This window comes from Lathyrus oleraceus, chromosome 6, assembly GCF_024323335.1.
Source record: "Lathyrus oleraceus cultivar Zhongwan6 chromosome 6, CAAS_Psat_ZW6_1.0, whole genome shotgun sequence".
Lineage (NCBI taxonomy): Eukaryota > Viridiplantae > Streptophyta > Magnoliopsida > Fabales > Fabaceae > Lathyrus > Lathyrus oleraceus.
This window is the reverse complement of record NC_066584.1, coordinates 54,551,321-54,623,409: the sequence shown is the minus strand read 5'-3', so window position 1 is coordinate 54,623,409 and position 72,089 is coordinate 54,551,321. Positions and strand designations below refer to the sequence as shown.

At 37.2% G+C, this 72,089-nt stretch overlaps 2 protein-coding genes across 6 annotated transcripts; one reads left to right on the top strand and one right to left on the bottom strand.

The window, feature by feature from the left end:
* Positions 1-16,915: 16,915 nt before the first annotated feature.
* On the top strand, positions 16,916-27,469 carry LOC127091485 (sucrose-phosphatase 1). 4 transcript variants are annotated; one of them, XM_051030134.1, is made up of 11 exons: positions 16,916-17,033; positions 17,248-17,282; positions 17,482-17,573; positions 17,657-17,956; positions 19,327-19,428; positions 19,611-19,725; positions 24,988-25,067; positions 25,185-25,472; positions 25,707-25,893; positions 26,355-26,401; positions 27,088-27,469. In XM_051030134.1, exons 3-11 carry the CDS (start codon positions 17,514-17,516, stop codon positions 27,178-27,180), a joined length of 1,272 nt encoding a protein of 423 aa, XP_050886091.1. In that variant the 5' UTR covers positions 16,916-17,033; positions 17,248-17,282; positions 17,482-17,513; the 3' UTR covers positions 27,181-27,469. The 4 variants fall into 4 exon arrangements, with proteins under 4 accessions (XP_050886091.1, XP_050886093.1, XP_050886094.1 ...); XM_051030135.1 differs by lacking the exon at positions 16,916-17,033 and adding an exon at positions 17,085-17,186; XM_051030136.1 differs by lacking the exon at positions 16,916-17,033 and having other exon boundaries at positions 17,072-17,282; positions 17,413-17,573.
* A 10,119-nt stretch (positions 27,470-37,588) lies between these two features.
* On the bottom strand, positions 37,589-46,974 carry LOC127090942 (nuclear pore complex protein NUP1). 2 transcript variants are annotated; one of them, XM_051029417.1, is made up of 9 exons: positions 46,606-46,974; positions 45,761-45,807; positions 44,002-44,126; positions 42,965-43,163; positions 42,570-42,866; positions 42,404-42,490; positions 41,595-42,317; positions 40,546-41,162; positions 37,589-39,445 (listed from the first exon to the last, which is right to left on the bottom strand). In XM_051029417.1, the coding sequence occupies exons 1-9, from the start codon at positions 46,850-46,852 to the stop codon at positions 37,954-37,956; spliced, it is 3,834 nt and encodes a 1,277-aa protein (XP_050885374.1). In that variant the 5' UTR covers positions 46,853-46,974; the 3' UTR covers positions 37,589-37,953. The 2 variants fall into 2 exon arrangements, with proteins under 2 accessions (XP_050885374.1, XP_050885375.1); XM_051029418.1 differs by lacking the exons at positions 45,761-45,807; positions 46,606-46,974 and adding an exon at positions 44,334-44,543.
* Positions 46,975-72,089: the final 25,115 nt, after the last annotated feature.

The window sequence follows — 72,089 nt, the reverse complement described above, 5'->3', positions numbered from 1 at the left end:
ATTCGATATTAAATACACCAAAAATGGATTATTCGATATTAAATACATCAAAAATAAATTATTCGATATTAAATACACCAATTCAAACTATCTTGGATTTTATAGGGTTGTTTACATTGTATTATGCGTTTAAAAATTATTAATCCCTCTTTAAATTTTTTGAATTATTCAACCTTAAACATATTATTTTTTATATTAATATTTACACAAAAATTCAAATAAAACTTCATAATATTTATTATAAATACAATTGAAAAATTATATTATTTTAAATATAATATATTTTTAAATATTATATTACTTTTTATAAATAATATAATATATTAATACATGTCTAAGTTATATAAAATAATACTTAAATATTTAATATATAAAAAATTAATAAAATATAAATACATTATAAAATAAAACAAAATAATTGAATATTAATTTGAATATATTAATATATAAATTTTTAAAAATTAAAGAATAGAGATAAAATTTAATAAAATGAAAAAAGAACAATATATTTTTTAAAAATAAAACATTATAATAAATCAGATTTATTTTAATAATAAAATAAATACTATCAATTATTTTTTAAAAATCGTGCATAACTTAAATGAGATACTTTCTTCGTCCTAAATAATAATTTCTTTATAATATTTCACACAAATTTAGATTATAATTAACTTTATAAATAAATAAATTATATAACATTTATTAATGATATGAAAAGATGATGAAATAAAAGAATAATATAAATAGTAGATAGTATGATAAGAAAAACTTATTAATATTTAATTTATATTGCAAAACAATTTAAAATATAAAACAAAATATTTTACAAAATAGGAGTAACATATAATTTAAAATGGAAATAGCAATTTGTATGAGATAGTATTGGAATATTGGAAGTTAATAAAAATAATTACTAGTTGTTTGTGTTGTTTCAGAATTTCATGCACGTGGTCCAACTAAGTTTAATTAATCTATTAATCTATTGTAATTATAAGAGGTATATTAAATATATGATGAAACAAATTAACATGGGTTTGTGGTGCAATGGTAATGTGTTTCACTATTGATCCAAAGGTTGTGTGTTCCATTCTTGTTGGCTGCAAAATTAAATTTTATTTTCAAAAAAAATATACATAAGCGCCAAAAATTCTGACAATGATCCATTTAATAATTTTATCTAGTATGTGAGTGTGATATGATCAATAGTGACTGACAAGGCCAAAATGTTACCTAGTAGTGTGTGTTTACAACGTCGAAATATATGCGGTAAATAACTATAGAACAAAATCTAAATTCTCAGAATAACATGTATGCCCTTCTTTAATGAGTTATGCATTCATCTATGATTTTAATTCTTTATTTGTAAACTAACTAAATGAAAAAGTATTTTTACTTGCTTTTTTATCCATATTTTGTATGATATCCATTTATTAAAGATTAGTCGTCACTTATAAATTATTATTTATTTTTAAGGTGAGTAGTCAATTGAGCTTACATGATGAATCAATTGAGCATGTGACGTGATCTTTATATCATTAGTTGCAGTGCTACAATCTCCTCTCACATTTATCATACCATTGTGTTATCTTAATCTCATTCTTTCTTAACTTTATCTCAATAATTAAGATTAGGGAGGTGCATTAATACCATTTAGTATGAATCAATTCATATTTATGGTTATGGTTTATAAATTAAACCCCTTCTCACAAAAATCAATTTAAAATTTCGAACTGATTCCGAATCGATTTAAAACCGATTTTAAATGGGTTTTGGTTTTAATCAAAATTATTTTATTTAATTTATATTTTATTTTTTAAAAATTAATATTAATTTTAAAATTTAAAAACATACACAAATTTTGTGAGGTTTCAAAATATTTTTTCTTTTAAAATTAAAAAAACATACAAAAAATAATTTAAAAAAATAAAAAATGAAATAGCAAATATTCAAAAAAAATTATATAAAACAAGTTTAAAATAATAAAATTATATTTTAAAAATGAAAAAAAATTGAAAATAAAAAAATACTTAAAAAATAAAAAAACTGAAAAAAAAATTATTGAAAAAAAAATGGAAATCGAAAATAAAAAAATTCTAAAAAAAAAAAATTATTTTGTTTTTAAAAAAAGAATTTGAAAATAAAAGTTTTTTTATTCTGAAAATTTGAAAAAATAACCTTTTTGAAAATTAAAAAAAAAATTATCAAAAAAAGTTTATTTAAAAAAAATCTAAATTTTTTTACTGAAGAAAATATAAAATATTTTCTTTTATTTAGAAGAAAATGATAATCTTATTTGAAAAAAAAAATATCAAATATAATTTTTTTGAAAAAAAAATCCAAATATAATATTTTTCGTTAAAAGAAAAAAAAATTGAATTTTATTTTTAAAATAATTTTTTTATAAAATTTAAAATAATTTAAAATATAAAATTAATTTATAATATGATAAAATATGAAAATAAAAAAATATAAAAATTTAAGGCATAATAAAATTTAGATACCCAATCACAAAATCAATTTTTTATAATAGGTAACGGTTTATATTTAGATAATAAAATAGATATTCAAATTCTTAAATCAATTTTTTTACACCTAATTAGTGTACATTAGATACTTTAAACTGGGATAGAAACATTTCATAGTGTCTTTCTCAGTGAAATTATGAGTTATGTGTCAAATCCTCTTAATATAGTCAAGTATTTTAGCAAATGTCTTTGAACTTTATTCATCGTGTTCTAAGTTTGAATATAAACTAACTAAGATTGTTGTTTTATATATATATATATATATATATATATATATATATATATATATATATATATATATATATATATATATATATATATATATATATATATATATATATATATATATAATTCTACTAAGATGTTTGGGAAGGCTCTTGATAACATCAAAGATGATATGTATAAGACACTTTTTGCATCATCCAAATTTGATACATCGAGTCACGAGTCAGAGTTCATCCAAAATGAAGACACTTTTACAAAGAAGGATTGGGGTGTAATATACTAATCAAGAAACACACTTGTATCTTTAGTTTTTAAAAACAATATATCTAATCAAAATAGAGACTATACTGATAAATCTTTCACATAAGACTATTTTCATTTTTCTAAGGTAAACTTTATGGTATTCAAGAGTTTTAGTTGGATATCACTATATTTATTATAAATTAATTTAAATTTTTAATTTATTCTAAAATAAAATAATATTAAATTAAATCATAAGTATCAATATCAAATTAAATTCAAGAGTATCGACAATATTCACTTTTTTTATTCTAAAATTGTTTAACAATAATATTAAAGCAACTCACCTGAATCATAATAAAATGCTGGAAATTCATAAATAAATAAATAAAAATTGGTTGAAACGATGGTAAGTACATGTAACTATCATTATTAATTTGTTTTAGATATACATAAATAATACATTTTACTCTTTTCATATAATTAGTGAGATAGAGTCGCACAGGCCCACAAGCTAGCTTAGTATGTATTTATTGAAAATCCACCTAGAGCTAAAAAAATAGTTTATCTTATGGCCATGGTTTAGTTCTAATCATCGACACAAGAGATCAAATCAATATTTATTATGGTGGAACCCAAAAAAAAAACATCATCCGGTTTTGCGGGAGTCATTTTCTATAGTATAAATATCATTTCCCAATATAGAATTGTAGGTACATATTTATAATAACAACGTTGCTAAATTTAGGTAGTTTAATTTATTTTTTTAAATTGAAATTTGTTAGCACCTACAGATATTTTAAATTGATATATTTAAGCATGGTACATTATATTTTATCTTTCATGTTCTAAAAGTTTTAACTAAATTTTTACGCGTGAGTACTTCTTACTAGTTAGCTATACCACTTTACTAATTATATATCATTCTTAAATATACTTATTTTATTTTTATTTAAAATATTTTTAGTTAAAATATTTTTATTTATAAATTCATTTACAAAATATTTATTTGATTCTTATTTTATTATTTTACAAACTTGATTTATGAAATTCAAATATTTAGTATGACTCTATATTGAATAACATATTTTTAAGATGACGAATAATTTTACATTTAGACATATGAAAAAGCAGTGTTTTTTTTATTTCTATTATTTTTCTACATTTATAAATGAACTATTAACAATAATTTAAAATAAAATATAATTGTTATTGTTAATTTACTATTTTTAAATATTTATTTTTATAAATCTTTAAAATATAAATAATTATAATTTAATTTAAATATATATACTAAATAAAGATAAAAAAGGAAACATTAATAATATAAAATATAAATATTTGTATTCACTAGAAATAATAATTATGGATGACATTGAATTGCAACAAGCTTAAGGTTTTTTATTTTGTTGATTTTTACGTTCTTTTTTATTATTATTATTATTATTATTATTATTATTATATATATATATATATTAAATTACACAATTTTTTAATTTATGATATTTTTTCAGCTGTTTTAAACCTTCTCTCAAAATAATTAATTGTATAATATTTTTTATTTTTAAAATAAATATAATTTTTATGTGTGAATTAAACCTAACTCATCCCTACAAAACTGTCCTGTAAAATAAGAATTACTTCACTTATAATCGCAACGCATCATATCTCTAAATAATAAGTGGGTCTGACCGTTAGAGTTTTGATGATAATTGCAATTCAACAATGTTTAACTAAAATAAATGGATTGACATGTATGTGTCGTGTGGATACGTGGTCAAGGTTTGTTTCTTGCAATTTCAAATTGTCCATGTTGAAATAAATTGAGTATGCTTTAAGGATGTGACTCTTGGGAGTCTATTGGTAGTTATGAGCAATGTTTTGAAAGTTGAGGAAGAGGTTAAATCGGGAATTATTTTAATTTCTTAAATTTATGATCGAATCGTTTATTAAATAAATTAATAATATAAAATTAAATTTCATAAAAATATCATACATAATCCTACATTTATAATTTAATAAAATAAATATTTTAAAAATCTATTACAAATTTAATAAAAAAAATCAATTTATATATAATAAAACAATATAATGAACCTTCATTTAAAATAATTTGAACAAATAAAAAATGAAAATAAAATAAGTTAACCAATTCAAACTAAAATTATAATAGAACATAATGCCTAAATTAAAATTAAAATAATTCACAATACCTAAATTAAATAGGATTGAACTAATAAAGTAAACAAAACAATATACTTATCCGACTCAAAGTAAATGCTAGTTAAACAAAGACAAATAACTTACAATTGAAAAATCACAAATAATATTTAATTGAACAACAATAAATATTTAATTGGACGGCATAGCTATGCTTGAAGGGGACGGTGTGATGATGATGGAGTGTGATTTTTAAAAAAAATTAATAGATCGATAGAATTTAAAAATTTGTATGATCGTAAAAAAAAAAAAAAATTTGTGAATGGAGGTTTTAATTTTTTATATTGAGATATTAAACTTAAAAAGAAAAAGAAGTCAATTTTATACATTTTATTAAATTTGGCGGTTTTAGAAAATCGGTCATGTTTCTTTATTTATGATTTTCAATCTTGATGAACAAGATTGTTATTATCCACACAATAGCAATGAAAAAATAAAAATAATGGAGAAAGAAAGAGTGTAAAGAACGATGAAGGAGAAGAGTAATATAATTCTGCAGAATTTCTCTCTGCCCACAAACTGTGGAAAACTTCTTATTCACTTTGCAACTGCAAAATACTGTGAATTACAATGTTATAAATACTTTATTCACCTCTATACAAAAATAAGGGTTACTCCCTCTATGTATAGATTTAGGTTAACTTGGACCTCAAGCCAAAGCCCAAAACTATAAAAGTCCAAAATAGCTAACACTACTAAAATAGGCATAAGTCGAAATCTTGTGTGAAGCAACATATTTCGACACTTCGACACACTAACACAACTCAACACACTAGGTGATTCGGCACTTCTTTACTTATGTCAAGCAACCTACTTCGACACAAGGAATTACAATTCATCACACCATCTAATTCATTGTGTGTAAGCTATCTACATTCATCATAGCTTTTGGCCTTCTGAAACACTTCGACCTGCACTCCTTTCGTCATGATGTCTACAATCTGTCTCTCAGTTCTGCAATGTTCCACATTCATCTTCTCATCTGCTACCTGCTTTCGAATATAATGGAACATCATCTCGATGTGCTTGCTTCGACCATGTGCTATCGGATTCTTTGTTAGATTGATAGCTGACATGCTGTCGACCTTCATGGTAATTGCTCCATGACTCATCGATGTTATCTCTTCGACCAGATTCACCATCCACATTACTTGACATGCACAAAGAAAAGTAGCTATGTATTATGCTTCGCACGATGATAATGCCATTATTGGCTCCTTTCTCAAACTCCAAGCAACTGGTGCACCACTTAGCATAAAAACATAGTCATCTGTGGATTTTCGATCCTCAACATCACTACACCAACTTGAGTCGGTGTATTCCACTAATTTACATTCATTTCCTTCATCAGCTGCAGGAAACAGAATGCCATAGTCGAGACTTCCTTTCAGATACCTTAGTATCCTCTCCGTCGCTGCTAGATGTGATACCTTTGGCTTCTGCATGAACCTACTCATCATACCTCCATTGTATGCTAAGTCAGGCCTTGTGTAACAAAGGTATCTAAGTGACCCAATAAGTCTTCTGTATTGGGTTGGGTCAACATCATCTGAATCTGAATCTTTCGACAATTATAATCTGGGCTTAGTTGGAGTCGAAGTTGGGTTACAATCTTGCATCTCAAATCTCTTGAGAACTTCGCCTGCATACCTTCTTTGATGCATCATCAAACCTCCATCACTCTTGTAGAATTCAATGCCAAGGAAGAATGAAATGTCACCCAGATCTGACATTTCGAATTCCTTGTTGAGATCACCTTTGAAGTCTTTGATCTCCTTCTTGCAGCTACCTGTTATCAACATGTCATCGATATAGAGACATAGTATAAGTAATTCAGTCCTTCTTCTTCTTACATATACTCCATGTTCAGATTTGCACTTTACAAATTCCTTATCCCTTAGAAAGCCATCTATCTTCTTGATCCAAGCTCTTGGAGCTTGTTTAAGTCCGTATAGGGCTTTATGCAGCCTGTACACCTTTCTTTCTTCGCCATGTTTCATAAACCCAATTGGTTGTGCAACATAAACTTCTTCTTCTAAGGGACCATTAAGGAATGAAAATTTCACATCCATCTCACACATCTGCCAATTTTTCATGTTTGCTAGACCAACAACCAACCTGATTGTTTTGATCCTAGCAACAGGTGCAAAAACTTCATCGAAGTCGATTCCTTCTTTCTGAAGAAATCCTTTCGCCACAAGTCTCGCCTTGTGTCGAGTCACTTCTCCTTTGGGATTCAACTTCACCTTGTATACCTATTTCACATCGATTTCCTTCTTGTCTTGGGGAAATTCGACAAGTGACCAAATGTTGTTGACTTCGATTGACTTCAGCTCTTTGTCCATTGCTTTCATCCACTTCGAATCTTTCAATGCCTCAACTGCATTGACAGGTTCGACATATGCGTAGAAAGCATAATGTACCAACTCACCTTCTTCATTTACCATATCATCTGATATAATCACACATTCTTGCAACCTTGCATGCATGTGTCTTGTTCTTTGAGGTCTGCTTGGGCCTGCTTCACCTCTGACTTTTTCCTGTCGAACTTCTCTTTCGACTTCACTAGTTGGTTCGTCACAAAAGATTCTCACTGAATCTTTCTTGACATTCTCAATCCAATCCCACTCCTTAAGCTCACCTATGATCACGTCCCTGCTGATCACTACTTGCTTATTCACTGGATCGAACAACTTGTATCCTTCAGTCGAAGGATATCCTATCAGGATCATCTGACTCGACTTGTCATCAAGTTTTCTTCTCAACTGATCTGGAACATGTCTATGTTCTATAGATCCAAACACCCTCAGATGACTCAAGCTAGGCTCGACACCAGACCAACATTCTTCTGGCATGATTCCTTCTAGCTTCTTCGTTGGACATCTGTAAAGGATATATGTCGCAGTCGACATAGTTTCTCCCCATAATTCTTTGGGTAGATGTTTGCCTTTCAACATACTTCTAACCATATTCATAATGGTTCTATTCTTCCTCTCTGCGACTCCATCCTGCTATGGAGTTAGGGTGGCACCACCTCATGCACAATACCTTCTTTCATACATAATGCATCGAAGTCTTTCGACACATATTCTCCACCACCATCAGTTCTCAAAATCTTGATCTTTCGACCGCTCTGTCTTTCGACCATAGATTTAAACATGGCAAATACCTCGATCACTTCATTTTTCTTCTGGATAAGGTAAGACCATAGTTTTTGACTGAAATCATCTATGCATGTAACAAATTATTTGTCACCTCCAATCGAATCCACCTAGAAAGGACCACATACATCAGAGTATATGACTTCATGAATTGCCTTCGTCTTGTTTCCTGCATCCTTACTGAAGTTGTTCTTATATTGCTTTGTCTGCACACATTCTTCACACACTTCGTTTGGAATGTCGATTTTTGGTAATCCTGAAACCATATTTCTTCTCTTCAAATCTCTGATGTCTTTGAAATTGAGATGGCCAAGTCTGTAATGCCATATCCATTCATCTCTGCTGGTTACTGTTGCAAGGCACTTATGCTCCATCACATTAAGCTCAATCTTGAAGATTCTATTCTGAGACATTGGAGCCTTCAAGATCAACCTTCCATTTGAGTCGAAAACTCTCATCATTTTGTCTTTGATCGACACCTTGTAGTTCTTTTCGACCAACTGCCTTATGCTGAGCAAATTACTCTTCATGCCTGGTATGTACAACACATTTGAAATTACCGACCTCTTGTCATCTTTCCTCATAATCAGAACATCACCAACACCTTCAGTTGCTAGAGTGTTGTCATTTGCAAATTTCACCATGTTCTTCATTAAGGGTTTTATGTTGACAAACAAATCTTTTCTTCCAGACATGTGTGATGAGCATCTTGAGTCCAAGTACCACTGGTCCTTGAATCTATCTTCTTCTCTTGTTATAACCATCAACAACGTCTCTTCTTCTTCATGTTTCGCCAGCCTTGCATAAGTTTCTTGATTCTTCTGTTTTTCTTGACAATCACTAGAATAGTGACCATACCTTTGACAATTGTAACACTGAATGTGACTCTTGTCTGGCTTTTGACCATCACCTCTTCCTCTACCTGCAACACCACCTCTTTGGTTGCCTTGGTTCCAGGGTTTTCTCTGATTTGACCAGTTTCCTTCTTGCTGATTTCGACCAGTCGAATTGTTGTAGCCTCATCTGCCTTTGTTACCATTCCAACTTCCTTTGCTTTTCTTTCTTTTGTTGTTGATTGAGCCTGCAAAGCGATATCATTCTCCGACTTTCCTGCATCTCTTTCAATCATTCTTTGTTCATGAGATTCAAGCGTCCCTTGAAGCTCTTCCTTTGTCAATTTTGACAAGTCTTTCGAGTCAACGACCTCAAGATGTTTCCAACAACAGATCTTGATGTCAACATTTCTCCATATACCTTGATTTGATTCACCAGTTTCGTAACTTTGGTGAAAAAATTAGTTATGCTTTCATTGTATTCCATCTGAAGCAATTCATACGTTCTTTTGTGAGTTTGTAAATTCACCTCTTTCACCTTCTCTGCGCCTCCAAACGATTTCTCTAAAATTTCTCATGCTTCTTTCGCAGACTCTGCATCACTAACCTTTTCAAAGTTATCTGCATCAACACATTGATGGATTATAAAGAGAGCTTTATAATCTTTCTTCTTTTCAATTCTTTATGTGCAGCCTTTTCTTGATCAGACGTGGCTTCTGCAAGCGTTGCTACTCCTTCCTTCACAAGATCCCAAAGATCTTGACAACAAAACACAAACTTTATCTGCTTGCACCAATTCTCATAATTGTTGTTCTTGAGAATCGGAAGATTTGCTGGAAAATGCCCGTTTGGATTATTCGTTACCATGGTGATTTTCTTCCCTTGAATCGATGAAACCTAAGCTCTTGATACCAGATGTTGGAAATCCCCCAAAACCTATGAAGAATTTCAATCAATCATGATGAACAAGATTTTTATTACCCACATAATAGCAATGAAAAGAGAAGAACAATGGAGAAAAAAAGAGTGTAAAGAACGATGAAGGAGAAGAGTAATCTAATTCTGTAGAGTTTCTCTCTGCCCACAAACTGTGGAAAACTTTTTATTCACTTTGCAACTGTAAAATACTGTGAATTACAATGTTATGAATACTCTATTGACCTCTATACAAAAATAAGGGTTACTCCATCTATTTATAGATTTAGGTTAACTTGGACTTCAAGGCAAAGCCAAAAACTATAAAAGCCAAAAACTATAAAAGTCAAAAATAGCTAACACTACTAAAATATGCATAAGTCAAAATCCTGTGTGAAGCGACATGCTTCGACACTTCAACACGCTAATATAATTCAACACACTAGGTGATTCGACACTTCTTTGCTTCAATCAAGCAACATGCTTCAACCCAAGGAATTACAATTCAACAATACATTGAATTTGATTAGCTTCATTCCTAATTTGACGCATTATTCTACGGTTAAATCAATAGAAAGATAAGAGATGTTTAAAATTGATCATTTTATTGTGCATATGTATTTTGTGATTGATAACATACAAGAAGATTACGACACACCATTTGTCATTTTGTGAAGAATAGTAGAATTGTTTTTTTATATATGTGATGACCACTTAACTTTAGTTTTTCTTGATATTGATATTAATTTTTTGTGTGAAGAATACTTGCAATAGGTTATGTGTTGAAGAGTATCCACTTGGAATTCTTGACAAAAAAAATGAAAGTTTTTCATGTGGGGGCAATGGTAACAAGGACAAGGAAGTGCAAAGATTGTTCATTGTTGTCATGAAAAGAAATTGAGTACTTGAGTTTAAGTTATAGACCTAAAAATAGCATTGTGTGGGAGGCGACTCATAATATTTAGATTTGTTTGTTTGTTTTGTATGTAAATAATAAAAAAAGAAATAAATGAGTACGAGAAGTTTGACATGGAACTTGTCCAGTACAACAAGAATTTGAAATAATCAAAGTATATACTTTTGGTTGGTTTGTCCTAGTGAAAAGAATGAACACAAATGAAAGAAATTGTAAAAATATGCAACCAACACGGCCTATCCATATCAGATAACACATACAAGTTTGTGTGGAATAGTTGTTTGTGTAAAAAGTCAAAAAGCAAATTTCTATTTCAAGAAATATTTTCAAAACACATAATTTGAAAACCCCTCTCCAACACACATCTATCATATTACTGTTGAATTGTAATTCTTTATGTTGAAGTAGGTTGTTCGACAAAAGCAAAGAAGTGTCGAATTATCTAGGTGTCGAAATATATTGTATGTCGAAATGATAAGATTATGTAGTGTATGTTGTCAACCCGAAAACAATAAGAAAAAATGTCTTAATCTCGGAGCAACCTCTGTATCATAATTTAGTACATCTTTTAAAATTTTGTAACCTTTGATTTTGATATATTCATAACTTTTTATTACAACAATGTTAATAACAAACATCACCCCAACTTAAACACACTTAAAAATGTACATTTTTGAATAAACAACACAAACAACAAATATTAATACAGATAAATATATTTAACCACAACATTTAAAAACAACATTTCTAACTGATTCAACAATCAAACGGATATCATTTGGTCCAAACATCATTTATCTCGCATCCTTATCATTTTTAACTCGCACCCACCCACGTATGACACAGTGTCTCTCAATACTTCTAATTTTTTCACCTTCAGGTATGTCTTCGTCTAACCAACGAACCAACTCTCTCTGTAGTTGCTTGAAATGACTGATGTTCTAGAAGAGCATCTCCATCGGACGCTTGTCTCTAGAACAAATCACTTTCCCATAGCGACGACGAAAATGAACCATGTTTGCAATATAATGAAAATAGATGTGGAAAAATGAATCACACAACATCTCTATTTATACAACAACAAAAAATTACACAATACACACATGCACCTTCTCTCATTCTTTACACACAGACGACAATTGGATTGGTAGCACCATGTATAAAAGTCAATTCAATTGGCGCATTCTCTTTAAATTTAAGGGTAAGCGTCAATTCATCTAGTACCTACGTGTTTACGTTTTTTTTGTGTGAAAAGTGAGATGGTTTGGGAATTAATCTAAAATGTGGATTATTTTGAGATTTTTTTTTGAAAAACTGAGTTATTTAAGTAAAAAAAATCCGATCTTGAATATATTTTACCAAAGAAAAAATTAATCATATATAAACAACACAAAATATCAAATGTTTCATATAAATTAATACAAGTTAACCATAGTACAAAATTTAGAAAACAAATTGACGACGTGAGTACTTGTATTAATGTTTAAAAAAAGCGAAGAAAGAACTTCTAAAAAAAAGAATAATTTGATAGAAGATCTAAACTTTTAATATTACTTCATAATAAATTAAGATTTTTATTAAAAATTTAGGTTAATTTCGTGAATACTATAAATTATATTTTAATATTATTTTTCCTCTCAAAAAAAAAATCTCAATTCAATGGAAGAAAAATCACTGTATAAGAGATTCTAATTCTTCAAATATGTTTGGATATCATAAAATGAACGGCGTGCAATGGAGCGGAGTAAAATGTAAAAGAGCAGAATTAAGATTTTAGGCAAAATACTTTTTAGTCCGGTATCTTAAGGGCGAGGTTTGTTTTAAAGTCTCAATTTTAAAAACAACCATTTAGGTCTCTCAACTTTTCAAAACGTCTCACGTTAGTCATTTTCGTCCAAATTTCACTAACGACGTCAATTTTTTGCTGACTTATTATCTTTAAATTTTATAACAGACTTAGCGTCAGAAAAAACATACGCTACATTTATCTTTGGGGTTTTAATTTAGTTCTTCATCTTCTTCCCCATAACTAAAAAATTCAAAATCCACCAATCACTTCAATTCAACACCATGAAATAATTAGTTTACCAACATTACTTCAATTTTTAGAAAAAAATGATTTGAGATAAACAGGATTACCATAAACAACTTCAGAATTGAGAGCCTTTCCGGTCTTAACAACGTCAAACTGACTCTCCCTAAACTTAGTTACAACTTCAAGACTCTTCATCAAATTCTCCGTATCACCATTTTCTATAAGTATATTCCATATTAACTCCCTTAATTTCTACCATAAATCACAGATATGCCAAAAATAGACAACAACCTTGTATGACTTGTTCAAATTTAATAACAACAACAAACACATTAAATGAGCTCGCAATCTATTCAACCACCATATATCATGGAGATATCTTCTACAAGATAACAACGTATTTGATTAATGGAGTAGTGCTCCATATCTGAGCAACTACCAATGTATATCAGTATAGAAAATGCCATGATCACAACAAAGATATAAAAACCACATTGTGGAGAAAGAAAAGCTTCAGAATCACATGACACATAATTTAACAACTTTTCTTTTCTAGATAAAAAGAATTTAGTAATCATATCAAAGGATGGGAATATAAAATAACCAACCATAATTTCTCACTCTCATGTAATTTTAACACATTTATTTTTTAATTTTTAATTTTTAAAATTTAATTAAATAAAACTTAAAATTATTCTTGGGAACTTTATTGATTTGTCAAACACATTGATGGGAATAAAATTTCTGGCAATAATATTCCTAGGAATGATATTCCGGGATTATAATTTTAATCCATCAAACATACACACCCTAAATGAAAAACATTCTACATAATTTCTAATACCTCTAAAGCTAATTTGGACAATATACTAGAAGAAAGAGATCCCAAATTTGATGTTGAATTGTTTTGTAATATACTATTTTTTTCATATTTCTTTTGGAAAGAGATCCCAAATTTGTTAGTTTTATAATACATTTTTTTTCTTCAGAAATTAAAGTAATTTTGATAAACTAATTATTTTTAGATGTTGAATTGAAGTAATTGGTGGATTTTGATTTTTTTTATTTATTTTGGGGAAGGAGATGAAGAATTAAATTAAAACCCATAAAATAAATGGAGCGTAATTTTTTTTTGTCGCTAAGTCTTTACAAAAATTAAAGGTTACGCGTCAGGAAAAAATTGATGTCGTTAGTGAAATTTGAACGAAAAGGACTAACGTGAGACGTTTTGAAAAGTTGAGGAACCTAAATGATCATTTTTAAAATCGAGGGACCAAAATGAACCTGTCCTAAAGATATAGGACTAAAAAGAGTATTTTTCAAGGTTTTATTATATGATTTGAAAATTTTATGACAGAATAAGACAAATTCTTCAATTCACCTAAATGTGATGAAAAGAAATTTGATGATAAATGATTAAATGAAATGGAATCCATATCACTATATTTCACTCTACTGTATTTGAATTTAAATAATCCAAACAATAAAGTAGCATTTCATTTCATCTCATCTCATTCTGGTTTCCTCTATTTCATTTTGTCAATTCAAACAAAACCTTCATATTTCTTCTCATCCTCTCCTAAAAAAACTTTCTTCTTTTAGAATTTACTCTCTACACCAAACAATTTCAACCAAACATTTCTTTAACATATACTATTAAACTATTGATTCTTTTAAGAAAATAATTGTTTAATTGATGCTTATATTTGATAATTTAACCATTGCTATCAATTTGTGCTCTAACGAGAAAGACCGATATGACCAACATTTCACAAAACCTGAAACTTTTTGTGAAATATAATAATTTTAGGGCATTCGTTTTCCCATCTTTATGGGTGTTTACGCACCATTGTGAAAAGTCAAAACTACCCATGGAATTCGAAAATGCATTTCTGGATGCACCATATTTCACATAACATCCATTCGTAAGTGAGTCACGCCCTCAATTTTGCAAAAAAAACTAGTACGAAAATGCATATTTGTAACAACTTACATAAATATACCTTCATACGGGATTTTAATCAAATATGCAACAAACATTCCCCTTCCTCGTATCCATCAAAGCTCTTCTCACTTGCATTCCTCATTTCCAAAAGTTTTTGTCAACCCAAGTTTCATTACTTCTCCATTCAATTCAACTAGGTTGTGAATTTTTACTCTCAACATCCAAGCAATCGAAGTGCTCAACATCAATTACACATTTTGTAAGTTTTTCGGTCCAAGTTTTTTTCACATTGATTTCTATGCATGCATTAAGAAATATGAACATTAGATTGTGTAATCCACATTACTATATAGGTAGTTAAAGTCATTGTTAGTTAGTATAACTGAGCAATTTATTTTATCCCATTTTAGTTTGCCCATGTTTTTGTCATATTCGTGTTTTCTGAGTTGAGGTTACTACGAGAGCACACTTCCGTATTTGTTCAGAATTTGATTTTCAAGGAATACGAAAATGAATTTTCGTATTATGTATGTCTGTATTATTTGGTTTGATTTTGAATCTCTCTCATCTAGTTTTGATTTATTTTTTTTGCTTTGTCAGGTTTGTCTGGTTTAATTATAGGTAACATGACTGACAACCAAGAACGACTGAGGCATGGTAGAGTGTCTCGACATGCATTTATTCACAGGTAAATAGTCTGAACCTCACGACCATCGGTCGGTGCTAGTTTATTTGATGTGGAAGCGGTAACTTCTAGGGTTCAAGTGTCTCACACTACGTATTCCCGAAGGTAGGCGTCACCTACTGCTGCCCCGGAACCCACCAATCCAAGTTGATGCACCTATTGTCGATGCCTCAATTCATGAGGAATTTGGAGAAGGCTCGTATGACACATCATTGTTGCCTCTATATATGGACAATGTTGTTAGGCACGTGTGGAACAAAAAGGTAAAAAATATATGTATTTATTCTTTGAAACAGATGTATTATAATATTCAAACTTTATGATGATGATGTATTTTTTACAGTACCGTAATGCTTTAAAATGCATTTACCATGATCAAAAGATTATGATGCTGCAACATCTTGAGGAGTAGTGGTTTCATGATGTCATGAAACTATCTGGGTTGCGATATTTATGCACGACCAATTATACTACTATTAACCGTGGTATGCTATTAACATTTTTTTTAGAGAAAACACTCTGACACGCCATTTTTTCATTTTCCGCATAGTGAGATGTCTATCACACTTGATGATGTAGCATCCCATCTACGTCTTTCGATTAGGGGAAGATTATTAGACCACTCTAAGATGACCATACTTGAAGATTGGACATGATGGTGACCTATTTAGGATCTGAACGAGTTGATGCCCTAAAGGAGCTGGAAGACACTATAAGGGCTCATGCTAGATTTGCATTCTATGATAACATATACACACATTGTCTGGATGCGGCAGTAGAGGTTGATGGTAATGATGCACATGTTATGCATCATAGAGCATGTGCATTGAGGTCATACCTCATTTACTTAGTTGACACGTCCATCTTTGTGACAAAAGTGCATATTACGTTGATCTGGTTTACCTCAGATACTTCATTGACTTCAAGCGCATTCATGAGTACAACTGGGGACTGCTTGTTTGGTTTACATGTACTCGAAGTTAGCCAAAGTTTGTCTTTGGAATACCAATCGAGATGCAGTTAGTTGCACGTTATTTACAATAATATATTTGCACTTTTACTGTTGTCGTATCATTTTCATAACACTTGTTCTACGCCATTACTAATATATCATATCTACCATTTTCACGCATGGATCCTCCAATACTTTTCACGCGTATGTTGATGACTACACTAAGGGTCAACCACATGCTTATGCATTTGTCCCGCTCAAAGAGAATCATTCGAATGAACCCTTTAGAGTGTTTCTTGACCTCACTGCATGCATTAGATGATATACCCTTCCGATACGACAATTATCGTCGTGCGTCCTTTGGATGACATGGCCTAACAAGTTCAGTGACAAATTTAATTGTTTATTACTCTTATTGAAATTCCACACACACACACGAAAAAAAACTTAAATATTGAATCAGTGGTGTGTAACTAGCAAAAAAAACGGTGCTGTGTGTCATGTTAAAACTTCGCGCTGGAACATGTTAACATGGTAATTGATTTTATGGTCTCTCTCAATCTTTGATTGCCCTAATTTTTGAACTCTGTTGCAGATACGATCGATGCATGCATAAATCTTTTGACGAAGGTAGCTTTTTGCTCTTATCCTCATTAATTCCCATTTTCTTCTTATGATTATAGTGTTTTAATTTTCAATTATTTTTTGCGCATTTTGGAAATACTCTTATAGTAATTGTAGTACATTGTAATTGACCTAGCTTGTTACATAAGCACTTCTCATGATAAGTGCTTCTGAAATAAGCCGCAAATAAATTGTTTATCCATAGGATCAAAGCTTAAAAGGAGCTTATAGGTGCATATGGATCGACTCAATGGTTCCTCCAATCTAATGATAGTTTCAGATCTTGATTACACAATGGTAAATATAATTTCGATATGGATCTCTGTCTTTGGATGGTTCTTGGGATTTAAATGTTGTGAAGTCTGTGTGTTTCGTTGCAGGTAGACCATGATGATCCCGAAAACCTTGCTCTGCTTAGGTTTAATGCGCTATGGGAAGCTTATTATCGGCATAATTCTCTACTAGTTTTCTCCACTGGGAGATCACCTACTATATATGGAGAGTTGAGAAAGCAGAAGCCTTTGTTGACTCCCGATATAACGATAATGTCTGTGGGAACTGAGATTACATACGGGGAATCCATGGTGCTCGATGAAGGGTGGAAAAAGTATCTGGATCATAAATGGAACAGGGACATAGTTGTCGAGGAATCAGCTAAGTTTCCCGAGCTTGTTAGTCAAGTAAGTATATCTATCATCGTATCATGTAATAGATGCTTATCAATTATTAGAAGGGCGAGCCTTAAAGCACAACGGTAAAGTTGTTGCCTTGTGACCTGGAGGTCGTCAATTCAGATCCTAGAATCAGCCTCCCTGCTTGTGGGGATAGTGTTGTGCCCATCTACCCTCGCCATACCCCACACGGTGAAAGCCTTATGCACTAGGCTCTAGGTTGTCGATAGCACGCCATAGTTGTATAGGGTAGCAGTAGAGGACCTCTGCTAACCGTTATCTGCGATAGCAGAAATAGCAGACGCTATTTGTGAAGTCGTGGCGGCGCAATAGCGGTTCTATAGTGGTTTATAGACCAGTATTCTGAAGAAAGGGCAATATTGTACTTTTTAATTTTTTTAAGGGCAAGTTAAAAATTAATAGTTTTTTTATGTAGTTAGATTGGAGATCTTGAGATTTGAAATTAATTATCTATAAAAATTATAATATAGATTCATTTTAAGAAGAGAGGCAAGCTAGAGCATCAAAAGCTACCAGACTTGGTTTTTGTGATGTACAACCAAGCTCTTATAGAATGCTTCAATAGCAATGATTTAACTGATCCTATTCTCCTCAACAATATTGATGAGGATGAAAATGGAATATTGGAAGATGATTTGGTTTTGGGAGAAGAGGGTTTGACTTGGGAAGTTGTTGGTAATGCCGCTGGGGCTAATGAACGAATAAGAGTTACTAGACATAACTCTAGACTTGCTACATTAGTGTCTAACGGAGATGAGGAGTTGGAGGTGGAAGAAGAGTAGTTTGAAGTTGAATCAAGTGATGAACACGATGATATTAATGTGGTGGAACTTAGAAGTGAAGATGAGACGGGTGTGTCATTTTATTTACGTTTATAATTTGGTTTAGTCATTTTGAGCACATTTACAATTTGATTTTGACTAGAACTTATATTGTGGTGCTGTTGAAATTTATGTATATTGTTGCAACTTCTATTTTTAAAGCATTATGTATGTTGTTGAAATTTATGTATGTTGTTGCAACTTCTATTTTTAAAGCATTATGTATGTTGTTGGAACTTATTTTAAGTATTTATGTATTCACGTTAAAGTATTTATCTTAGTTTTTAAAGCTCACAATAGTGGTCATCCTGCTATCCGCTATAGCATTTTGGAGGTCCGGCACTGCGCGCCGCTAACTGAGATTAACAACCTAGACTAGGTTGCTCTTTATCGTTTATCAAAATTCTAATATGTGATCATGATAGAGAGAATGACCTTAAATTTAATGCATTGCAGCATTAACTAATGTAACTATTTTAAGAGGATTTATATTTACTTATCGTTATGTTATCTTCGAAATTTCTGGAGTAACTGCAGTCAGAAACAGAGCAACGGCCTCACAAGGTTAGCTTCTATTTGGAGAAAGGGAAGGCATCAAAAGTCATGCAAGCTCTCTCAGAAGGTTTAGAAAAGCGCGGGGTAAGAATATTATCATTATCTACAAAAACATAGGGTAAGATTATAGTTCATAAACAACCTTAGTGGCACAAATTTGTCTACTAAGTTTAAAAGCTTAATCTAATATATTTTTTAAATGCTAAAGTTTCATTATATTTCTTTATGATTTTGTGACTTATGATATACTACTCGTTATTTTCCAGTTAGATGTGAAAATAATTTTTAGCAATGGTATTGCTTTGGATATATTACCCCAAGCTGCTGGCAAAGGACGTGCCCTTGCTTTTCTGCTTGAGAAATTAAAAGCAGCTGGACTAGTGATACAACCTGCTGCACAAATTGTATACCAGAAAGCACTCTTTGAGTGAGTGTGTACTCCTTAGAGAGAGAAAAGAAAAAAAAAGAGAGAGAAGAAGTTTCTATTCATTCCACACACCATTCTGTTTCAGTACACAAAGTTATATAGCTATTACATCATAACCACTTGCGAAAAATACGGAAGGGTAAAAAAACAGAATTGCAACACAATTAAACCACTAATGCCTTTCACCAAGGACTCTCCTCTAACAAACAAAGTCTTCCATCCAAGCTGGCTTTTTGGTCAACCTTTTTCCAAGCTTTGGGCTTTCTACTTTGGTCTCCCTCTCACTATTGGGCCTATTATCTTGCTGTTGTGGGTTCTCACAAACAGGGCCCGTATCACTCCCCTCCCCTTCCGAAATCACCTTGTCCTCAAGGTGGAAAGTAGGATAAGTAGATGTGAATGTGGCAAGATCCTCCCAAGATGCCTCTTCCACTGGAGATCCTTTCCACTGAACTAGAACTTGAGATGTTGGTAAACCATGTATGAGTACAGTGCGTGTGTCCACTATTGCATCCGGCTGTTCTAGGGGCTGGTTGTTGAAGCTGTCACTTGGCAGGTCCTGTGGAGGCGGAATATCAGTGGCGCGGAATGGTTTTAGGACTGAAATGTGGAACACAGGATGAATACGACTATCCGGTGGCAGCTGCAGCTTGTAGGCAACAGGACCAATACGCTCAATAACCGGATACGGTCCATAATATTTCTTAGACAGCTTGTGATAGCGGTGTTCACGTGCCGTCGTTTGACGATATGGGCGAAGACGAACAAGGACCAAGTCTCCGACAGCAAACGAAAGGTCGCGGCGGTGGGCATTGGCTTTTTGAGTCATACGATGTTGAGCAGCTAGCAAATTCTCCTTAAGTGTGCGTAATAATTCATCACGAGTAAGGAGAGCATCTTCCAATGCTTGAATAGAAGTTGATCCTCTGGTGTACACCGGAATGGAAGGAGGTTTTCTACCAAACAGAGCTTCAAATGGTGACATTTTGAGGCTGCTGTGATAACTAGTATTGTAGTGGAATTCGGCCCATGGAAGAAAAGAAACCCAAGTAGAAGGTTTGTGTTGAGTAAATGCCCGTAAGTACTGCTCCAAGCCTCTGTTAACCACCTCGGACTGCCCATCTGTTTGCGGATGGTAGGCACTACTCATAGATAACTTCGTGCCACTCAACTCAAAAAGTTTGCGCCAAAAGTTACTCATAAAGATCGGGTCACGATCAGACACAATTGAGCGGGGAAAACCATGGTGGCGAACAACCATGGAAACAAACAATTCAGCCACTTTGGAAGCAGTAAAGGATGCCATGAGAGCACCAAAATGAGCAGATTTGGATAAGCGGTCAACCACCACTAAGATCACCGTATAACCATGAGCTGAAGGTAGTCCTGTAACAAAGTCCATAGTGATGTCTTCCCACACCACCTCTGGCACAGGCAAGGGTTGTAACAGCCCGGCAGGAACTTGAGTGGAGTATTTAATTTGTTGACAAAGAAGGCACGAAGCTACAAAACGTTCCACAGCTTGGCGCATACCCTGCCAAAAGAAATTGGCTGCAACACGAACGAGGGTACGTTTAACACCTGCATGCCCGCCACTAGGGGTGTCATGAAATTCACTAATAATAGTAGTGCAAAGCGGCGACGAGGGATTAAGAACATAGCGCCCATGACGTAAAACCAGCCCATTGCTGATGGAATAAGGAAACATCAAGGTAGCTTGTGCAAATTTCTCATGAAAAGCCAACAAAAAAGAATCCGAGGCATTTTCCTTTCGGAGCTGCTGTATAATTCCGAAAGTAGGGGAAGAGACTAAAGCCAAAAGTGCAGAAGAATCAGGTGAATCCCAATCGGGCCATGCTGCCGGTACGCGGGACAGAGCATCTGCAACTTTATTTGAGGCACCGGGTTTATACTCTATGCGAAATTGAAAACCCAATAACTTTCGCACGTATGCCTGTTGATCGGGAGTCTGAATAACCTGCTGTAATAATTCCCGGATGCTTTTATGATCAGTCCGAATGATAAAAAAATGACCCAAAAGATATTGTCTCCATTTGAGGACTGCGTCGGTGATGGCATGCAGTTCTTTTATGTACACAGATGCAGCCTGTAATTTTGGGCCAAGTTTCTTACTAAAAAAAGCAATGGGATGACCATCTTGCATTAGGACAGCCCCAATACCGAAGTTAGAAGCATCAGTCTCTATGACAAACTCTTTAGAGAAATCTGGTAATCGGAGAACTGGAGCTGCCATCATAGCCTGTTTAAGAGCAGAGAATGCAGCAGTGGCGGCTGTAGTCCAGCTAAAAGAATCATGGCGTAAGAGATCTGTCAACGGTGCTGCAATCGTGGCATAATTTGCAATAAAACGGCGGTAATAACCAGTCAAGCCTAAGAATCCCCGAAGTTGTTTAACATTGGAAGGCGGCGGCCATTTCATCATGGCATCCAACTTGGTGGGATCAGCATGAACACCCTTGGAAGACACTATGTGGCCCAAATAATCAATGGATTCCTGACAAAACAAACATTTGGACAGCTTGACAAAAAATGAATTAGTTAACAGGCACTGTAAAACCAAATCCAGGTGATTTAAGTGGTCCTTAATAGAAGAACTGTACACTAAAATGTCGTCAAAAAAAACAATCACAAACCTCCGGAGGAACGGAGAAAACAGTTGATTCATGGTCGCCTGAAAAGTTGAAGGCGCGTTAGTAAGGCCGAAAGGCATGACCAAAAACTCAAAGTGGCCCTCATGTGTGCGAAATGCCGTTTTGTACGTGTCGTGAGAATGCACTCGAATCTGATGATACCCTGCGCGAAGGTCCAGTTTGCTAAACACAGTTGCCCCACCAAGCTCGTCCAAAAGTTCATCGATGGTGGGGATAGGAAATTTATCCTTAACCGTCGCTGCATTCAAAGCACGATAATCGACACAAAACCTCCAAGAGCCGTCTTTCTTTCGGACCAACAATACAGGCGAGGAGAAAGGACTATGGCTGGGAATGATGATCCCTTGATCAAGCATTTCGCGGATTAATTTCTCCATTTCTGTTTTCTGAAATTGTGGGTAACGGTATGGTCGCACATTTACAGGTTTTGTTCCTTCAATCAAATGAATGCGGTGATCGACGGAACGACAGGGAGGGAGGCCCATAGGGGTGGTGAAGATGTGATTGTAACTCTGTAAAAGGTCGCGAAATGGTGAGGTGAGGTGTTTGGGAAAGGAATGGGTGGAGTCAGGTTCTTTATGTGACTCCGGGAGGGACTTTGTGATAGTGAAAATACCCGCAATATCATCACTGTGTACAAGGGCTTGGAGTTGATGCAAGGAAACAGAGTGTGGTGCCAAGGAGGAGTCTCCCACCAAGGTGACCGGAGTACCTTTCCAACAAAACTCCATGGTGAGAGCAGAATAATCATGGGAGACCTTTCCCAATGATTGAAGCCACGGAAAACCCAACACAACCTCCGGGCCCTCAATTGCTAAGACAAACAGATCAACGGAAAAGGTAATACCTTGTAAGGTAATTGGAGCATTCTTACAGCACAAGGTACAAACCAAGAAGGTGCCACATCCGGTTGCCACCCGGAAACGAGAACACGGAGTCACAGCTAGACCCAAACGCTCTGCCAGTGTTGGTTTAATGAAATTGTGGGTACTTCCGCTGTCAATAAGAATCGGAAAATTGTGGTGCTGATACACCCCTGTAACGCGCAGCGAACGATTCTGTAATTGACTAGATAACGCGTGTAAGCTAGAGATGTCACCTGAAATTTCATCCGGCGGGTGGTCCTCAGGTTCTAGGTCTGGTTCCTCGTCTTCATCACCTAAGAGGATGAGAACCTTGCTACTGCAACGATGGGATGGATTCCATTTTTCATCGCATCGGAAACATAACCCCTTGGCACGGCGATCCCGGAGTTCCGCCGGAGGTATGTGACGGACAGCAACATTGGTTTTAGGTGTGGGTAGTAATGGGGGTAGGGTATTCGGTTTAAGGGTGGGAGAAGTATTATGGGCGAAGGGAGTGTTTTGGGGATTGGTCGTAGAAGTTGCAATAGATGATATGTTTGGGTTTGTATTGTGAGCTGGGCCTTTGGACCAAAATTTTCCCTGGGTTGGAGTGTCATCCAAACGGGCTTCATAAGCCCTTGCCATAGCAAAAGCTTCCATAAGTGTTGAGGGTCGGTGGAATTGCAATTCCCGGCGGAGATTTCGTCGCAAACCAGTAATAAAGAAACTGATAAGTAAGGATTCAGAAATACCAGTAACTTTGTTCATGAGATCTTCAAATTGGGCCTGAAAATCCGCTACTGAACCGATTTGAGAGAGTTTAGATAAATCACCTTCTACGTCTTCGTATGGAGTTGGGCCAAAGCGGTTGCGAACAGCTTCCATGAAGACGGTCCACGACGGAAGCAAGTGGTTGCGCATCGCCCACTGGAACCATGCGGCGGCGCGACCTTCCATGTGAAATGACACGATCTGAAGACGTGCGTTTTCTGGTGTCTGGTGAAAATCAAAAAAAGCTGTGATCTGAAATAGCCAATCGATTGGATTAGAACCATCGAAACGAGGAACACTGAGTTTAAGCGAACGTGATGCCGTTTCCGGAGACCCGTGCGGTGGATGTTGATACGTGGAACGGAGGTTAGCAACCTTGGCATCAACCTCCAGTAAATGACTATGGAGAGTGGAATGAATGGTGTCAGAATGTAAGGCAAGTGATGATTTCAGAAGATCACGTAACTCAGCCGATTGGGCGTCCATTTTGGATTGAAGGGCGTTCATAAGCTCAGAAGGGTTCATGATGAAAGCACCAGTGATACAACCTGCTGCACAAATTGTATACCAGAAAGCACTCTTTGAGTGAGTGTGTACTCCTTAGAGAGAGAAAAGAAAAAAAAAGAGAGAGAAGAAGTTTCTATTCATTCCACACACCATTCTGTTTCAGTACACAAAGTTATATAGCTATTACATCATAACCACTTGCGAAAAATACGGAAGGGTAAAAAAACAGAATTGCAACACAATTAAACCACTAATGCCTTTCACCAAGGACTCTCCTCTAACAAACAAAGTCTTCCATCCAAGCTGGCTTTTTGGTCAACCTTTTTCCAAGCTTTGGGCTTTCTACTTTGGTCTCCCTCTCACTATTGGGCCTATTATCTTGCTGTTGTGGGTTCTCACAAACAGGGCCCGTATCAACTAGGACCACTCAACACTCTTGTTTGTGGTGATTCTGGAAATGATGCTGAACTGTTCGGTGTACCTGATGTATATGGTGTCATGGTTTGTAACATTTTAAGAATTACCGAATTCTCCATATACATGTCCACAATTTTCTGCCGTGTTTTTTTCATTATGATTGTACGGTGAAAAATAATCGCTCAGCTCCCAAATTTGCAGGTCAGTAATGCCCAAGAAGAATTGGTTGAATGGTATGCAGAAAATGCAAAGGACAATGCACAAATAATTCATGCAACAGAGAGATGTGCAGCTGGTATTGTGCAAGCTATTGGTAACTTCACTCTTGGTCCAAGTGTTTCTCCAAGAGATATTAGAGACTCAATGTTAAACATGAAAATTCTTAGTCTTGATCATGAAGTAGTGATGTTCTACCTATTTTATGAGAGATGGATGCATGGAGAAATTGAGAATTCTGAGCAGTATATACAAAATCTGAAATCAATATTTGTAAGTACGGTCATAAAGTTGATTACAAATCCATTTCTTAGCCTGGCTAGAGCTGAATCTCTTGCATGCCACTAAGTGCTGAGTTTTAGATGACCAATTGCTTTCTATCTGATTATATGATTCTTTAAATAAGAGGACATGTTTTTGGAAATTTGAAACTAAAGGGATGTATATTTTGAAATGCTGAAGATGTAACTGCGAATGTTATTTTCTCACACTTTTCTTTATCTGTAGCATTCTACTGGAAATTTTGTCCATCCCTCAGGAGTTGACCAACCTATGCAACAAATTATAGAAACTTTACCAAAGGTATTTGGCCAGAAGCAGGGCCTAGACTTTTGGGTTTGGATTGATCGTGTATCTTTTGCAGAGGTTAGTTTGGGCTCATGGATGGTCAAATTTGACAAGTGGGAATTATCTGGTACAATTATTTTCTAACTTTAATTTACTTATGTTAAATATTATTCTCCTCGGTCTTTCTTTTTATAACTTTGCTTCTTCATTTCCTTCATGACTTTTTTCACCATGAGTGGTTGGGTTTGAAAAAGACCAACTAGTATTTAGTATTAGTAGTACTTCCTTTCAAAGTATGACCAGTTCTGTGGAGAGTATCAGTGCTCATTCTGCAGAAACTAAAACCGGATGGTGAGTGATTGTTATATGAGCGATTGCCTGATTTTCATCTGTTATTATGCTTATAAATGTATAATGTTGATTTTCATTTTGTTTCTTTATTCAACTTTTGCTCATTCACCTTGTACTTTAGGGTTCTTATCTAAGCCTGTTAAGTGTTGAACAATTCCTTTTATAATTTGATTATATGGCTTTTCTTTGTATTACTTGCTCTTCTTTGACTTGTTAATTTCTGTCATCTGAAATCAGGGAATGAGTTAAGGGGTTGTCTAACAAAGGTTTTGATGAATTCAAAGGTGAACATTTATACTCACTCCCATATTGTTTTTGAGTTAATAACGCTTCTGGTCCCTATAATATAAGAGAAACCTTGTTTTAATCACTGCATATTTGGTAGATTATTAAGATTGATCATGTTCTAGTCTCTGATGTTATCTCTCCATCCCAAAAGAGTCGCAACATTGTCTTGGTGACACGGCATGCCACATGAAATGGTGGCGTCTAATCATCATCCAACAGAGAATCCGAATTTAAATTTTGGCTGTAACAATTTTTAGTTAAGCTTTACTTTAAGTTCGAGAGAGTTTCAAATTAGTAAGTTCTCTTTCCCCTCTCAACCGGATAGTTAAGAATGAAAAAAGTAAATAAATCGGAATCACTTATTAGAAATCAAAAGAGAATTAGGGGTTTGTGATCTTTGTAAACAGTGTGTGGAGACAATCACTTTTAGAATTATTATCTTGATAATATTAATCTCATGGGTAAATATTTCATATAATTTACAAGATAGAATCTCCATAACTCATTGAACACAATCAATTTATGCATTAAAAAAGTATGTAATTTATAAGGATTAAAATCAAATTTATCTTATAATAGAGACCAAAAGCATGATTAATCCTATTCTTTTTTTCGAAATTCGTTTTAAATGGATCTTTTGATATAAATTACCAATTACTAATAGTTTGTTGATTTTTGGCAGGTTGATGCACCAAATGAGTTTACATGGATGCACATACATCAGACTTGGTTGGATGGCTCAAAAGGAAAGGATAATACACCTTGGTTTGTGTAGCTCAGTATGAGGGATGAGAATCTGCACTCGCACCTTAGAGGTGACCAACATGGGAGGTTCTACATATAGTTGGACCCTTATTGAGTCTTTGCATCTTGTGTTTAGGCAGAAGAAAATCAATTAGTGAGTAATGTATATATTTGGGAGATAAGTTAATCTTGTATAAGTCCAATAAACAACCATCATGGTCAAGATTTTCATCAGAAGTCGAGTACAAAGCTATGGCCTTTATGGTATGTGAAATTCAAATAGTTAATCTATCTCCTTTAACATTTTCAATTATACTTTTTAACAACCTGCCTTGTTTTACGGAGACACTCATCAAGGTACATTGCTATAAACATATTCTAAAGAACAAAGCAAATGAAATTGAACCGCCACATCAGTGAGAAAAATAAATGGGATTGACTACGTGAATCAACTATTGTTATAATGTTTTATCAAGAATTATATTTTTATTTAAATTGTTAATTTTGAGACTTTCTTAATAGCTCTCTAGTATTTTTAGATATTCATTTTTTAGTTGTTTGACTTCTCTCTATATGATCTACTTTATTTATTATAAAATTTACATTCTTCTCTCTACTTGTCAAAATCACTCAAGTCTATTTTTTACCATTTTCTCTAGTATAGGTGTTACCTCTAACACTCTATAATATTTTCATTTCTAATCATATTTTGTCTACTTTTACCACACATTCAACACAATATTCTCATCTTTGTTAGACTTCCTTTATTTTCGTGTTGATTCTTAATCGTCAAATATTTTGTCTCGTACAACATCATATGTCTTACTGCAGTCCGATAAAATTTTCCCTTTAACTCGAGTGGTACATTTGCGTGACATTAAACCCCTAAAGTCCTCCTCTATTTTAGCTATCCAGCTTGAATTCGATGGTTTACATCCCCTTCTATTTGTCCATCATTTTGTACTACGGATCCTATATATTTAAACCATGTGATTTGAGGGATGATATGGTCTCAAACTTTCACCTCTAAGTTAGAAATGTTTATTCTTTTGTTGAATTTACATTTCATATACTTCGTCTTACTTCTGCTTATGCAAAAATCGCGTGCTCTAAAACTCTTCTCCAAGTCTTCAACCTCTCATATAAATTCTCTTTCAACTCTTCAAGTATTATATCATTTGCAAAAAGCATGCATCTCGGTGTTAGCTTTTGGATGTGTTCCTTGAGTACATCCAAATTTAAGGTAAAGAGGTAGAGGCTTAGGACGAACCTTGACAAGTGTAATTGAGAATCGTTTGTGTATCCAATATGTGTCTGCATACTAGTTAATACCCTTTCATATATCTTGGATAGCTCAAATATATGCAATCATTATCCCTTTCTTCTCTAGGACTTTATACAAAATCCATCTAGACATTATATCACATGCCTTCTCCAAATCAATAAAAATTAAGTGCAAGTCTGATTTGTCCATCCGACACTGCGCCATCACACATCGCAGTAGATATATCGCTTTTATGGTCAACCTTCCAGTCATAAAATCAAATTTATTCTCAATGACTTAATTCACTTTTCTTAGTCTTCGTTCAATCACTTTTTCTCATAACTTCATTGTATGACTCAAAAGCTTAACCCTTTTATAATTTACAAAATTTTGTATATCCTTTTTATTTTTATAGATTAGAATTAAAGTGCTTCTTCTTCATTCATCCGACATTTCTTTTGACCTTTTAATTTCATTGAAGAGTTTGATGAGTAACTTAATACCTCTATCTCTAACAATTTTTCACACTTTAATGAATATTTTGTTTGACAAAATTGCCTTACTGTTACTTATCATTTTCAAGGTTATTGCGGATATAGGTAGGACTTTGGTCCAGTGACGAGTAGGACTTATGTCTAGTGAAGGATGGACAATTTAGTAATATATCTCTGACTTCCAAAAACTTTGGTACCATATGCATTTTGAAGGAGAGGTGATGTGTACATTTGAATTCATTCTTGCATATGTGAATTTCTATGAATTATGGGTGATATTTTCTTGTGTATAATGTTGTTACGGATGAATATTATGAGTGAATATTCATGTTTGATTGTACTATCCTCAATGTTTATGCGCCATTAAATTATATGAATGCATTATCACCCCCTATATGTTTTTTGTGTGGTCTTAATCCTTGTGATGCAGATACTCAGGTCAGAACTGAGAAGCCTTAATGGTTGGTTGTCTTGGAGGAGGGCATTAGTGGCCTTCTTCGCCTTGTGGTTTTCATTTTTGTTTATATTTCAAGTGTCACCCTGAATATTATAACACTGGGAATTGGGTTGTGTTATTGATGTTTATTTTTTAGAGTTATTTGAGTTTTAAAATATTATGAAAATTTGAAGTTGTTTTTATGAATTTTTGAAGCATGTTGAATATGGATAAGTAGATTTTCGCTGCTATTTTTAAATGATGAGAGATGATGTTTTTATGTTGAGTAATCTGACACCCCTGAGTGTATTATTTATTATTAATTTTATGTATATTTTACAAGTAAAGTGTCGGAGAAATTATGGTGTTACATAGTTGGTATCACAGCAGGCTGGTCCATCGGCCTAGGCTATGACTAATTAGTACCCTTATGCACGACATGTGTGTGAACATTGTCGGTGCTTTACAGTTATTTGCTATATTGTTTGTAATTGGTTAACTTGTTTGATCTGGTTGTGCAGAGAGAAATGGATAGCCGAAACGACCGAGCAATTGTTGATGCTTTGGAAGCAATGGTTAATATGATGGCGCAAGCGAATATAGCTCTGTAGGCTAATTAAAATGGTAGTGATGATGAAATTAGTGGACTGGGAAAGTTTCAGAGGAACAATCCGCCTACTTTTAAGGGGAGATATAATCCTGAGGGTGCTCAGAGTTGGCTTCAGAAGATTGAGAAGATCTTTCACGTTATGGGTGGCACGGATGAGTAGAAAGTGTTGTTTGGGACACATACATTGTCAGAAGAGGCTGGGTATTGGTGGGATAACACCCGCCAGAGGTTGGAAGCTGAAGGTACTACAATTACTTGGGAGAACTCCAAGAAAGAGTTTATGGAGAAGTATTATTTGGATGACGTTCTTAGTAAGAAAGAGATTGAGTTCCATGAGTTGAAGCAAGAAAATATGACTATTACAAATTATGCGGCTAAGCTAGAAGAGTTAGTGAGATTTTGTCCCCAACATAATGGTTTGGAAGTTGAAGGGTCGAAGTGCATAAAGTTTGAGAGTGTCTTATGTCTTAAGATCAAGTTGTTTATTGGTTATCAGGAGATTCGTTGATTCTCAGTATTGGTAAATAAGTGTAGAATCTATGATGAAGATAGTAGGGTCAGATCTGCTTACTACAAGATCGCTAGTGAGAAGAAAAGTGGGAATCAGTATCATGGTAAACCTTTTGGTGCTCCAACTGATAAAGGAAAGTAGAAGTTCCAATGGAAGGTTGTAGGTGGGAAAGAAATAAGTGGGGTAGGATCTCCTACTCCTCTGATATGTTTCAACTATGATAGGTTGGTTCACCATGCTTCTGAGTGCAAGAGCACAAATCTAACTTATTTCAAATGCGGAAAACAGGGACATCGTGTTGCTGAATACAAGAGTGCAGTTTTGACTTTTTTCAACAGTGAGGAACCAAGTCATATCATTACCCAGTGTTAGAAGCCGAAGAAAGCGGAAGCTAATGGAAGGGTATTTGGTTTGAGTGGCGTGGAGACCTGTAAATCTGATAATTTGATTCGAGGTATGTGTTTCATTAATGGTGTTTCTCTTATTGGTATGTTTGATATTAGTGCGACGTATTCGTTTATATCTCTTGATTGTATCGACAAGTTGAATCTTAAAGTATATTTTATTGGAGGTACGGTCATTGATATCCCAGCTAATGGTTCGGTGACTACTTCTTTGGTGTAATCCAATTGTCCTTTAACCATTTATGGTAACGACTTTGAATTTGAATTGATATGTCTACCTTTGAGTCGAGTCGATGTGATTTTGGGGATGAACTGACTAGATTTCAACAGTGGTTATAAGATTATTTTGTTTCCCGAACCCAAAGAGAGTACGTATTTGAGATTCATGCCTGCCGGTCAAGTTGATATGTCTTTTAAGGAGGACGATCGTGTGCTCGTGATGTTCGCTTCTTTGAGAGTGAAGAGTGATGTTGTGGCTAGTGATATACATGTGGTGTGTGAGTTTCCTATTGTTTTTCCTGAGGATATTTGTGACTTGTCATCAGAGCGATAAATTGAGTTCATCTTAGATTTAGTACCTGGTATTAGGCTTGTGTCGATGGCACCATATATAATGTATGATTCAGAGTCAAGTGAGATGAAGATTCAGTTAGAAGATTTGCTAGAGAAGAAGTTTGTAATACATAGTGTGTCGTTGTGGGGAGCGTCAGTGTTGTTGGTTAAGAAGAAAGATGGTAGCATGAGGTTATGTGTTAATTACCGACGGCTGATAAGGTTACGATGAAGAATAAGTATCCTCTTCCAAGAACTGATGACCTTATGGATCATTTGGTTGGCGCTTGTGTGTTCAGTAATATTGGGTTATCATCATATTCGAGTAAAATTAGAAGATATTCCTAAGACTGCATTCATAACTTGTTACGGTCATTATGAGTACTCAGTTATATCGTTCAGTGTGTCTAATACACCATATGTGTTCATGGAGTACATGAATAGAATTTTTCATCCTTACCTAGATCAGTTTGTTGTGGTTTTCATAGATGACGTCTTGGTGTATTTTAAATCCTATGAAGTGCATGCAGGACATTTGCGAGTTGTATTGCAGACTTTGAAAGAGAAGAAATTATATGCTAAGTTATTCAAGTGTGAGTTCTAGTTAAATGAAGTGAGTTTCCTTGGTCATGTGATTTCCAATGGTGGTATAGCATTTGATCCGTCTAAGGTAGATTTGGTGTTACAGTGGGAGACTCGTAAGTCTGTTACAGAGATCAAAAGTTTTTCACAATATTCACACATAGATTGTTACACATCTCGAAACACACACATGTTGATCAAGTAACACTTAATTTAAATAAAACATGCAACACTTGTCATCGTATGTTCACCTTCACTTAGGGTATCATTGCAGCAGAAATACTCAATTAAAACAGACCAATTTAAATATCATAATAAATCTCATATCATAATTAAAAAGCATTGGCTCGTAATTCTTCTCCAAATGCTTATCACACCAAGACGTAAACATATGAGAGCACACATTATCTCTCAAAAATATCAACATAAAACAAAGAAATCACTCCTCAGTGTTACATATCAGAGCATAACCAAAACTAAAATAAAGAAACTAGAGGAAATAGCTCTGGGAGCTAGCTTTCACTCACAGTAGTGTCTCTACTTGAGTATCTGCATGATGTCCATGTAAAGGCAACATTCAAACAAAAGGGGTGAGAAATCATAAACAATAATAACGACATATATTGCAAGGTAGGATATCCACACATAGCATAGTCTACACAATCTCAAATTACAGTATATCAAGTACATTCTCACACCAACTCATCAATCAATCACAACACAATAATTATGGATATAATTCATTGTATAATGCAAATCGACTATACAACTTTATGCAACTCAATATTCGGTTCTCTCTGGAACCAGGTCCCCTCTTATGAACCCATGAGCCTCCTCTTATGAGCTTGGGACAAGCCACTAGTCCCCTCTCTGAACTAGCATACATTCCTCTTTACACAATCTTATGATGCATGATCATATCATTAAATCAGTGTATTAAGACCCCTCTCTGATCCTAACATAAATACATTGACAACTCAAGTAATCCCCTATCTAGATTACATCACACCAAAATCATAAAATGAACACCATCAATCAATGGTGCAACACAAGCATGCTAATAATTCATCTCAATAGAATTATATTTAAAACAACACATCAATTTAATCAACTCATTGTGCAAACATAATGATCACGACAATTAATCATGCAATGTTCCATAAACAACATAAAAACATAAATAACATACAACTATGTAGTCCTCCCTTCGAACTACCACCGCCACAACAACAATTATGCATATTCACATACAAGCAACACACAACTCAATTAATCATACACCATATACAATCAAATGTATGCATACAAGGTTTGAAGGAATTATTCGTATGGTCCAAGGTTTGAGGTTTTCAGCGATCATAAGAGTTTAAAGTATTTGTTTGATCATAAGGAAATAAATATGAGGCAGAGTAGGAGGCTTGAATTTTTGAAGGACAACGATTTTGGATTGAGTTACCATCCGGGTAAAGCTAATGTGGTAGCATATGCTTTGAGTAGAAAGTCCTTGCATATGTTGGCATTGATGGTTAGAGAAATGGACTTGATTGGAAAATTCATAGATCTTAGCTTGGTGTGTGAGATGACGCCGCAGAGTGTGATGTTGGGTATACTTAAATTGACTAGCAATGTTCTAGAAGAGATCAAAGAAGGTCGGAAGTCAGATTTGGGATTGATTGGCTTGTTGGTGCTGATTAATTAAGGAAAAGAAATGGATTTCAGAATTGACTAGAATGGAGTTATGAGATTCTGAGATAGAGTTTGTGTTCCAGATTTGTCTGAGCTTAAGAAGAGAATTATTTAGGAAGGTCACATAAGTGGTTTGAGTATTCATCTAGGCGTTACGAAGATGTACCAAGATCTTAAGAAGATTTTTTGGTGGCCAGGTATGAAGAAGAAGATTGCCGAGTTTGTATATTCTTGTTTGACTTGTCAGAAGTCAAAGGTCAACCTTTGAGTACTCCTGAATGGAAGTAGGATAGCATCTCTATGGATTTTGTGGTGGGTTTTCCCAAGATATCGAAGAGAATTGATTCTATTTGGTTTGTTGTAGATAGACTGACTATGTTGGGGCGTTTTATACTGATAAAGATCAGTTGTCCATTGCAGAAGCTAGCAGAGGTTTATATAAGTGAGATTGTGAAGTTGCATAATATTCCTTCGAGCATTGTTTCAGATAGAGATTTGAGGTTCACGTCAAGGTTCTGGGGAATTTTTCAAGAAGCCTTTGGAACCAAGTTGAGGTTGAGTTATGCTTACCATCCGCAGATGCACGGTCGGATAGAAAGGACTATCCAATATTTGGAAGATTTATTAAGAGCTTGTGTTTTGGAACGAGGTAATTGGGATAGCTACTTGTCATTGATTGAGTTCATATATAACAACAGATACCATTCTAGTATTTGAATGGCATCTTTTGAATATTTTTATGGAAGGATGTGTATGACTCCTTTGTGTTGGTATGAATCAGGTGAGAGCGTTGTGCTTGGACCGGAGATTGTTCAGCAAACTACTGAGAAGGTCAAGATGATTCGGGAAAAGATGAAGGTTTCTCATAGCATGTAGAAGATCTACCATTATAAGTGAAGGAAGGCACTTGAGCTCCAAGAGGGAGATCATGTTTTCTTGAGGGTCACTTTGGTGACTAGTGGTGGTTGGGCGTTGAAGTCTCGAAAACTCACGTCTCATTTTACTGGTCCTTATCAGATTCTTCAGATAATAGGAGAATGGCCTACAAAGTTGTCTTACCACTGTCTCTTTCGAATCTTCGTGATGTTTTTCATGTGTCTCGGCTTCGGAACTACATTCCTGGTATGTCTCATGTGATTCAATTGGATGATCTACAAGTGAGAGAGAACTTGATTGTTGAGACATCACCCTTGCAGATGAAGGATTGAGAAGTGAAGTAATTTATGGGATAAAATGTTCTCCTTGTTGAAGGTGGTGTGGAGAGGGCCTGTTGGAGGAAGCTTGATGCGGGGGCTGGAGAGTCATATGAGATATGCTTATCCATAATTGTTTCTTTTAGAAAATTTTCAAGGGCGAAAATTTTGTAAGTGGGGGAGAGTTGTAACGTCCTGATTATTTTAATGATTTCATTTTTTTATGAGGGTGGGTAAAATGACTATTTATTTGATTATTTAATTAATTATAATAATAGAAATATAAGAGGAGTTGAGTTTGGGGTAGTAATTTAGTGTTTTGGAAAAATGGGGAGGTGGATGTGAAAATAGAGAAGATGAGGGGATTAAGAGAATTATTTGGAATAAAATAACAAGAATTATTTTATTAAATAGAAGAGAGGAATGGAAAACTCAGCACGTGAAAATTTTGAGAAAAAGGAAAGTAAGAGAGAACCAACCCCCAAGGTTGAAGCTTTATCGCGTGATCGAGGTAGAGACTTTTCATGATAAGGGTGCTTATTATTGTAGGATAGAGGGGGATCTTACCCCTATCTTTTCCCTTTCCTCCCTTGTCCTCCATTGATGAGGGTTTTATGAATTATGTGAGATTTATGCAAAACCTCCATAATTGATTGATGTGTTGTTAATTTCGATGATGTGAAACATGATATGTGTTAATTTGATGTAAAATTGCATGATAAATTTCCATGAGAGATTTGATGATGTTAATGTTAATATTGTTGATGCATGTGTTGATGAAAAGCATGTTCAATTGATCAGATAATGTTGTTTTTGATGTTGAAAATGGATGGATTTCATATGTTTCATCTACCTTGATGTATGATATATTTTAGGGCTATTAGATGTCTAAAATTAAGGTTTAGGGTCTGATGCAAGATTCGAAAATAAGAGATATCAGACAAAATCGCGAAGAACAAAAATGCTACCTGGAAGTTGTTGCGGGTCGTAGCAGCCCTCTGATTTTTATACCGGAGTGGAAAAAAGAGGGGGGAGGCTAGCCCAACCACTACATGCCGTGTTGGGTGCTACGAAAGGTCGTAACAGACCTTTGAATTTTGATTGGGGAATTCTATTTTGTGCGTAACTTGAGTTTCATGACTCTGTTTGAGGCGTTGTTCGAAACGTTGGACAACTAACGTGTAATGCTACCTCATAGTAATTCCTTATAGCTTAAAACATATACATGAAAATATGAAGAGTTATTTTACTTGTGATAAATCTTATGAGATGATTATGGAATAACTATGTAATCATGAATTGATGGTTGTTATGTGCTGAATTGTGATGTTGTGATGCTCTTATTGGTTATATGAATGTGATAATGATGAGTAATTTTAGGAACTGTATGATTATAATGATTGTGTCGAGTTATGTTGAGATTGATCATGTTCCATGGATCCATTTGTTATGGTCTTACATTGGCAACTTTATGTTGAGTTTTAGGTTTAAGAGAAACCAGTAACGAGTAATAATGATGAATGTAGATATGTATATTTTGTGTTTTATTTTGCATTCATGCTTCAGGTAGAATGGAGATAGGTAGAACTTCGGTTCAGTGACGAGTATGACTCCGGTCCAGTGACAGGTGGACAGTTCAGTAACATATCTCTGACTTCCAAAATCTTTAATAGCACATGCATATTTAAGGTGATGTGATGAGTACATTTGCATTCATTCTTGCATATTAAATGTCTATGAATTATGAGTAATATTTGTTTGTATATGATGTTCTTGTGGATGAATATTATGAGTGTGTATTCATGTTTGATTGTACTAATCATCAATGTTTATGTGTCATTAGCTTATATGAATGTATTATCACCCCCTTTTTGTGTTATGTGTGATCTTCATATTTGTGATGTAAATACTCAGATCGGAACTGAGAAACCTTAATGGTTGATTGCTTTGGAGGAGGGCATTAGTGACCATCTTTGCATTGTGGTTTTCGTTGTTGTTTAGATTTAAGTGTCGTTTTAAATATTATAACACTGAAAATTGAATTGTGTTATTGATGTTTATTTTTTAAAATTATTTGAGTTTTAATATATTATGAATAATTGAAATTGTTTTTATGAACTTTTTAAAGAATACGGATGAATAAATTTCCACTGCTATTTATTTTAAATGATGAAAAATAATATTTTCATGTTGAATAATGTGACCCCTTTGAGTGTATTATTTATTATTACCTTTATATGTTACGAGTAAAGTATCGGAGAAATGATGGTTCAACACCCTCTATATTTATAAATACAATTTTATTCTCGAATGTACTTTTTTTACCGGCGTTAAATTAGTCATTATAAATAATGTATTTTTAGATGTTGTAAAAAAAATACAAAGAAAAATAATTAAAATCGCATTATACAAAAATTATCAAAAAAGTATTATCTAAAGAAATCATAACAAAATACTGAAATAGTAAAATAATTTATGAAAAGCTACTTTAATTAATTTCTCATTTAGTGCTTTTTTTTTAAATATTTCTTTTTTATAAAAATTATAACAATAAAATGTTTCAAGAATATTTTTTTTAAGTTGTAACAACGGGACAGGACACAGGTCCTATTCCTGGTCCGACCGGCCAGTCTGGTTTTTAAAACAAAAGACCTACCAGCTAAAAATCAACAGTAATCAGCTTAATAGCAAATGATTGGACCATCGGTTAAGACAAAATAAAATCCATGCCTATTTCGGGCTATGATACAAGTAAAAGACAACAGAGATTTTGTGATCATCATAACAGACCAAATCTTGATATTACAATTACAACAACTAATGTTCTATCAGATCATAATATTACAAAATTGTGCAAAGTTATGCCTTGCATTCCTCTATAAGAGAAGCAAGCAAGAGAAAAGAGACTGACAAGCATGTCCGAGTTGATTTGCTTTCAATAGCACTCGTCCAGAGTGCAACCTCAACAACAAAATTAGGGAATCACCCACCTTTAGAGCTTATTTATTTGTTGCACTACTCGAGCAGACTATAGCAGTGCGGTGCCATTAATAACTGTTCCCATAAACAGTCTTACTTCTTACGCTGCCTGTGTTTAATTTTAATATGCTTTCTACCAGACTTATCAATACCACCAGTGCCCAATGAGAAACTCCCTCCCGCATTAAATTCTAGACTGCCAGAAGCCTGAAATGGAGACGGATTCTGTGGAGCAATATTCTGTTGACCCCCAAACTGGAAAGGGCTGGCTCCAGTTGGAGTTGGTGCTCCAAATACAAAATTTGATTGAGCTTGGGCTGGTTGCTGACCAAATACAGGAGTGGCGGGTTGAGTTGCTTGAACTGTGTCCTCAGCCATACTGTCCTCCATGCTCATCTGATCATTGTTAACAGAAGCTGAACCAAATGCGAACACGGGAGCAGAATTTCCAAAGGCAGGCTGCGTATTGGTAGTGGCTGCAGCTGAAGTGAATGAGAATTGAGAACCTGATGCACCTGTAGATGATCCAAATACCATGGGAGAGCTGATGGAAGCAACAGATGGAGCGGATGTTCCAAAGGAAAACACAGAGGTAGATGAAGACGATGATGATGAACTAAAGGGGGTGCCAAACGGAGACGATTTGCTGGGCTGCCAACTAGGAACCCCAAACAAGGTAGAATTTGTGCCATTATTGGAGCTAACAGGGTTGGCTTCCAAAGAAGAAGCAGGGGTGCTTTGTCCACCCGTTATACCAGAATTAAAAATATTTGTTGCAGGACTTGAAGAAGGGAGTGATGAACTTCCAGCCAACCCAAACAACGGGGATGGTGTAGATGAACCAAATGCCACAGACTGACTCTGAGTCGAAGTTGCAAACCCACTAGTAGCACTAGGTGCCAGAGTACCAATGGTAGACCCACTTACAGTGCCAAAGATAGAACCCTGTGTCTGGGACTGGCTATTTGCAGATGTTGCCAATGAACTAAGCCCAAAAATGCCATTCCCGGCATTTCCAACAGCAGCAGAAGAGCTTCCAAATGAGGTGCTTTCAATTTTACCAATTCCAGCGTTTTGTCCGTCCTTGGTTTCCACGGGTTCTGAGCGAGAAGATGAAACAGGTAAACTTGTTGATGGTAAAGGGGTGGATCCAAATTTGAAAAGGGAAGTTGTTGGAGATAAAGACGCCATCACTGAGGTAGAGGAACTGCTATTGCTAAACGCATTTACAAAGGAGGTGCTGGTTGTCATGCTAGTGGTGGAAGTAGCAGTGGCATTAATAATGCTGCTGCTGCTTGTGGCAAGGGATGAGCTACTGAACATATTCTGACTTGTAAGACTATTTGAAACCACAGGTAGAAATGGGGAGGACAATGTAGGGCTTGAAGCAGTAGATCCATTATTTTGACTTGAACTGTTGCCAAAAGTAAATATATTTGCGGGTGATGTTGACAATGACGTAGATGCTGCAGATGGTTCTGATGATTGAGCAGCGACTTCAGAAACTATACTAGCCTTGACATCAGCATTATTTGATTCAAGAACTTTTGGCACTGAATCAACAACACCGGCAGCAGTAATTGAGCTGTAAATGAAGGTGTAGTTAGTGTATTGAATATTGTATCACTTCACATAATATATGTTAAGATGCAGATATATCTCTTTCAATTGAACTGTGCATCAGATCAAACCAATATAATTATAATTACAATTATGATACACATGACAAAAATCGAAGCCAAACTGTATAAAGTGAATAGGAAATAACTACAAAATCCGAAGAGTAAGAATAGACATAAAAATGAAGAAAAACTACTGTGAAGGGGATGGGGGAAAGCTGCAGCAACTAATCTGTAATTAAAGATTTATTTTTATTTTAAATCATTTTCAAAAAAATATGAGGCCAATATTTTAAAATGACGTTAAAATACCAATAATTTAGTTTCACAAAAAATTATAATTTAATATTTAAAAATGTAAACAATAAAATCAGTATACTGAATTTTATATAAATGAGTAAAGTTATAATAATAAACTAATTATAACTTATTCTATTAACTATATGTAACAAATATTTGTCACATAAAATGAAAAGTTTTTGTCTGGAACCTGCATGTATGAGTCAAAGTAATGATCACTGCATCTGTATTGATTAAAAAAATTCCTTAATCGGAAGTAAATATGATTTGTTAGTCTTTGTCAGGAAAACTACTAAAAATAAATATTACAGTTGACTGTACAAACCATTAACGGGTAAATGTTTGTCACTAATGCATGAAATGAAAAGTTTTTATTTAGAATCTAAATGTGATACATACAAAATAGTGATTGCAATATTTAGAATACAACAACAATCAAGCATTATCCCACTATAAAAAGTCTTTGCTTAATTGAAGTACCATGATTTGCCAATGATAATAGTACATCCCAGAAATCAGCAGATTGTAAACATGAAATAAGTTCAAAACACATTTCCAACAAGACAATAAAATCGAAGTTGAAGAGATAATACAACACAGCATGATAAATTTGCTTAAACTCGTACTCATACTATGAAGGTAGAGGGTTAACCTTGAAAGAAAATATATACTACTAAGCTCCTAATGAGATTATTAGTCCAGAGACAAATTCTTCACTAACAAAAATGTCAATAGAACGGGCAGAACAAAACACAATTACACTGACCTGATTGAGCTCAGCTTTGAGTCAGAAGCCCCACCAAATTTGAAAAAAGTAGACTCACTACCAGCAGATGAAGAGAAAGTAAATGATGCTTGTGGAACACTGTCAATATTTTTGTTGAAACCAAATTTAACAGGGGTAGCATCAGCACTTGTTTCCTTTGATGGAGCCGCTTTATCCAAACCAAATACTGGACCTGTTTTAGTGGACTCTGTTGAAGGAACAAAATTATTCCCAAAGTTAAACAGGGGAAGATTAGCAGCTGATTCATTTGGTGAAGAGGACTTGTCGGAACCTAAAATAGTGAGTGTCGATGATTTAACTTCACCCATACTTGGCTTAACAGTAGGATCAGTGGCAACAGATGAAGTTATTGAAGTCGGTGTGTCAACCTTCTTAGCTACTATAGACCCATCAGCAGTACTAGGTTTACCAGCTGCTGTAAAACTTTTGGACGGCGTCAGTACAGATGAACCTGGTGGCATCTTCTGTACAGGTTTTTCAATAGCAGAGACTGTTTTGTCAGCCGCAACCGTAGAGCCTTTTGTTTCTTTCTCGGATGTAGAAAAAGGAGAGACTGCTTCATTAGGATAGGCCTCATCATCCAACTCTAGATAATCCTTTGAGAGAAAGAGGGAAAGAAAAATAACAGTCAATAATTACGGTTTAAGATAATAAAAAATGTCTCAGTTGAAAACTCATCACTTTATACTATCGGGAACCAAATTCAAAGGTGTAAATATGGTCAACTTTATGCTAGGCAACTGCTCCAATCATCACTATGAGATAACAAAATGGAAGTAAAAAAAAATCAACATAAACATGGTCAAGGGCTCAGAAGTTACAATTTTAAGTTCCAAGAAAAGCAATGACAGATTTTGTATGGTTTTTCTTAGTTTGAAGAAACATGAACTTTTGGAAATGGAAACACGTTTTCATTAAAAACAAGAAAGCAAACAAACTATACACAGTAGTCATAAAGACTCATAACATAAACACTTAAAGATAACTACAGCAGACCATTAACTTGATAACAATTAAGTATAATCTACCTCATGTGCACTCATACGGAATGCCCAAGTTTTTGAGGGAGGGTCAGAAGAATCTTCAGACTTTCCAATAGATATGACTTGGTTATTTGGGACAGTAGAGTCTGAACCAGTTACTTCAGGAGTTAATCCACCATTCGGTGAAACATGCTTCAGACCATTTGCCACCTTATTTATCTTTGATGTCAACTTTTGAGAACTAGCCGACAAACTTTTAAGAGTGCCGTCTAATTTATTATCCTTTACATTATCCAATAATTTTGAAGAATCTACTGTCTCCATGCTTCGAAGAGCTTGTCCTCGTAACATGGAAGATGACAACTTTGTTGGAGATTTATCATTCACATTTGGCAGCCTTAGTACTGATGATTTTTCTTTGGGAGAAACCATATTATCAAGTTGCTGCAGTATTTTTGAGGCCATCTCACTAGATTTGGATGGTAAAGGAGGAAAGTTGCTGCTAGGCATGGTGTCACCTACATTTTCCGGTGGCGATTTGCTATGACTGTAATTAACTTCATCCGACAGAATAGGCTTCTGCATGAAAGATGAAGGTTGCTGAGCGGTATTACTACCAACCCCACGACTAGTAATAGATAGAGGGCTGTCTGAGTGAGTCAAGGTCAATCCTTTAGAGGATATAAGATTAGACTTGTGGCGGATTCGGCGTATACGACCAAAAGATCCTATGTCATTACCTAATACAGAACTTCTACGCTTCAATCCCTGCAAGAGGAAATCAGTTACATATCCCTTAAAGAAACTCTTAAATATTATAAAAGTAGAGATTAAATAATCAACAGTAATCATACCCCTTGTTTAGTTCCAGAGAGTATACCATTACTAAGTGCATGCTGAGTTGAAGATGACGGCCCATCTTCAACACCAACCCCAGCACCCTGTAAAGTTAGAGAAATAAGATATTAGTTTCAACTTTAGAAACATCGCGATCCAAAATATTTTCAGTAAATGGCAAACCTTGAGTGTGGAGGCAGGGTATACTTTAGGATAAGGTGTTTGAGCCATAGTATATATTGCTGATCTTCCACGAGATCTTGGGGTCAAAAAACCATTTTCATAAACCCTGGCATGGTTAGTAGCCCTTGGCACAATTGACATAACAGGGGATTTTTGTGCGAAGTGGCCTTTTAGTAGAGTTGAATCCTCCCCGGTAGGACTTCGCAAGCTTAACACTGATGGGGATACCTTGGAAGGCCTACTCTCCATGTAAGCCTTCGCTAGTTGTGCAGGTGAAGCAACATCTTCAACAGGAATCTATACACAGTATATGTTTGTACGTGTCAAATAGATCATGATAGGGTATTAATTTCAATACCATAAAAAATAGGTAGGTATGAAGAAAATTGCCCTACACTGGAAGTGGCGTGTGGGGTTGAAAGAAGATGGTTTTCAATTCTATTTTCTAGTGCAGGAGTTTGGGGATGCTCTTCCTTTTGGTTATGATGCAACATTGATTCTAATGGAACCACTTCTGCCATCTTCCCTTCTTCCCCAACAGTTGTATCTACAGACCTTGAGCGCATAAGCTCTATCAAGTGATCAGTCTCTGATCTGTTGAAAAATAAACACTTCTGATGTTTAAAATCAACAAGAAGCTATTACAAAAGAGACATGAAAAATAGAAGAAACAGATTGCAAATTTAACAAGAAATAAGCTTCAATAAATTAGAAACGAAGTGTGAATTACATATCCATCAAGCATAACCCACCAAGTGGACTCAAGTACATGGATCAAACAATGGCATCGGATTGTATCAAAAAGAAGGATTGCACTATTGTTCACCAATGAATGTCATTGAGATTCAAAAAAATGTTGTCAATTATCAGCAGCAACCAACCCAATGGAAACCTTCTCTTTTATTTATATATAAATAAACAAACAAATATACAAACAAACCAAAATTATTTCATTGACACAAGACAGTACAAACCAGCTAAAATTGAATTTCATTCAATAAAGAAAAATCAAGTAAATGCACATCACTATAAGAAATTAATTGAAAATCACATGATTATCTGCATAAACCACTGATAAATCCTATAATTCACTATATGACATCACAACATGCAACAAAGGACATCCATGGTCTTCCATGGGAGGAAGTAAATCCTAACAATAATATAGTATAGGAAATTTGGGATCAAGTAAAATAATCTTAATTATTCACATATGATTGGACAATAAAGATTGGCTCTTCTAACTTCTAACCAAATATGTCCAATGTGTTTGCATTTGTGTTTGTCTTCAAGTTTATAGAGAAATAACAAATCCAAGAAATCAATGCAAATAAGATTATTCAAAATCAGTTTGCAAAAAAGTAAATACATTTTATCACACAACCCAAACACCAAAATCAATTATGCCACATGCACTTCATACCAAACATACCTCGTGAAAGTCTTCTGCTTAAACAGTTTCTCAAGTTCAGATAAACAAACTCGATCCGATAAGTTAGTTTGATCACTACTTTCACCAACTAATCCTTGTTGCTTGCCAGACGACCCATTCGCAACCTGTTCCTCATAAAACAACAATAACAGGAACCATCAATGATGCAACCAACAAACTTGAAGAATCATCATTAAGATAGATAATTAAAATTAGACAATAATATGCAGTGACAAATTTGAGCATGGATGGCTCCGTATATCAAAGGAAAAATCTTCGGATCCAGCCCAAGTTCTCATTGATCAAGTTTTGAGAGTTTGCTTGAAGGATACCCATTATCTATAGTACAAGAGTCCAAGTCATTTCCTAGAGAGGAAGGGCACATGTGCTATCGATCTCTTAAACAAGATCTGAAAATACCTCCTTTCCACATGCTTAGAGCATCCATGCTCATATCAATAATAATAGTGACCAGTCCACAACCAATGATGAATAATGCTCTCGAACACACTGTCATCAATAACAGATGGTGGATCTTTACGGCCAGCCAATTATCTGCCATATAAACATGGCCCATTGATAAAATTATTTTTTAATTATATAGTGTTTGGTGAGTAGAGACGAAGTGAAAGAGAAGCTTTATTACTAGCTATTAGGCAACTATCATGCATTCCAATCTTCAAATTTTCAAAAAAAATTAGGGCTTTTGTAATTTTAAAGCACCACAAGAGCAAAATCTGATTATTTTGAGGAGTTTATTTCAAAAATCAAAATATTGCACTTCACCGTACACAAATCATATTTTATATACCTCACAAATGCTAGTGACTATTAAAACTTCATGCTTAGTGTTATCGACGGCTGATGGCTGACCATGACGAAAAGCCAAAAATATGCCAGAAAACGCCATCCATCACAAATAGGCTATGGCAGTTTAAGAAAATATGCTACCAAGCTTGCTTATATTTTCATGTGCCAAGCATTAAGCAATAATTTATTGGCAGATTTCTAGTACAAACTTAGTTATTCCAATTCCAAACATAAACACTTTCTAATTACTTTGCCACTCAGATGACTTAAAATAAAATAAAATACTCAACCAAATGTGCTACAACATATTTCAAAACACTGTAATACAACTAATCAACACAACTAAATTGTTCCATGAAAACTTGATTCTTTGCAAAACATGTTGTAATTAAGTACATATCATCACAGTTTTAAGCAGCCTTTTTCAGGAAAAAATCTAACAACCCCCCTATAAATAATGTAATGTCCAGTAATCTTAAGCGCGAGTTTCTATTCAATGTAGAAGTACATGCAATCACCATCGGTTGTTGAACATGCCACAAGAACTCATGGCATTGACAAGTTATTAGAGTCCTTAACTAACAAAAGATAAAATCATATCTGAGAGAATAAAGTTGAAAAACACACGGACTAACAACATGCATAAACTGCAAATTCCATTAAACTGTGATTAAACAAAGGGGTGACCAAAATATTATTAGTAGTTTTTTTATGAAAACACACAATAATACACAATCTAATATAAAATGGAATATAAGCCAGGTACACAATAATACATAATCTAATATAAAATGGAATATAAGCCAGGCACATCTGTGGAATGACTCCTAAAGAAAAGCAAACAATAAATACAATCTAATATAAAATAGAATATAAGCCAGGCACATCTGTGGAATGACTCCTAAAGAAAAGCAAACAATAAATATATATCAGAAGCAAGCATACTTACAAAGGTAGCTGCTTTCTGGCGTTTGTCAGTTGCTTCTTGTACTGTTTCTGTGCCAAAAAAAATCACAGAGGATAAACATAGAATCAAGTGATTGCTTCAATATTGAGAAGTATCACGAACAAAGCAAATAGGAAGAAAAAACTCAAAAAACACAGAAGTTACAACTAACAAGTTACCAAGCATATACCCATGACAATTTACAAAAATATATAAGGGCCAAAGAGAGCTCACAGAAAATTTTCATAGCCAAGCCATTGTTCCCCATTTTCATCCACACTGATTAAAGTGTACAAATTATACTATTCTTATCATGTTCTCTACATCTAAACCATTCAGATCGTGTTATTAAACCTACAAGCTGAATCCAATTGAAGTGTGTTCAGCGATGCAGTCCAGTTTGATAAACGCACACGCACTTCTCTCGCAAAAGCAACCCTTTCTTATAGACAATAGACAGACTCGTATCTCGTGCTCAATCCTAACATTCCAATAAAAAAGACAAAGGTCTATCATCATCCTCATTAACCTAGCCAACGCATCAAGTTAAACTTAACAGTGCAGTTACATTTACAGTCCCCTCAAGCCCTACCAGGAAAATATGCAGAAATACAATGCAATGAATTACACAAGTCAGTAAGCACCACAAAAAAAAATCTCATATACCATTCAGATTCAGAAACTAAAAACATTCAACAATTCGTGAACTAAATTTCGATTAGTTAACAACCGCATAACAATAACCTAACAGCAACACAGACAATTCACACCGCCTTAAATAGTCTCCATCAATTGGATAAATTAATGATTTGTATATTTTTAAATTATAAAAAGGAGCAAAGAGAAACCTAAAGGAGGTGGTGGAGGAAGGCGTTTGCGGAAAACGGAGGAGAAGAGTTTGTGAGCGCTATAAGTGATGAACCTCTGAGCGGGATCAATGAGCTTCGAGAGCCAGCCGTTGTTTTGGTTAGGGTTTCTGAGGGCTGTCGGCGGCCGATCGTACGGCGTCGGTTGTGTTTTCCGGAGAGGTCTTTTTCGGAACTTGCCATAGCCTCCACCGCCTTCGTAACGGTTCTCTTCACGCGCTGTCGCCATCAGAGAGAGAGAGAGAGAGAGAGCAGTGAACGAACTTGAAATTCAAGGTTGGGAGGGAGCGTGCGTGCAAAAGTGAGGGTTTAATCAGCGATATAGGGAGAGGGAGAGTTGTAATAATGTGAGTGAGATCTTTGTTATATATATTTTTTATTAAGAAAACTAAAACAAATAATTAAAACATGACTAATAAAATAAGGGGACTTTGTATAAGTTTGATTAATATTTTGATTTATTATTTATAGTGATGGTGGTATCTTTTACATTGTTTGTTGTTTGTGATCAAAGTTAAAGCATGTTATAAAATACTGAAAAATGTGTTAATCTGTTAGGGTTTCATGATAAACCCACGGTTAGGGTTTGTTAATACAAACAAAACAAAAACACCTTGTGAAGAAGATGATTGGGGCACTAAAAAGTTCTAAGATAGAGAGGAGGTATATATGTCATTATTTACTAGTCGGATAGTGACTAATGGATAACTGAATATGAAAAATGAGCAACTAAGGAAGACTTATGTGATTTCATATAAGGCAATGGTGAATGGAGAAAACTCTAAGGATAATGAGGAGGAGAAGGAGGATGAGGACCAATCTACTAAAGGAATCTGGGAGGTTAAAAAGATCAGAGAAAGGTTTGAGGATTGAAGAAAAGAAATATGGAGAGTATGATTGTCCAAAAATTATACTATCTGACATAGAGGAAAAGTGAATTGTTAAACCTTGGAAAAAATGAGTGATATTAAAAATATTGGGAAGAAGAATAAGATACAAAGCCCTTGAGAATATACTCCAGCAAATGTGGACAAGGAAAGGGGATCTGAATAATGTTGATCTGGGACAAAAATATTATCTTGTCACATTTTCTAGTGAAGAAGATCATGGCTTTACGCTAATGGATGGGGCATGGCTAATATACAGTCATTATCTCTCGGTAAGAGAATTGGGTGTGAACTTCTGCCCATCAGGAGATGCTATTGAACAACTTGTATTGTAAGTTAGAATATCATGTCTTCCCATTGAGTATTATGATAATAGAGTTTTGGCGTTCATTGGAGATCAAATTGGTAAAACTGTTAAAGTTGATAAGAATCTCTTATGAGAGAAAGAGGCGAATATGCATGGCTTTATATCCAAGTAGACCTGAACAAACCTCTACTAGCAATGTTTTCCATAAAGGGAAGGCATTATAAGGTAGAGTGTCAGGGCTTACACCTGTTGTGGCAGGTTTAGGCATCGTATTGAGGTTTATGGAGAAAAGAAGGCAGATACTATGGTGGAAGAGGGAGAGAAGGAATCAATCACAAAAGGAGAAGTTAACAATAGATGTAAGCATACGATGGAAACGATTGGGCCTTGGTCGGTTGTCCATAAGACCAAGAATACAAAACGTAACAAACAAGATCCTGGTAAGAATTAGCAAGTTGCTCCTGCGAAGAATGCTACAATCGATGTTAGAATAAAGAATACAGGGTCGAGATTCATTGCACTTGAAGAGGAATTAATTGTTGTTGATGATAATGATGATTGCAGTATTATTATGGAAAGTGGAAAGTTTAACGTGCATGAAGACACGTGCAATTTGGCGGAATCTATAACACCTTAAACCCCAAATCGCGAAATAATGCAAATATAAAACAACTACACACGTAGGTGTCGCATCCTGCGAAAAATCAACCGGCGAGACTCAAAAATAAAACACACAGAGCCGCCACTAAACGTTATTTATCCCAAGATAGGGAAAGGAAACGCTCAGAGAAACCTGGAAAGACATGGTCTCGCGACCAGAGAGAAAAGGTTCGGGAGTCGGTTACGCAAGGGGAAGGTATTAGCACCCCTCACGTCCGTCGTACTCGACGGGATCCACGTCCTAGAATAAAGAAAAGGTTGCTAAACATCACACACACACACGGGGAACGCAGGTGGGGTTAAGGGAAACGGGCTCGATAAGGCGTCGCACCTTATGCCTACATATCTTGTCTGGAACAAGAATCAGAGCCACTGTAGTTCGGCTTACGCACGCCAAACAACACAAAACAATCAAACAAACAAAGGTGGCAAACATGGAGCCCGACAACCACTTGATGGAATTACGTCGGCATCCGAACCAAAACACGCACACAAGGGCAAACGTGGAGCCCGACAGCCAATCCTGGACTTACATCGGCATCCGAGCCAAAACACAATCAGATAACAAGTAAACGCACGCAAAAAAGAAAAAGGTTGCCCGGAGTGGTCTCGCACGACCACCTGCCTACATACCTTGTCTGGAACAAGGATCAGGGCGATGTAGTTCCCCTGAAAGGGACTAAATTGCTAACCAGAAACCGGGGAAAGATACACAACTAGGGAGCTGAGACTCGAGCCTAATGTTGTCATGCATCGTTAACCCTAAGTTCGGTTTTCTATCCTACTTGCATAAGCAAACTAACCTAACCAGGAAAGAAGCTAGCACACAAGCATACAACATATATCATCAAATGAGAACAGGTATCTCAAACAAGCATGTCAATCAGATATCCACATAACACGCACTATAGCCAAACAAGAGGCTCAATCAATGGGGTTTGACCGCCGAAGCGAGTCGTCTGTACAGGCTGGTTTTGCTCTTAACCTTGCCATTACGAGGCTAAGGTGAAGCAGATGAAAGGATGAAGTGAGGATGAGACCTCACAGCTCTTATCCCTAACCAGGGAGAGCTGACAAATGAGCATGGGTCCAGAATAGGGGAACCCTTTTATACTCGATGACTCTGACACAACGGATCTTGGGCTTTTGATCTCAATGCTACAACCATGTAATGGGAGCAAGGAGAAGACTCAACTGAATAGTGGGGGACAGGTTGCTTGTCCCTACCTTCCACCAATTGCCTTACTTGAAGGGCTTTTCCTGCTTGGCTTAAAAATAAACATACACAAGCATTGCCTCTTAAGGAGGACTTCAGACAATTTGCCCGGCCCGGTAACAGCCGGGTCTCCAGACTACATGAAGTCAAGAGGACTTACCTCAATGCAAGTTGCTTAAGCAACGCAAAGCAAAAGTTCACAAGGAACTGAGCAACTAAAGTACCTGGAAACAATCCAACACAGTCAGTATTCAATCAGACAAATTGTACAGCAAACAATCAAACAGTTTAAACAATACAACACAAAGCAAGCTCAAGGCTTAAGCCCAAGCTCCAACACCTACAAAACAATGTTATGTTAGTGTACAAACATCCACAACATCAATTAAAATCAACTTGTATCATTCTCCATGTACATTATGCTTTTGATCCTGAAAAACCAAGCAAATATTAGTAACTAGACCACTAGGCCAAGCCTAGGGTCCAAAAGCAAGAAAAAAGTTAAAACAGCAAGGTATCCACAATCACAACTCAAATTAACATCAAACAAGAGCAAACATCATTGGTCTCATGTTTATATCATCCATCATATTCAATTCATGCACAAAACAATCCATATGAGGTCAAATGAACCACCAAGCATACAAACAGAAGTATTGCATTCAAATCCCTATCAAAATAAATCCAAAAATTCTCAAATTAAATACACCTAAACAGAGGTCAATCAAGGTCTACCATGTCAAATTTGAGCTTAATTGGGCAAATGAAACCATGTCAATGAAAATCATCAAAAACAGACACAATTTCATGCTTCAATTCACACCATCAATGCATACATCCAATTCAAAAATTCATATCTCATTGAAAACAAAAAAGAAATGGATGAGACCAAAACAGGGAGGTCACACAATGTGTCTAGTTCATGCATATCAAATTTCATGGCCATATAATACAATATGAGGATTTCCCAATCAATCTACCAACATGTGTCACATGAGCTTGCAATTTCAATCACCAGAAATGAAAAATCAAGATTAAATTGAAAATGCAATGAAAAATTCTACAAAAATTCATACAACATCCTAACATATCAACAATTCACCATGAAAAGTTTCATTCAATTCTAACATGTATAGGTCAATCAATTAAATTCCACAAGTTGACATCAAGAGGTGTGACACAAATTGTCACACCTAAGTTCCAGAATTTGCTGCTCTCTAACCAGGTATCAAAAATTCATGAAATTTACATATAAATAATCCTCAATGTGTCAAGAACCACCACAAAAATTTTCAAGAATTTATTTTACCATATGAGCATTTCATGATCAAATTGCCAAAATGTATCAAAATGTGACATACATTAGAAAAGCCTATGCCAAATAAAATATTTGCCAAGCACAACTTTGACCAATAGGTCAAAAAAATCCCACACAAGTCAACAAAACCATAGAAAAAATTTCCATATTTTTAGGATTTTTTTGCTATTTTTTCTGAATTTTTTAAGGTGTTAAATATTTATTAAGAAATTAAACAAAATTAATTAAAGTCCAATGGCAGTTTTGTAATATTGCTTGGCGCGGGAGGGAAACATGTAATTTGAAATTTCAAATGGAATTTCTGGATCAAACAGTGTTTTATCAGAAAACTTCTTCTTCCTCATCAGCCATGCCAAGAACACGAAATTTCAAACCAACACCAAAATTGACATGCGAATATGCATTCGAACCGTCTACTCATCTACAATCCAAATATGAACCTCATTTCAACCAACTCTTCCTATGTTCTTCAAATCGTGGAAGTTAGGGTTTGGACATAATAATTCATTTCCAGATTTCGTGAGCTATGGTGCATCATTTCACAAACCAAGCACATCCTCATAACCTACGTTCTATGCTCTACCAAACACACCTAAGCAATTGAAAAATCGTGATACTCGAAAAATCTCATACCTGGAATGGCAGTGTCGAATCAGCCGCTCTTGAAGCTTAATTTCCACAAACAGGTGAACTAGGATGATAATGAAGATGAACGATGTGCTTAAGTCCACTTGCTTTCGCTCCTATTGCTCACAATCGCGATTTGCCATTAACGGATGAATTTTGGACAGCTGCGTTTTCAAGCTCCTTAGGCTCCAATCTCCAAAAACAGTTTGAGAAGATGATTATAGGAAGTGAATGCAACAAGAATTTTCAAATTTGGTTGAAGATTGAGGGAGAATTGTGAAGTTGAAGGTTTGTGTTCTTGGATGAAAATGGAGAGAATGTGATGATTCTAGATCCAATCTTGGAGAATGTGAGGTTCTGTTATGATTAGCAAGTGATTTTGATTATATATGTGAGCCTAATCCATGCTTAATCCACTTGATTAGTTAAATGGCATGTTAAGTGAAAATGGTAATTGTGCAAATAAGGGCAAAATTGTCAATTCCATAGCCAGCTCATTGACACCTGTTTTGACACCTCACACAACCCCTAAATATCATGTATGAGCTGTAGGAACTTGTCCCATGCTGATTGGTTGCTCCATTCTCAAATTCACTATGTGTATGCAAAATGACCAATTTTCACCATTTCACTTTTCAAGCCAAATCTCAATTTAAAAGGCCTATGCATGAAATGAATATTCAAACACACTCCAAATGCCATTCCTGAGGTGTTGGAAAAAGTCCCATTCAAAAATTCCAATTATTTTGACATTTGGACGATTTTGCCCCTGGTCCAATTCAGCTGTCCAGTTGAAAAGTGACTTTTTGCCTTGGCCATTTTTGGGAAAATCCAATGATGCACCCTCAAAGTACATGTCAAATGGAGTTTGTGCATATAAAGAACTTGCAATTTGGACAAAGCATGTGGAAGTTATGGCCTCCTGATTACGGTCTTTTCTGAAATTCAATGAGCCATATCTTGCAAACCGTACATTGGATTTTCAAGTTCTTGGACTTTTTGGAAAGGTGAGAACAAGATCTACATCTGTCATGTTGAACAATTTTTCATTTGAAGCTTCCTTGGACTTCTGTTTTTGAGGTCAAAAACTTTCCACTTTTGGAAACTTCTATTACAAGTCAGTTGCTATTTTTGGCAGTTTTTGTCCTGACTTGATTTTCTTCATTCTTAAGCTTTGAGATGTCATTTAACACTTGTTCCAACCCGAATGAAGTGTCTTCAACTCATTTCCACCTCCCAATTAACCAGACCATGTACAGTTGACCACAGTTGACTTTTCATCTGATAGATGAATTTGGCAATGCACAGATCAAATTGAACCCCAATTCTCAACTGAAATGGCTCAAGGGTGACACCCTAGCCTCAATAATCACCATTTAACCATATAATGAACCTCATCTCCCTCTCAAAACACCATCTCCTGATTAAACCCTGATTGGCCCAATACAACTGATTAGGGTTGACCAGTGGTCAAAACCCTAATCTCAAGGAATCTTCTCCAATCTCCTGATGACATCCAACCATGATGATGATGATGTATCAATTCAAACCAGATGAAGACCAATACCCTTGGGAATCATGAACCCTAATTCACAGCCCAATCCTCAGATGACCATGATCAGTCAATAAACCCTAGCTTGCACCTCCTGACTTCCTCATCTTCTGATCAAGACTTGGGAAGATGGCTTGCACTATGTGACCACATGTTATGCAATATGAAATGCCTAATGACCTAAAATGTATATGTACAATGATAATGCTAGTCCCAAGAGAGGAGGGCAAATTTTGAGGTGTTACAGCTGCCCCTATTCAATCCACTGTGAACCTGTCGATACGAAATAGCCTCGGCTTTCGGATGATCAGGATGAAGAGTGATTGAATACCAAGAAACAGACGAACAATTTGCACCCTGATGGGATAATAATTAACAACGCCTGTCAGCATCGGCGAAGAAACAAACTCTGAACTTGTCGACCTGGATACCAAAATAAATGGTAACACAGGGACAACCATGGTCTGATCACCACACATCCGCTCGGGATTATTATTCTTTCTTCTTTTTCTTGTGCTTTTCTTGAACCCCAAAATTTTCTTATCTTCTTTTTTCATTTTCTTGAACCCCGAAAACTTCTTTTCTGCGCAAACGACCCTCAGATCTCTGCATTTGAACCCCATTCTCCTGTTTGCCAAATAATGAACCCCATTCTCCTGTTTGAACCCCAGTCGCCTGACGATGACTCGCAATCGCCAATATGAACCCCGTTCTCCAGAAAATGCCGCAACATCTCCTTTTCTCCATTTGAACCCCATCTCCAGAAAATGTCTCCACATTTCCCTTTCTCCATTTGAACCCCGTCTCCAGAAAATGTATCCACATTTCCTTTTCTCCATTTGAACCCCGGAATCGCGCTGCTCGTGTAACGTCCTCCGATATCATTTCCCTCTCTGTCCGACGGAAACATTTCCTCCAATATCGCACTACTGGGGAACACTGCTGATCTGACGTCATGGTACCACACTCCTCAGAGTAACACTTTCAACCAGACACTGACTGATGACTGGGAGAAAACTCGACGTTTACTGGACATCGAACAATGATGTTGACAGGACATCGAACAATGATGTTTACAGGACATCGAACAATGATGTTGACATGACATCAAACAATGATGTTGACAGGACATCAAACAATGATGTTGACGGGACATCAAACAATGATGTTGACAGGACATCAAACAATGATGTTGACAAGACATCAAACAAGGATGTTGACAAGACATCAAACAATGATGTTGACAGGCATCACACAATGATCGACCAGACATTAAACAATGACTGGGAAATAACTCGACGTTTACTGAACATCGAATGATGATGTTTTACAGGACACCAATCAAGCTCGACCAGACACTAAACAATGACTGGGAAATACCGTTGCTCACAATGCTGAACTCCTCGGAGTATCGTCTTCACTATCCGGCAAAACCAATCCTCAAGCGGTAACCACGGCTCGAATCGCGCTGATCGCGTCACATTTCCATCTCTGTCCGACGGAAAAGCTCCTCCAGTATCGCACTACTGGGGTACAACAACTCTCAAGCGGTAACCACGGCCCGAGTAACTGATGCTTGCAATGCTGATGTTGATCTTCCAACCAGTGAAACCACTCCTCAAACGGTAATCACGGCTCGAGTTGCATCTTCACCCACTGGCAGAACCATATCTCAAACGGTAACCACGACTTGAGACTAGCCTATGCTTGCAATGATGCATGATTGATTTTTCTGCGTAATGCTCCACAATTATGGAAATGCTACGCGATTATTTATTTTTCTATGCAATATGCAATGCTTATTCTACATGATGAATGCATAAAAATATCCCCCTCAAGGGAATTTTCTGGGGAAAACGAGACTCTCCGCTGAGGAACTCGCCACTGCTCCGATTTCCACCCTGCCGGGGATAGCACTGCTGCTAGGAAATAGACAACCCTTGCTGGGGATACAGATCCTTTGCACCCAACCCTCTCGAGGACATGCTGGGGAATACCTCCTTTGCACCCCACCCTCTCGAGGACATGCTGGGGATACAGATCCTTCACTGCACTCTGTGGGAATACCACAGTCTTTGACTTGCTGGGGATATAGATCCCAACTCTGCTTTGGGAACCCTCACAGATACTCCCGCTGGGGAAATGAGCAATCTTCAACCTGCTGGGGGAATACCATCCAGACCCTGCTAGGGGAACGACAACTACTCCGCTGGGGAGGACCCAATCAATCCACATGTAGGATACCCTCGGCTGGGGATGCAGATATTCGTCTGCTACGGAAACTCGTTCAATCCACTGGTAGAATGAACACTGTTGGAGAGATATGTCATTGAAAAAACCCGCTCCACTCGGGGAACTGCTGGAGATATATTTCTTTGAACCCGCTCCACTCGGGGAACTGCTGGAGATATATTTCTTTGAACCCGCTCCACTCGGGGAATTGCTGGAGATATATTTCTTTGGACCCGCTCCACTCGGGGAACCGCTGGAGATATATTTCTTTGAAACCCGCTCCACTCGGGGAATAGCAACCTTCAGACCTGGCTGCTGAGGAAACACCGTTGTAAACCGGCCGGGGACAGCCCTCTTGACTCGGCTGGAGAAGTCACAGATCTGGAATCTGCAGGGGAGTTTGGTCCTCGTTACTCTGCTTGGGGACTTAGCTGGGAAATGAGAATAGCTGGCACAGAACACCCGTCGACTCGTCGAACCACGGTATCTACCTCCCAAGCTCGTATCAGCTTTCCACTTTTGAGAACTCCCAGACTCGTCTGGACCTTTTCTGCTCCATCATCTTGTACTCCCAATCGCTCCGCGCTCGACGAGAAACGTACTCCTGGAACTTATACAGAAACTTCAATTTTCCGACTTTGAAGAGTCTTCTTGATTAATTCCAAAGGTCGTCGGACGTCTCGCGTCGTCTCTCCGTTCCTTCTTCGTCCCTGATCGAACTCTGCGGGGAATTGCATACTTTCAAGTCTTTCGACTTTGAAGAGTCTTCTTGATTATCATCAAGGCTCGTCATACGCCTCGACGTCACTTCGTCGATTTCATTCCTTCGTCCCTGAGCGAACTCTCTGGGGATCTATTACAAAGCTTCCACATCACAACCTGCAAGTGAGTGAAGAATACCTAACAGTTCCTGCAAAACAGATCGTTAGATAAAACCGTGCCCCAGGCGTGTCAAGATTTCACCACTTGGATCACCCAACCTTCCAAATAAGATTTCAAGCCTTCAATCTTATAAACATGCATTGGAAGGAACCTGTATGTCTTAAAATGCAAGATTCTTTATCAAAAATAATTGGATGTTCTTGCAATCAAAACGGTAATGAAAAACAAAAACAAAATTATTTGACTGAATATGCATTTTATTGATTGGAAAAGTGTGGCTCAAATGAGCAATACAAAAGGAAGCAATTCCTGAAAAGAGGTAATTGCGCACAAAAGGAAAAATCTATCCTAATGGCAACGTGAAACCCGTGATCTCATCGAGTTCCAACTCGGTTACACCCCATATGTCCTCAGACTCTCCATGCTTTCTGCCTTCTGAACAAGACGTTTCTGACTGATCCCCACCGGGTATTATCCATGATGCTTTAACCAAAGCGCGAACGATCATGCTAGACGCAGTTGTTTGTTTCAATCCCTCTTTTGCCTGGACCGCCCTCTCGGGTTTTCAGTCCACCGGGATACCCATTTTTGCCCAAGTCGCCTTTCCAGGTTTTCGACTTGCCGGGTGTACATTTTTTCATTTTTATCCCTAATTTTTGCCCGAACCTTTTTCTGTTTTTGGTTCGCCGGGATGCCCATTCTTGCCTGGACTATTTTGTTCTTTTCGTCCAGCGGGTCTTTTTATACGAAGTATTTTTTAACTGCGTCCGCATTCACAGGGGATGGAAAATCCTCACCATCCATGGTCGTTAACAACAAGGCTCCTCCAGAGAAAACCTTCTTGACCACGAATGGACCTTCATAATTCGGCGTCCATTTGCCCCTTCGATCGTTTTGAGGAGGAAGGATCCTTTTCAGCACCAAATCACCGACGTGATATACCCGAGGTCGCACCTTCTTGTCAAAAGCACGCTTCATTCTCTGCTGGTACAGCTGCCCATGACAGATGGCTGCTAGCCTCTTCTCTTCAATCAAGCTCTCTGAGTGAGAAAGGCGTTTGCCCCAGTAGACGTACGTACCGAAGTACAGTACCCAGAATACAAGCTTCGGCCTCGGTCACCATCGTTGATGCATTCCATCGTGCCCCAGGAAGCACTACCTTATTCATCTTATCCTCCCCATCAGACATCAGAATCCGTTCGGATTCAGGGTCAGGCCCCTCCTCCGGGATCGGTTACTCTCAATCTTTCGATTAGAGCACCTCGAGATGTCCTCATCAGGGAACTCAAACTTCTTCGGTTGATAATCCTCAATGGGTTGCGGAGCGATGCAATCAGACGATACACCCCTTGATTGCTTTCTGAGAGTATCACAAATCAGTCAATATTCTTTTTCACTCTCGCAGCCCGTCCGGTCAATGCTGGATTCTCAAACCCATACTTGATCGGACCTATCTCGGAAATCTACAAAGTGGTATGAACCAGCATATACTGTCTCAGTCGGCGAGCAGCCTATGCCAAAGTACATCAAGTTTCCCGATCAGTGAATGTATTGTTTCACAGTCGGTAAACTTTTTGCTCAGGTAAATTGCATGCTCTTTTCGACAAGACGCGTCATGCTGACCCACTTCACCTTGTAGACCCCTCGAAGGCCGTCAAATACAGAATTGATGGTTGTTCCTTCCATAGGAGGCGACAGAATCAGAGGTTCCTGCAATTTATTCTTTTATTTTCAATGCCCCTTGGCAATCATTATTTCACCTGACCGTTTGATTTTTTTTTCAACATCTTGAATATAGGTTCACACGTGGCTGTTAGATGAGATGTGAACCATGACAGGTAGTTCAATCTATCTATGAAACCACGAACCTCTCTTCTATTCCCTCGGTTCAGGCATTTTTTATATATTTTTTTTTTCTTTTTTTTTCTTTTTTTTTTTTTGCAGGATGAACCTCGATTCCTCTTTTATTTACAATAAACCCCCAGCAGCTTACCGGCCCGCACTCTGATAGTGCACTCATCTAAATTCAACCTCAGTTTGAATTGTCTTAATCGGTCAAACGACCTGCCCCGGTCTGCCAGATGCCCCTCTCTTATCTGGGACTTTGCTATCATGTCATAGCATAGCATTTTATTTCATGATGAATCATATCATGAAACAAAGTCACCATGGCTCTCTGATACAGGCACTGGCGTTCTGCTTCTCCAGAGGACTGTCTTCTCTCCATGGTAGCCTGTGCGCAACGACATCGGTATCCGGCCCTGGCATATCCTGACATGACCAGGTGAAGGCATCCACATGCTCTTTCAACAAGACTACCATTATGCTCTCGATTCGCCTCTGAAACGGCCCTAATTTTCACTTCCTTCCTGACCTCGGCGGTACTTGGAATAACAACCTCAACTCGCTCCTCAAGCGGCTGAATCACCTTCTCCTCTTGTTTCAACAACCTGGCTAATTCCAGCAGATCACAATCTTCTTCGTCTTCTTCTTCAGCAAGATAGATCGGTTTGTCGAAGTCATATGAGGTGTAACCGAATCGTTATCAACGAGACCCAGAGAATTATTATTCGATATCGGCACAAGACAAATCAAAAAAAGAGAAAAATGAAAACATTGCCATTTTTATTTGTTTTTTAAAACTGCAAAAATAAATGAAAAACAGGGAACACCGCTTTTTGACTGAAAAACATCCATTTATTTATGATGCAGAAAATGCAAATTTAAACATGAGGTGGCCCTTACAATGAACCATTACGTGTCGGGCAACACGTATGGCTTTCATGCAGATAAACTGAAAACAAGAAATATTACTCTTCCGGACGAGTGTCAGTGATGATCTTGTTTAGGCCTTCCAGCTTCCTGGTACACACGATTTTATCCATTGATCAATCTCCCAGTCACTGTCAGCTTCTTTACCCACTGTATAGGCGTGATCTGAATCTAGCATTCCGGCACTGACAAAGGTGAACGACGGACGACGTCCTCTGTTCTGCTCAGACGAGTCTTGACCTGGATGATAACCAATCCCAAACATATCCGCCTTTACCACAATGCCTATGATTTTTCCCCAGCCTGGGATCCCTCCATTTCTCAACATTTCCAATGCCTGTTTGTAAGAAGAAATGAACGGCTTTTTCTCTTTCTCAACACCAATGGCATTTTCCACCTTGACGGTTTCAGCTACCAGACTGGGTGTTTCAAATTTTCCACCGTCCATTTCCTTCACCTTCTGGATCACATCCCCCATCGGTACACCACCCTCTGTGGCGATGGCCATACAACAAGTATCAACACTAGGGAAAGTTCCCTCTTTCCTCCGAGGTTTTGGGACCACAGGCCTCAGCATTTTTAACCGATCCCCATTCACCAACCCAATCGTCTTCCTATCCCCATAAATTGCATTCATCTCCACCTCACCATGCGCGGGCATGTGATTAGCATTAATATTGGGAAATTGTGCAAAATTAATGGCCTTGGAATCCACCAGGTCTTGGACAGTATGCTTAAAAGCTCTACAACCCTCAAGGTTATGCCCAGACGCCCCCGAATGGAATTCGCACTTGGCATTCTCATCGTAGTTGGTTGGCCTCTGATCAGGTTCTAATGGAGCTAATGTCCTCAATTGTACCATTCCGAGATCTTTCAACTTCCTCAACAGAAGAGCATACGGTATGGGTGGCTTATTAAATTGACGATCAACCCCCTTTCCTCTTACCTGGTTCCCAGCTCTCTGTGCTCCCGGGCGAGGTGACGGATGTCTCGGTGGTACAGATGAACCACCAACAGGAATGGTTGCAGTGGCAGCATAAGGGTGATAACGATCCTTACCGCATTCTCTTTTAGTCTGCGCACCACCTGATTCAACCTTCTTCTTGGGCTGACCACTGTCAAAGGATTTCTTCACCACAGAGCCAGAGGGATTTGTTACTTCAGATAACGGAGCCTTTCCCTGAACTTTCTCTTTGATCATCCAGCCCTCAATCCTTTCTAATCTCTCGGCCATAGCTTTCTGCCCCAAGACAAGCCCTTGCACAACACTGACCAAATCCCTCACCATCTCTTTCAGTTCGAGGATGTCGGCGTTGGGAGGATCCATCAGTCGAGGAGTATTGCGTCTGGTGAAGTATCTGTGAGGACGAGTTGAGTGCAAAGGTACAGTTCTGCGAGCACGAGCAATGATTCCTGCAAAACAGCAAACAGGTTAATATGCATGGATGCAACGTCTATCCATATGAGGAAGATTCTGTCCTTTGATTCTGGTTTCATCGAGACAGATAAAATTCATCAATAATATTCTGACATCCGGATGTCTCTCAACCAGATTCTCAATCAATAACACTCCCCATATGGCTAGACATAGGTTTGGTGCAGATGAATGCAAAATGAGAATGATGCAGATGTATGCAATGCACTGTGTTGCCATCCTCCAAGCCATCTGATCATCTGCACTGAATCTGGTCTCTGGGCTGACCATAACCATCTGAGGAATAAACAAACACAATTCTGACCCACAGGTTCCGAAATAAACGGAAGACAGATACATCATCATCATCACTGGACAAAACTCTGAGCAGATACACCATCACCATCTGAATCGGCCCAGGGAATCCGAAATAAACGGATCCCCACTGATAAATATCTCGGCCCGGGGAATCCTGAAATAAACGGATCCCCTCTGATAAATCACGGACAGCACTCCGGCGTCACGGCAATAATAAATCCGACTTATAAATATGTCTCTGATCCACGGAACAAAAAGTCACCATCTGAGCAATGCATCTGAAATAATCAACCCTCCCCTCACAGGTAAATTCTAAACAGGTCATCCTAAGGCGGATAATAGTCTCGACAATCGGGCGGAGATACTCAATGGGTTTGCCCTTGCGGGTGTGCCATTGTAGCTCCCTTAAGATCGTCTAAACCAAAGATCCGGGAAATGATCGGTCATCAGAGTCAATAGCCCAAAAGAGATAACCCAACCAAAGTGGAGAACCCCACTGGAAGAGCACTTCTCAGATGAACCTCGTCCGACTTGTGGTATGTCACGTCGCAACAATATGCCCAACCGACACATGAGCGACGTGAGACCACGCTAATCCTAGGTGTATACTCGGGCCTGGGTTTTAGCCCCACTCAGAACACCCACCCCAAACAACAGAACCACCTGCAGAGGACGGCAACAACATGATAGTATGATGCATGCAAGTATTTAATGCACATATATACATGGGTTAGAATAATAAATGCAATAAATAAACAATACAAGCAACCAAAACCAATCCTAGAACGCTAGGAAGGACTCGCCTAGGGACGATGGACCAGCATAGGTCTACATCCAGATATTCCCCAGCAGAGTCGCCAGCTGTCGCATCCTGCGAAAAATCAACCGGCGAGACTCAAAAATAAAACACACAGAGCCGCCACTAAACGTTATTTATCCCAAGATAGGGAAAGGAAATGCTCAGAGAAACCTGGAAAGACATGGTCTCGCGACCAGAGAGAAAAGGTTCGGGAGTCGGTTACGCAAGGGGAAGGTATTAGCACCCCTCACGTCCGTCGTACTCGACGGGATCCACGTCCTAGAATAAAGAAAAGGTTGCTAAACATCACACACACACACACGGGGAACGCAGGTGGGGTTAAGGGAAACGGGCTCGATAAGGCGTCGCACCTTATGCCTACATATCTTGTCTGGAACAAGAATCAGAGCCACTGTAGTTCGGCTTACGCACGCCAAACAACACAAAACAATCAAACAAACAAAGGTGGCAAACATGGAGCCCGACAACCACTTGATGGAATTACGTCGGCATCCGAACCAAAACACGCACACAAGGGCAAACGTGGAGCCCGACAGCCAATCCTGGACTTACATCGGCATCCGAGCCAAAACACAATCAGATAACAAGTAAACGCACGCAAAAAAGAAAAAGGTTGCCCGGAGTGGTCTCGCACGACCACCTGCCTACATACCTTGTCTGGAACAAGGATCAGGGCGATGTAGTTCCCCTGAAAGGGACTAAATTGCTAACCAGAAACCGGGGAAAGATACACAACTAGGGAGCTGAGACTCGAGCCTAATGTTGTCATGCATCGTTAACCCTAAGTTCGGTTTTCTATCCTACTTGCATAAGCAAACTAACCTAACCAGGAAAGAAGCTAGCACACAAGCATACAACATATATCATCAAATGAGAACAGGTATCTCAAACAAGCATGTCAATCAGATATCCACATAACACGCACTATAGCCAAACAAGAGGCTCAATCAATGGGGTTTGACCGCCGAAGCGAGTCGTCTGTACAGGCTGGTTTTGCTCTTAACCTTGCCATTACGAGGCTAAGGTGAAGCAGATGAAAGGATGAAGTGAGGATGAGACCTCACAGCTCTTATCCCTAACCAGGGAGAGCTGACAAATGAGCATGGGTCCAGAATAGGGGAACCCTTTTATACTCGATGACTCTGACACAACGGATCTTGGGCTTTTGATCTCAATGCTACAACCATGTAATGGGAGCAAGGAGAAGACTCAACTGAATAGTGGGGGACAGGTTGCTTGTCCCTACCTTCCACCAATTGCCTTACTTGAAGGGCTTTTCCTGCTTGGCTTAAAAATAAACATACACAAGCATTGCCTCTTAAGGAGGACTTCAGACAATTTGCCCGGCCCGGTAACAGCCGGGTCTCCAGACTACATGAAGTCAAGAGGACTTACCTCAATGCAAGTTGCTTAAGCAACGCAAAGCAAAAGTTCACAAGGAACTGAGCAACTAAAGTACCTGGAAACAATCCAACACAGTCAGTATTCAATCAGACAAATTGTACAGCAAACAATCAAACAGTTTAAACAATACAACACAAAGCAAGCTCAAGGCTTAAGCCCAAGCTCCAACACCTACAAAACAATGTTATGTTAGTGTACAAACATCCACAACATCAATTAAAATCAACTTGTATCATTCTCCATGTACATTATGCTTTTGATCCTGAAAAACCAAGCAAATATTAGTAACTAGACCACTAGGCCAAGCCTAGGGTCCAAAAGCAAGAAAAAAGTTAAAACAGCAAGGTATCCACAATCACAACTCAAATTAACATCAAACAAGAGCAAACATCATTGGTCTCATGTTTATATCATCCATCATATTCAATTCATGCACAAAACAATCCATATGAGGTCAAATGAACCACCAAGCATACAAACAGAAGTATTGCATTCAAATCCCTATCAAAATAAATCCAAAAATTCTCAAATTAAATACACCTAAACAGGGGTCAATCAAGGTCTACCATGTCAAATTTGAGCTTAATTGGGCAAATGAAACCATGTCAATGAAAATCATCAAAAACAGACACAATTTCATGCTTCAATTCACACCATCAATGCATACATCCAATTCAAAAATTCATATCTCATTGAAAACAAAAAAGAAATGGATGAGACCAAAACAGGGAGGTCACACAATGTGTCTAGTTCATGCATATCAAATTTCATGGCCATATAATACAATATGAGGATTTCCCAATCAATCTACCAACATGTGTCACATGAGCTTGCAATTTCAATCACCAGAAATGAAAAATCAAGATTAAATTGAAAATGCAATGAAAAATTCTACAAAAATTCATACAACATCCTAACATATCAACAATTCACCATGAAAAGTTTCATTCAATTCTAACATGTATAGGTCAATCAATTAAATTCCACAAGTTGACATCAAGAGGTGTGACACAAATTGTCACACCTAAGTTCCAGAATTTGCTGCTCTCTAACCAGGTATCAAAAATTCATGAAATTTACATATAAATAATCCTCAATGTGTCAAGAACCACCACAAAAATTTTCAAGAATTTATTTTACCATATGAGCATTTCATGATCAAATTGCCAAAATGTATCAAAATGTGACATACATTAGAAAAGCCTATGCCAAATAAAATATTTGCCAAGCACAACTTTGACCAATAGGTCAAAAAAATCCCACACAAGTCAACAAAACCATAGAAAAAATTTCCATATTTTTAGGATTTTTTTGCTATTTTTTCTGAATTTTTTAAGGTGTTAAATATTTATTAAGAAATTAAACAAAATTAATTAAAGTCCAATGGCAGTTTTGTAATATTGCTTGGCGCGGGAGGGAAACATGTAATTTGAAATTTCAAATGGAATTTCTGGATCAAACAGTGTTTTATCAGAAAACTTCTTCTTCCTCATCAGCCATGCCAAGAACACGAAATTTCAAACCAACACCAAAATTGACATGCGAATATGCATTCGAACCGTCTACTCATCTACAATCCAAATATGAACCTCATTTCAACCAACTCTTCCTATGTTCTTCAAATCGTGGAAGTTAGGGTTTGGACATAATAATTCATTTCCAGATTTCGTGAGCTATGGTGCATCATTTCACAAACCAAGCACATCCTCATAACCTACGTTCTATGCTCTACCAAACACACCTAAGCAATTGAAAAATCGTGATACTCGAAAAATCTCATACCTGGAATGGCAGTGTCGAATCAGCCGCTCTTGAAGCTTAATTTCCACAAACAGGTGAACTAGGATGATAATGAAGATGAACGATGTGCTTAAGTCCACTTGCTTTCGCTCCTATTGCTCACAATCGCGATTTGCCATTAACGGATGAATTTTGGACAGCTGCGTTTTCAAGCTCCTTAGGCTCCAATCTCCAAAAACAGTTTGAGAAGATGATTATAGGAAGTGAATGCAACAAGAATTTTCAAATTTGGTTGAAGATTGAGGGAGAATTGTGAAGTTGAAGGTTTGTGTTCTTGGATGAAAATGGAGAGAATGTGATGATTCTAGATCCAATCTTGGAGAATGTGAGGTTCTGTTATGATTAGCAAGTGATTTTGATTATATATGTGAGCCTAATCCATGCTTAATCCACTTGATTAGTTAAATGGCATGTTAAGTGAAAATGGTAATTGTGCAAATAAGGGCAAAATTGTCAATTCCATAGCCAGCTCATTGACACCTGTTTTGACACCTCACACAACCCCTAAATATCATGTATGAGCTGTAGGAACTTGTCCCATGCTGATTGGTTGCTCCATTCTCAAATTCACTATGTGTATGCAAAATGACCAATTTTCACCATTTCACTTTTCAAGCCAAATCTCAATTTAAAAGGCCTATGCATGAAATGAATATTCAAACACACTCCAAATGCCATTCCTGAGGTGTTGGAAAAAGTCCCATTCAAAAATTCCAATTATTTTGACATTTGGACGATTTTGCCCCTGGTCCAATTCAGCTGTCCAGTTGAAAAGTGACTTTTTGCCTTGGCCATTTTTGGGAAAATCCAATGATGCACCCTCAAAGTACATGTCAAATGGAGTTTGTGCATATAAAGAACTTGCAATTTGGACAAAGCATGTGGAAGTTATGGCCTCCTGATTACGGTCTTTTCTGAAATTCAATGAGCCATATCTTGCAAACCGTACATTGGATTTTCAAGTTCTTGGACTTTTTGGAAAGGTGAGAACAAGATCTACATCTGTCATGTTGAACAATTTTTCATTTGAAGCTTCCTTGGACTTCTGTTTTTGAGGTCAAAAACTTTCCACTTTTGGAAACTTCTATTACAAGTCAGTTGCTATTTTTGGCAGTTTTTGTCCTGACTTGATTTTCTTCATTCTTAAGCTTTGAGATGTCATTTAACACTTGTTCCAACCCGAATGAAGTGTCTTCAACTCATTTCCACCTCCCAATTAACCAGACCATGTACAGTTGACCACAGTTGACTTTTCATCTGATAGATGAATTTGGCAATGCACAGATCAAATTGAACCCCAATTCTCAACTGAAATGGCTCAAGGGTGACACCCTAGCCTCAATAATCACCATTTAACCATATAATGAACCTCATCTCCCTCTCAAAACACCATCTCCTGATTAAACCCTGATTGGCCCAATACAACTGATTAGGGTTGACCAGTGGTCAAAACCCTAATCTCAAGGAATCTTCTCCAATCTCCTGATGACATCCAACCATGATGATGATGATGTATCAATTCAAACCAGATGAAGACCAATACCCTTGGGAATCATGAACCCTAATTCACAGCCCAATCCTCAGATGACCATGATCAGTCAATAAACCCTAGCTTGCACCTCCTGACTTCCTCATCTTCTGATCAAGACTTGGGAAGATGGCTTGCACTATGTGACCACATGTTATGCAATATGAAATGCCTAATGACCTAAAATGTATATGTACAATGATAATGCTAGTCCCAAGAGAGGAGGGCAAATTTTGAGGTGTTACAGCTGCCCCTATTCAATCCACTGTGAACCTGTCGATACGAAATAGCCTCGGCTTTCGGATGATCAGGATGAAGAGTGATTGAATACCAAGAAACAGACGAACAATTTGCACCCTGATGGGATAATAATTAACAACGCCTGTCAGCATCGGCGAAGAAACAAACTCTGAACTTGTCGACCTGGATACCAAAATAAATGGTAACACAAGGACAACCATGGTCTGATCACCACACATCCGCTCGGGATTATTATTCTTTCTTCTTTTTCTTGTGCTTTTCTTGAACCCCAAAATTTTCTTATCTTCTTTTTTCATTTTCTTGAACCCCGAAAACTTCTTTTCTGCGCAAACGACCCTCAGATCTCTGCATTTGAACCCCATTCTCCTGTTTGCCAAATAATGAACCCCATTCTCCTGTTTGAACCCCAGTCGCCTGACGATGACTCGCAATCGCCAATATGAACCCCGTTCTCCAGAAAATGCCGCAACATCTCCTTTTCTCCATTTGAACCCCATCTCCAGAAAATGTCTCCACATTTCCCTTTCTCCATTTGAACCCCGTCTCCAGAAAATGTATCCACATTTCCTTTTCTCCATTTGAACCCCGGAATCGCGCTGCTCGTGTAACGTCCTCCGATATCATTTCCCTCTCTGTCCGACGGAAACATTTCCTCCAATATCGCACTACTGGGGAACACTGCTGATCTGACGTCATGGTACCACACTCCTCAGAGTAACACTTTCAACCAGACACTGACTGATGACTGGGAGAAAACTCGACGTTTACTGGACATCGAACAATGATGTTGACAGGACATCGAACAATGATGTTTACAGGACATCGAACAATGATGTTGACATGACATCAAACAATGATGTTGACAGGACATCAAACAATGATGTTGACGGGACATCAAACAATGATGTTGACAGGACATCAAACAATGATGTTGACAAGACATCAAACAAGGATGTTGACAAGACATCAAACAATGATGTTGACAGGCATCACACAATGATCGACCAGACATTAAACAATGACTGGGAAATAACTCGACGTTTACTGAACATCGAATGATGATGTTTTACAGGACACCAATCAAGCTCGACCAGACACTAAACAATGACTGGGAAATACCGTTGCTCACAATGCTGAACTCCTCGGAGTATCGTCTTCACTATCCGGCAAAACCAATCCTCAAGCGGTAACCACGGCTCGAATCGCGCTGATCGCGTCACATTTCCATCTCTGTCCGACGGAAAAGCTCCTCCAGTATCGCACTACTGGGGTACAACAACTCTCAAGCGGTAACCACGGCCCGAGTAACTGATGCTTGCAATGCTGATGTTGATCTTCCAACCAGTGAAACCACTCCTCAAACGGTAATCACGGCTCGAGTTGCATCTTCACCCACTGGCAGAACCATATCTCAAACGGTAACCACGACTTGAGACTAGCCTATGCTTGCAATGATGCATGATTGATTTTTCTGCGTAATGCTCCACAATTATGGAAATGCTACGCGATTATTTATTTTTCTATGCAATATGCAATGCTTATTCTACATGATGAATGCATAAAAATATCCCCCTCAAGGGAATTTTCTGGGGAAAACGAGACTCTCCGTTGAGGAACTCGCCACTGCTCCGATTTCCACCCTGCCGGGGATAGCACTGCTGCTAGGAAATAGACAACCCTTGCTGGGGATACAGATCCTTTGCACCCAACCCTCTCGAGGACATGCTGGGGAATACCTCCTTTGCACCCCACCCTCTCGAGGACATGCTGGGGATACAGATCCTTCACTGCACTCTGTGGGAATACCACAGTCTTTGACTTGCTGGGGATATAGATCCCAACTCTGCTTTGGGAACCCTCACAGATACTCCCGCTGGGGAAATGAGCAATCTTCAACCTGCTGGGGGAATACCATCCAGACCCTGCTAGGGGAACGACAACTACTCCGCTGGGGAGGACCCAATCAATCCACATGTAGGATACCCTCGGCTGGGGATGCAGATATTCGTCTGCTACGGAAACTCGTTCAATCCACTGGTAGAATGAACACTGTTGGAGAGATATGTCATTGAAAAAACCCGCTCCACTCGGGGAACTGCTGGAGATATATTTCTTTGAACCCGCTCCACTCGGGGAACTGCTGGAGATATATTTCTTTGAACCCGCTCCACTCGGGGAATTGCTGGAGATATATTTCTTTGGACCCGCTCCACTCGGGGAACCGCTGGACTTCAAAAAGGAGCACATAGCCACACAAAAAACAAAGGGGTGAGAATACGCTCATAATATATAATGGTGTAAAATTATGAAAGGGTGACCTAAACAAACATTAACACTTAATCAACGCAAGTAATTTTGCATGCATCACCAGAGTATTCTCATTCACTAACATTAGCATAATCATTTAATACATATGAAAGTAATGGATGCAAATGTGCTTAACACCACGACTCGACAATACATGTGGTACCATTATGGACAATATAGGTCCATATCACTCCTGAATCCCCATCATATGACCAGAGCACACCAAATCGTTACCAAATTGTCATCAACTCCTATATGGAACCGGCTACTCGCTCATGAATCCACACCATCAAAACATAGCACACCAAAATACGTTCATATCATCATAAGCAACGCTTAACTAATTCCTCGTTGGAATTAGCTACTCGCTCCTTAATCCATACCACCGGACCAAAGCACACAAAAATTGGATTGAAGCTCGTACACCATGATGCATGATTCACCATAACATGCAATCTCACAAAAAATGATCACCGTATAATCACCATAATAAACAACGACATCATGTTCCACATAAAAACAAGTGAATTAAATCAATCAACATAATAAAAAACCTCAAACACCTCCAAACAGTGGCCAAACAGCAGCCAATTCACAACAACATATCAAAAATCATAATGACAAAGCAATTCCATCCAACTGAGCGAATTGTGTGCATTTTGGAAGTGTGACAGGTCACTTATCGCCAAGGTAACGCTCGTCTCCCTACACGTTACCTCACACGTGTCGCAACGCGAAAAACAACCGGCGGAAAAAACAAGTTTTACAGAGCCGCCACCGACGCTATTCATCCTATGACGGAAAGGAAGCGCAGGACTAACCTAAGAAAGGGAAAAGGAACGGTCTTACGACCAGAGATTACAAGGTACGGGAGTCGGTTACGCAAGGGGAAGGTATTAGCACCCCTCACGTCCGTCGTACTCTACGGGATCCACGCTCAAAAGAATAGGAAAAGGTTGTTGATAAACTGCTCAAAGAAATGCACACACTAGAATAAAAAAACAGGTGAAAGAAGATGGAGGAAGGGGACTCGGCAGGATGTCGCATCCTGGGCCTACGTAGTTTGTCAGAAACAAACATCAGAGTCAACGTAGTTCGGGGAAATGGGAAACATGCTCGCTAGGACATCGCATCCTATGCCTACGTATCTTCTCTATCCAGAGTAAGAATCAGAGCACTCGTAGCTCGGCTAACGCACGCCGAAACAAAACACAAAAGAGACGCTGAGACGTCAAAAGAAACACTCAAACAGGAAACAGAATGCCAATCCATGGACTTACACCCGACTCCTGACAAACCACACACACAAAAGGAAACAGAACGCCAATACATGGACTTACATCCGACTCCAAACAAATAGCACACGCTAACCAGCGAACACCAAAGAGAAAGGTTATCAGATTGACAAACTAATAGGGAGTCTGAAACTCGAGCCTAGTAGTTGCCACACACACACAAAGAACAAAAGGGTGAACAAACAAACTAATAGGGAGTCTGGAACTCGAGCCTAATAGTCGTCACAAAAAAAAGAAAAGGTTGCCCAGAGAGATCTCGCTTGATCTCCTGCCTACATATCTCATCTGGTATGAGAATCAGGGCGACGTAGTTCCCCTTAACAGGGAAAAGAACAAACTAATAGGGAGTCTGGAACTCGAACCTAATAGTTACACACACCAAACCAAAACAACAAAAAAGGTTGGCGCAAAAAAAGAAAAGGTTGCCCGGAGAGATCTCGCTCGATCTCCTGCCTACGTATCTCATCTGGTATGAGAATCAGGGCGACGTAGTTCCCCTTAACAGGGGAAAGAACAAACTAATAGGGAGTCTGGAACTCGAACCTAATAGTCACCACATAAACAAAAAGAGACGCTGAAACGTCAAAAGAAACAAGAAGGGTGAAAAAGAAAAAGGGCGCCCGGAGAGATCTCGCTCGATCTCCTGCCTACGTATCTCATCTGGTATGAGAATCAGGGCGACGTAGTTCCCCTTAACAGGGGAGAAACTCTCTCCTAACCAGAGACCATGGAAACAACAGACTAAAAGGGAGACTAACTCGAGCCTGATAGTTGTCATGCAATCCATAATCCCTAAGTTGAGATCTCTAATCATAACCTAACTCACACAGGAAGCAAGTCAGTTCAAACAGCAAATAAACACCAATCACAAATGATCAAGTATCACACGCTATATACAAACAAGAGGCTCAGAAAAATGGTTGGGCTTTAGTCAAGAGGGGTCATATCAACCTCGACAAACAAGCCAAAACTGTAGGGGTATGCTGAAGCTCTTAACCACTAACATTGAGAGTTAGGGTGAAGCTGATGAAAGGTGGTAATGAGGATTAGACCTCATGCTCTTAACCCTGGCCTGGGTGAGCTCAAATCAAAGAAGGCGTGGGGATCCAGAAGGAAGGACCCTATTCCACTTGACCGACTCTATACAAAGATCTTGGATACATTGTTCAAGAGCATCAGCACGTAGTGCGAGCATAATGAACGGCTCACTGAATAACAAGGGGTTGACTGTTGATCCCTTCTATCTGTCAATTGCCTCTTCACTTAGGAGGACTTAACAAGTAGCATGCCTCATTTAGAGGTCTTTGGCACAAATGTAAACAATCACAAACAGAGCCTCATAAGGAGGACTTCAGCCAAATGCCTGCCAAGAAGGTGACAGGACTTCCAGACTACATGGAGTAAGAAGGCTAAACTACCTCAGTGGTGTATCAACCACACTCCAAAGCCTAAGCAAAAGCTAGCTAGCAAGCAACTAATGTACCTGTACAAAAGCCAAACAGTTAATATTGTATTCAGAAAACCAACAGACAACACAATGGAACTATCCAATATGTACACAATGCAAGTCATAAGTGCAAGCACTCAAGTGAGTTTATCACATCAATGGACCTACAACACAACCGGAGTTAGTAATCAAAGCAACTTGCGTCTCAAATAATAAGACCAAACCAACCATTAGTGCCAAATGCTCAAACCTGAAACACAGAGCACAATTAGTATGTGTGCAAACTACTAGTACAAAGACTAGATTCAAAAGCAAGTCAAATGACCAAAACAGAAGTCAATATTTCACATGAAGCACATTCAATCAAACAAGAAAGAGCCCTCAAAAGGACCAAAACCAATTCATAAGGCAGAGCCATC

What these genes read in the sequence shown, in the direction of transcription:
- LOC127090942 (XM_051029417.1), bottom strand. Translation starts at nt 46,852, where the DNA reads ATGGCGACAGCGCGTGAAGAGAACCGTTACGAAGGCGGTGGAGGCTAT. An exon ending in GCCAGAAAGCAGCTACCTTT is followed by an intron (nt 44,127 to 45,760) that starts GTAAGTATGCTT and finishes TATGAGGAACAG; the next exon opens with GTTGCGAATGGGTCGTCTGG. An exon ending in TCCGTATGAGTGCACATGAG is followed by an intron (nt 41,163 to 41,594) that starts GTAGATTATACT and finishes TTTCTCTCAAAG; the next exon opens with GATTATCTAGAGTTGGATGA.
- LOC127091485 (XM_051030134.1), top strand. Translation starts at nt 17,514, where the DNA reads ATGGATCGACTCAATGGTTCCTCCAATCTAATGATAGTTTCAGATCTT. An exon ending in ATTAAAAGCAGCTGGACTAG is followed by an intron (nt 19,726 to 24,987) that starts TGATACAACCTG and finishes CGTATCAACTAG; the next exon opens with GACCACTCAACACTCTTGTT. An exon ending in AGGTTTTGATGAATTCAAAG is followed by an intron (nt 26,402 to 27,087) that starts GTGAACATTTAT and finishes GATTTTTGGCAG; the next exon opens with GTTGATGCACCAAATGAGTT.